The following is a 72,089-nucleotide window of genomic DNA, read 5'->3' as shown; positions in this document are numbered from 1 at the left end:
TTCTGGAGTGCCTTCAAATAAAATCCTTAAAAAAATGTTATCGACTCAAAGTTACAAAATGCAGATATGCTATTAACAGGAAACTTCAAAGAAAATTATTTGTATAGACTTTCATGATTTAATGACCTATACTCTCTTGAACAATGTGGGAGAATATGCATGTTTGTTGAATGTTCATGAAACCATGGTAAAGTGCATTGTTACTTCCAAGATTGATCTTACATTTGTCATGACTCAATGTAAAGCAGAGTTTCTTTATTTTTTTTAATCCAGCATTTACTTATTTGAGGAGGGGAAATGGAAACATACTGCATATAGCATTTTATAAAATACGTGATCTTTCCATTGAACAAGCAGGACTCTCAATATACCGTCATGACAGTGATACAACTTTCCTTTTATTATCTTTTCCTGCTCTCCTAAGAAAATAGTGGAAAACCCATGACTTTTCTGGACTTTTTTAGACAGTAGAAACCCTAGGTTCATTTTAAGTCACAAACAGGAATGTTCTAAAGTTTGAATGTCTAACTTCTGACAAAACTCAAAATTCAAATGATAAATGTCATGTAGGGCTTTCTAGAGTGAAAAAACAAAAACAAAAAACACATTGTACTTCTCTGCTTATTGCCCTCTCTCTACCTGCTAACTGTAGACGAAGGTGATATTCAAGGCTGCTTCTTAGTTGAACTATCTAGGCCTATGAAATACTAAAAATACATGTTATATAAACACATATCAATATGTGTTACCTAGACATAGAAAATATATCAGATAAAAATCAAACATAAAATCCTTAAATATATTGAAAATTTTTAAGATGATTCTTTCTCTTCTGCATGGTGTCATAGATGTAGCAGAGACTCCTTTGCAGGGCTTCCAGCTACAGACCCAGACCCCAGTTGGATCTCTTCATTGCCTGGTCTCCTCACATCAGCCACCATTTTCCATGCTTTATTAAATGCAGGTCCCGGCTGCAAAGTCTCCTTGTACCTTTCATGATGTCTCATGGTCAGGACTTTAAAAGCTTTGAGTTTGAATTTCTTTCTTATAGAGCTCACACTTGTGCCATCCCCTTTTCATACTCTAGACCTGTGATTCTCAACCATGAGATGGCATTTGGGTTGTGTGCCACTGGTCACCCCCTCAGCATTACAACTGTGGTATGAATCAACACCATTTATATTACTGAAAGCTTATGAGAAATAAACTCAGATCTCACGTGAAATTCATTGACTCAGATTCTTCAGTTAACAAGGTCCTCAAGTAGTATATATGCCTGTTACAATTTGAGAGGTATGCTGTTTTTAGACTAGTAGTTCTCAAACTTTAGTGGACATCATAGTCATCAGGAGAGCTTGTTAAGACAAGAAATGTTAGGCCCCACCTCCAAAGTTTGCAATTAAACAGATCTGAAATGAGACTTGAGAATTTTCACTTCCATCCAGATGATGCTGCCTCTGCTAGTCAAGGAATCATATCTTGAGAACTACTGTGTTTAGACACTACATTATCCAAAGCTGCTGTCACTAGTCACGTGTTGTTGTTAAGCATTTCAGTTGTGCTCTGCATTAAGTATAAAATACCATATTTCACAAGCATTATCAAAATAAGAAAGTAAAATATCTCAACTATAATTTGTATATTGATTATATATTGAAAGACTAATACTGAACCATATTGAGTTAAATTATATATAAAATTAAATTTTCACCTTTTTATTTTCATTATTTCTAATATGAATTTTAAAAAAATTTAAATTGCACATATGGTTCACATTATATTCCTGTTGTTCATCTTATTCTCTGTTTGGCTCAGAGGTCCCTGAATAGGTTGTTGAAACTGATTCTTGGATATTTACCTTGACAGTCTATTATTTGCTCTTGCATCTTACTTTGGTATGCCATATATAACCAATTTTTGTACCTCAGTGAAAACTGCAACTTTAATATTCTGACTTATATGTACCACAGTTTGTTTTATCTTCATAAAAGTCCTGTGAGGAAAATGTCATCTGCATTTTCCAAATGAGAAAATTAAATGGAAGTAACTTACTGAAGTTCCTCTCACAAGTGAGATGCGCATAGATTTTGTCTGACTTTGAAGCCATGCATTTCCACTTTATCATGCAGCCTCCCTTGCATGAGATATGTAGAGATATGTGGACCTTTGTTCATAGGAGTTACTTGAAAACTAACCACTCAGATGTGTATAAGTTTAACTATGCAGAAAGTTGGTAGGAGTTTCATATTAAAGTAAATATATGTAGTAGCAGCTTAGTTTTTTAAAAATTTTATTTGGGTTCTTAGGATTGAACTCAGCAGTACTCTACCACTGAGCCACATCCCCAGCCCTATTTTATATTTTATTTAGAGACAGGGTCTCACTGAGTGTAGCAGCTTATTTTTGAACAAAGCAATTGTTTCTTCTTAGTGAAGGAGTCCAACTTTATATTGTAAATGTTACTACTTTTGAAGTGTAAATTTATGATTCTTTTAGTTGTTGATATGCCATTTCAATGTATTCTTAGACCTGGGGGCAGCACTCTGTGTTGTATCATTATTATTTTTGTATTTATTTAAGAGAAGCATATTCATTCTGTGTAACTGGACTTTAACTGTTTTATCTTTGCGTTAGATATATAGCAGACTTTGGAGTAGCCCTTTTTCTCTGATTTTTATGAGGGGTCCAGACATAAATAATGGGGCAAAGCAATAGACAGGGTCAATGCAAAATTCTTTACTACTCTCTTCCTCAAACCAAATGTGCTTCCTCTGTGTTGCTTTCATAATAAGTAGGCAGTATCTTCCTTTCCTAAGTTTCTAGGTTTTGTTTAATACTTCTAATTATAATACTTAAAAACTATAATTGTCCATTGCATGTTCAGTTTCTTGATTAGAAGATAATTTTGAGAAACTACGTGTATTCTAAGATCACTTAGGTATGCATTAGTCAACTTTTCATTGCCATGGCCAAAATGCTTGACAATAACAACCTAGAGGAGAAAAAGGTTATTTTGGCTCACAGTTTCTGATATTCAGTCCATGGTCAGCCTACTCCATTGATCTGGGCCCTAGTTGGGGTGACACACCATGGCAGAAGAATGTAGCAGAGAAAAGTTACTCAGCTTTTGGTGGCTTAGAAGTGGAGATAGAGTGCAAGGATCCGGGGATAAAATATGAACCCCAAAGGAAATCCCACCTGCCTACAGTTACCACCCAGTTGGTTCATTTAAATTTTTAAAGCTCCAAATGGATTAATCCACTAATTAGGGTATAGCTCCCATGATCTATTCTTCTCACTCCCCTGCCTCAACACCGGAGCTTTTGGGGACACCTTATATCCAAACCAAAACAGCATGCAATATACAGTCTGCATTGAATTTAACCTGATGTGGACATGATCATAAATCAACCAAAGAAACCCTTTAACTTCATTCACAGTGTTTGTTTGATAAATTGAGATCAGTATCAAGTATTAAGAAAAAAAAATATTGGAAATTGGATTTTTAAGTTGCTCTGCAAGATTAGTAATCATGTGTATGTATATAACAAAAATGTAATTTATCTGTCATTTGTGAAGAAGGGCATTTTATACAGTATTTTTTAAAGGATATAATCTGAGACTAACACTCAAATTTTGAAAATATAAATTCATTTTTATTTAAAACCTCAAGACACTGTCCTAATCACACTCATTTTCTCATGGACTCTACTTTTCAGTAGTCTGTGGACTTGGTGGAGGGAGCACCATGTTCAAGATACAAGTAGAATAAACGTATGAAGAGTAGCAAGGAGAGTCTCACACTTTATTTACCCTTGCTTATAGGTTCTATTCACAACATATAGCAAAAGCTCTTTCATGGTCAGCTTATGTATATAAGTTAGGTACCCTTACATCTCTGGTTTAGTAAGACTTATAAAGGAAGAAGACATAAAACTTAAAATTCTATATACATGAGCCCCTCCTAAAATGGAAAGATGTGGGTCCACATGCCTTACACATTGGATAAGGACCAGAGATACTAGAAAATTTTAACAGGTGCACGGAACCTTGACCCTTTGGAAGGAAGAAAATTTTCAATGTCCACTGATGGTGATCTATCAATCCTTTCTCATTTAATAAACTTGTTGCATATTTGCCAAGATTAATGGAAGGGAAGCAGAGTAATTTGAACATAGACAATATCATTACAAGAGGATATACTTTCCTCTAATAGGAGTCAGTATATCTAAGTATTCCTTCAAATGATGTATCCTGTGCTTCAAATATGTCCATATAACTGGAAATATAATTTCCAATAATGTATTTCTCTAGATATATACTCCACTTATAAAATGCTCTCAGGGAATATGTAAGTTCTGGCAAACATAAAGGTTTTGATGATTATAAAATCCATTAATATGATATTCAGAGCAACATAGCCAAGACAGGCTAATTGTCTAAATTCCTTCTGCTTTTCTCCGGTTCTTTTCCAATAATAATTATTTTCCAACTAGCTTATTTCTTTTCATATTTTCAACCTCTTCAGAACAAGATGGAGCTAGTGACTGTTGATGACTTGTGACTCACCTTATTTTTAGTCATTGTGGAATTTACTTCCTCCCCCACAGCACAAAATATGCTGGTTTATTTTCTTGCTTTTGCAAGAAAATATGTTTAATTTTTTATCTAGAGAAGTAAATGTTCATTTTTTTATCTAGAGAAGTAAAACTGAATATTCTCCCAAAGTGCTTCATGCTTGCTGTCAATACAAATGTTGAGCATTTCACTATACCTAATGCACATATGAGCCATGCATTCAGTAGAAGCAAGCTGCAGTAGAAGATCCCAGCATACTGAAAATTTCCAGCGCTTCTTTCCCTGGCCGTCCCCTGCAAAAGGCTTTCTTCTTTATTGATGTCATCATGTGATGTGTTGCTATCTTTATTCTTATACCTAGTTTCCCTTTAACTTGATGAATTTTCTGTCATTCATTCATCTTTGACTCACTTGAGATGGATATCTGCCTTTTCCCTCACCACAGTGTATTTCTAGGTCTTTGAATATCTGTTATCTCTTAAATACCCAAACTGAGCCTTGCACCTTGGCACTCTCAGGCTTCTTTCTTTTTACAAAAGAAAAATGGCCCCCAAATTGAAAAGTTGAACAAAGGTGAATTACTTACCAAATAGTTAAAGGTTTTCTTATTTTAGCTTATTTTCAACTAGATGAAATTTTTGAAATAATGATGGTAATTTCTTAACTTGAAGCAACTTGAGTTATTCCTTCACTTGGAATCTAATATTCAAAATCCTCTTTCAAATAGCTCAGGTAATATGGTTCTTTTGTCATGATCTTCCATAAGGCTGGTTACAGATTTGTCCATGGCTGTATGACATTTTCTTCTTCATCTAGCTCCTTTCATCAAATCATCAAGCATACCCTGACCACAATGGCTGCATGACGTCACCTACTTCAGAGTACACATGTGAAAGCTTGATTTATATTATTACATTATTTTTATTATTATATTATTCTGAATCTAAGATTCACCTACTGAACTGAATTCCAAGCACTAGAAAGAAATCAGCTGTGTCCATTTGTCTTTGTGTGGCTTAAAAACCTAACACACTTTTTATCACCCTTGATGGCAAGGTAGCAAATGTTGACAGAGTGGCTTTGTGAAGAATCATTACTCTCCTTTTTCATACTTAAATTTTATTATTAGAGCACATTTCTTATTAGTGTATCAAACAGAATTTGTGTGTAGCCTGAAGAGCAAGAACATAAAAAAATCTTGCTACCAATAAAAATGGAAAAGAAAAAGAGCTCTCTATATCATGAGAGCATGGATTCAAACATAAACAAATGAAGTGTCAAGTGAAAATAATATATCACTAGGGATAGATCAAAGTTTCTTTTGAAAATAAAGAATATTGGTTGTTTAGAGTTATCATTTGAGTTATTTGTCAACCAGAGAGTGATTTGCTGCTCTCATTTGCACGTAGTGACACTTGACATGGGAACATGTAGTTTATACACTATTATGAAATAGGCAAAGAGCATCATATATTCACTGATGTGCATACAGCATCAAAAATTATAACAGTATTTATAGCAAAGTTTCATAGGATAACAAAAGGCACACAAATCAGACGAAAAGAGCAGACAGGCCACAGATAATTTTTCAAGAGAAATTATGTCTATCACAAGAAATCATTTAATTATGACTTTCAAGTATTCTTGAAAAATAAAAACAAAACAATGTGGAAATGTAGAGATCACTTGCTCACTTACTTGATTAAATATCCTTAGAAATGTGATTTTCAAATCTGTGGAAAATGGAAATGCCATAAAATAAAGAAGTTTATAAGAAGAAGGAAATTTGATTTAAGAATAAGCCTAAGGAAAACTTGGGGAAGAGAGAGAAGAAATCAGCATATGTCAGAAGGATTTATATTGTTTGCTATATATACATACACAACTGGATCTCCCATTAAATCAGTGGTTTCCAGGCTTAAATGTAACTTCAAATATTCTGGGGATCTTTTTCAAGATGCTGATGTTGGAATGCTACCTCCAGATACTCTAATTCAATTAAAAAACTTCTGTACTTTTATATGTCTCCAGGATTGGCAATCACTGTAATACTAATTTCAAAGGAAACTACTTTGTTCATATCAAGAGTGAATAAATCTCAGTTTTAATTCCCATGAGTAACACATTTAAGCAGTGGCCCATCTTGACCTCTTTGCACTACAGTGCACCTCCATTAGAGCATAGATGAACTAAATTTCTCCTCAAAATACACTTCCATTTCTCTCAAGGTATAGTCAGAGTTGCACCCAAAACTATGGACTAGCCATGCAAGAAAGGTGATAGACCAAATGAAGTTCTATTCCCCTGTGGTTGTAGAACATGACCAAAGCCACAATGGGATGGTGCCAGTGGCCAGTTTTCTAGTGATGCCTAGTGAAATCTATACAGAAACCTGCAAGTTTGCTTTTTTTGTGTGTGAGAGGACTACTTTTAACATGAACCATTGGAAAAATACACTGATTAATGACTTGGAATTTCAATATTTTTAGACTGAAGTGTAATTGAAGTAATCACTAGAAAACCTAAAATTGACCTTCTTTCATTCTTGCTCATTCTTTTCTTTCCCTTAATCTTCTCTCTGAGAGAGGATAGTACAAAGAATTTTGGCTTGCTTCATTTTATCTTTTTATTATCTGTCTTTACTATCAATAATTTTAAGTTATAAAGATAAATTCATAAGAGCAAATTTGGAAAACTCATAAAATCAAAAAGCATATAAATCAGTGATAATGGATCTAGCTAGTGACAATCAATATTATTTAATTATCCATCTTTCTAATATTTAAAATATCAATATCTATAATATACATAATTTTGGACTCTATTCTAATGAATGAATGATGAATATTTTTTTCATGTAAAAAATTCTTGATAACATACCAATATCTCTCATAAATATATGATCTTCTATCCTTTGAGCATATTATGGGAAACCTAAGGTTTAATTAAATTATTATCATTAATTATTTTAGATCTCTTGGTGTTTATATAAAAGAAGTGGGTGTATCATTTTTCAAATTTAGTTTTAAACATGTGGAAAAAATTGAGACCAGTTACATTTCACAAAGTTTACTTGAGCAAGGAAAGGTTCTAGAACTGGGCACCATTCCAGATCAAAAATGATTCAGAATACTCTACCCCATCTCATGTGCAAATTATATTTATAGTTAGAGAAAAAGCAATAGCATACAAAAACAACCTGACTAGCTGCAGCCAGAATTTGTCTTATGATGGGCATGGTATTTATTATAAGGCATTGACTCTCTATGAACAAGATTGACCAGCCGGCAGAAATTTGACTACTATGGTTGACGGAAAAGCAGTTGCTTGATTATCTGGGAATATTTTTAGGTCAAGTTATAATTTGTTTACACCTTAAGACAGAGGAAAATTTACCATGCACAGAGACAGCTTTGGGCCAAACTTTAACACCATGTAGGGAGACAGTTTTAGGTGAAAGTTATTTCAGATATTCATTCATTCTCTCTCTCTCTCTCTCTCTCTCTCTCTCTCTCTCTCTCTCTCACACACACACACACACACACACACACACACAGAGAGAGAGAGAGAGAGAGAGAGAGAGAGAGAGAGAGAGAAGGAGGGATGATGGGAGGGGAGAATTATATCCATCTTCCCTTACTTTTAGTTTTTATCACTACATCTATCTTCCTTTACTTTTCATTTTTATCACCACTACAATAGCATTTCTATATATAATGAATCTGCTTTGGATCATCTTGTACTTGAGATACCTGAGGAACAAACAGGAACTTATATGTCTAGGATATGGAAAATATTTTGAATCCTTGTGGCAAACTTAGAAGAGAAAGAACCTGGTCTAGAAGCCAGAAAACTGTGTGTAGTGTGAGATTATGTATCTATCTCTATCTATATATCTTTATCTATCTCTATGAATCCCCATTACTATTTTAAATTCTTTACCCTAATTATCTAGTTCTCACAAAAATAGTGTTATTATTTTACTAGAAGGAGAAAATAATTGAGGATCAAATTAATTGAATTTCTTAAGATCTGTTTCCTTTAATTGCAAATCCATAATACTTCCTCTAGCATACCACCTTGCCTATCAGGTATTCATATTAACACCATGTGATTTTGGTTTTTCTAACAATTTTGTATGAACAGAGAGTAAATTTGAAGAATTTTCCAATGAGTACCCCTATACTAATCATCTAAATTCTAACATTTACATTTTAATTCGTATCTCTTGTTTTTTTTTTCATCTTGAAATCCATCTATTTCTCCACCATATTGTAGATGCATAGCTGTTCTTAATTTTTGAGCCCTATTATACCACTGCACAAATTAACCCGTGGCTATAATTGGTATATTTTTGAAAGTTATTTTGAATTATTATCACTTGTCAATGACTTTCTAGGATTATAAAAATAAATAAATACTAGACTAGGTGATGCCAGTATCTGTACTATGATTCGAATTTGTGTCCCCCAAGCCCCCATGTGTTAAAGGCTTGGTATGAAGCCCTTTGGCACTAATAGGAGGTGGTGGAAATTTTAAGAGATGGGACCAACTCGGAAGCCTTCCAGTGCCGCAGTCTGGCTGGGCACAAATGCCGCAGTCTGGCTGGGCACACAATCACGAGCCACCACACAGCTTGTAGATTCAAACAGCAACTCTTTATTCCCGAACTCACACCAGCCGTCTACAATCACGTTCTGGGGAAATCCACGTTCTCTGCCCAAATCCACCTCCACTGGGCTTCTATCTCCCAAAAAATACTGTCTGAATCCCGTGAGAACTCAAGGGGAACTCAGGCAGCAGGATACGCCCTATTCCCAGGAGGAATAATCTTAAACCTGGAACGCCCTAAACTGGAATGCCCTAAACCCAAGTATCCTAAACCAGGAACACCCTAATCCGCCCTGGTCCTTGAGCAAGGTCACCTACATTCAGTGTCACTGCAACATGGGGTACCCTGGCAAGGAAATTGTCATACCTACTTGGCTAATGGCTCCCAGCATTCCAGTCCATAGGAGAGAGTTTTCTTGAAGAGAACATTGAGACTGTGGGCCCCGTCTCTCTCTTCGTCTTCTGGTTCATGGACACCAAGAGGTTAGATGCTTTCTGTGCCATGTGGATCCACCATGATGCACTGCCTACTCACAGGCCCCAAAGCAGTGAGCAACAAGCCATGGACTGAAACCTCTAGAGCTGTGAGCCAAGAGAAGAGTTTCTTCTTCCTGAGTTGATTGTCTCAGCTATTCTTAATGCAACAGAAAACTAACTCGATCTGCTTAAAAGCATTAGAGTTGAAACTGTATTCATTTTTTAACTTTGAAGTGTAAAAGAAATGGAAATTTGAAAACCATTTATTTAACACTGATTTGTTTTCTCTTAAAATTTTAGTCACAGCTGAGAAGCCATAAAGACCGCTGCTGGCCCTTATGATGCCTTTGTGTGTATTTTAAAAACTATTCCTTTACTAACATCTTGATTTCTATCTATCATAATATTGTTCTAATAAAGGTATAGATCTGCAATGTGAATGGTGCTTCCCTCTATGTTGTCCCTTGTGTAGTATGCCACCCTCACACTGACTTAGAGGTCCTCTGGGAGATTCTTCCTGGTAACTAAGTTCATTATGTAGATACCACCATTAGCCTGACTCTCTTTATAGTGATCTCTAAAAGTCCTAATCTTCTCTTGTCAACTCCTCCTACCTTATTTCCTCTTGAACCATGGACTAAGTAAGGAGAGAGTCATGCACTTACTTGGGTTCTATGCAGACTTTAAAAAATCTACACATCTGTATTACTTTCCTATGATTGCTCAACAAATAGCTCATGTTTAGCGGTTTAAAATAACACCCAACTATTATCTCAGTTCTGTAGATCAGAAATCTGGGTGAGCTCAACTAATTTCTCTGCTTAGAGTCTTACAAGGCTGGTCTCTTTTGTAGAAACTCTGGAGAAGGATTTCTAAGTTCATTGGGGGAGAAAACTGTTTTTAAAATTGATTCTGTGATTATATTAGTCACACCTGGATAATATCCTTTTTCATTAAGTCAAAGTCAATTGATAAGTAACCCTGATTATATATGTATTATCCATTTTACCAATAAGGTAGCAAAAAATCAATGTGTTACTCATCTTCCTGCCATTAGGAGCAAATACCTGAGATAATCAACTTATTTTAGCTGATGGTTTTCATGGTTTAAACCCATGGTTGGTTAGATCCATTGCGTTGGGCTTGTGGCCTTGTATAATGGTGGCAGCAATACCATTCAAGACATGGCCTGGACATGAAAAAAATAAAAGAGAAGATCTGTCCTCTTCAAGGGCACTCCTCCCACACACATTACCTTAACACCTCCCAATAGGCCTTACCTCTTAAATGTTTCAATATCTCCCAATAATGCCAACTGGGAACAAGCCTTTACCATGCAGACATTCTAGATCCAAACTGAAGCAATCAAGGTGCCTTATCTAATCATATTTGAAGACCTAGGGATTAAGACACAGAATCTTGGTAGGGTACTTTTAGAATTCTGCCTAAAACAATTTCTTTTAAAATTAGGAACCTAAACCTTGGGGCTTATATAACTCCTTCATTCATAATAACCATAATCATGTTTTTCTGAGTTCACAGAAAACTTTTAAGGCAATTATTTCAGTGACAAAATAATCTTTATACTTAAAAAAATCTTTTATTATGAAAACAAATATAATTTTTGTTGTATTGAATTGAAAGTGCTATTATAAACCCACATCTTTTATTAAAGAAGACAGCACAATATCAGAAAATACCTAAACTACTTATAAAATACTAGCTTAAAATCTTTAGTCATTTTGGAATTCTTTACATATGTAATTTTTCCATTATGAAGTGTGGCATTTGATTCCTATACTTTCAAAATACAAGAAACAAATTGCTTTTATTTTTTTCTAAGTATTTTTGTAATCATTAGAAAGAAAATATGAAAAAAGTAACGTATTGTCTCTGTATAAATTTGTTAACTTGTTATTCTAAAGATCTTTGAATCATCCTCTAATAATGTTGAAGGTGAAAAATTTTCAGCCAAGTTATATTTATGCCTTATAAAATTATTAAGGATCAGATTACCATTTTAAAAGTGAAAATTAGACCAGGTAGATATTTGGTAAAAACAAAAATGTTCTGGAAAAAAAAGACTAAATTCAGTGAAATTAAAAATCTTATTTATTAGGTACTTGGCCTTCATAATTTAATGAACAAAGAAAAAGTTCAGTGATCCAAAAATAGTTGTTCCTATTTGTACTAAAATATGGCAGAATTACTATCCTCTCTCAATTATTCCTACAACGCTTTCCATATAATTCCCCCCAAAAGGGACTAACTAACAAAACAACCAAAAGTAAGCATTTGCTTATTTCATACATAAGAAAATTCATATCCATTCCAAAACATTTATGTAATACATTAACCTAAATACAGGGTTTCAGTAGATGGTTTTGAAAAAACTAATGACATTAATGGAAGAAGACTTTACTTTTTTCATACTAAAAACATTTTTCTGCTTTTATTCACATTGTAAAACTCATTAGTGTTTATTCAGAGCAAAAGAGAAAAAGTAGAAAATTTGAAAGGATACAAGATCATATAAGCTCTCTACCAAAAGCATCTACTATCTGTATAATATTTATGCATTTATATTAGACTTATTTTCTAAAGCAGATTTTTCATAGTTTTTATCATATAATATATATATATATGTATTTACATATAGACTGATTTATTCACTTAAGATTACAACAAGTATTTTCCTATGCTATTATAATCTCTCCACAAAATCAGTTTTACCTCATTGAATCTTCATTTTACATGAATTTTATCATAAATAATATTATCTCACACTTAATTTTCTCTGTGCTTGAGTTAATGTCTTCATGTTTGAGTGATTCACTTCTTTCATCATCTGTTAATGCTTCCCCATTTTTTTTTTTTTTTATTCAGCTGCCTCCTGTCTCATGCACTCAGTTCTAGAGATATTTTAAATAGATGGCACAGTGAATGTATGTAAAGTTTAGTGCCAGGGTTATAATAAAGTTTCTCCCCACTTATATAGAAGCTATTTAACAGTCTGTGTAAAGGTGATTGGAGGTTGTTTACTATACCTTTAACAAATTAAAACACACAGGTGAAATTAAATTATTTCATGATATTTGCAATGAATTTGATTCCAAATACCTAATTCCCCAAATTGAGCAATTTTTAGAGAAAATTTAGGTTAGTAATTTACTAAAGTTCTCAAAGAAAAGAAAATTAAAATAGGCCTAAAACTCATAGACTTTCTGTTTTACCATCAAAAGATTCTGTTCCTAAATATTTTTGTTGTTGTTGTTGATGTTACAACAACATAATTCTATTTTGAAATAGAATTTCAATGTAAATTGATCGTGGGCAACATGAGCAAAAAGTAGTCATCTGCAAGGGGCTCCTCTCCAAAGATAATAGGCCAATAGGAATTTTTAAATCTTTAGCAAACCATTTTACCAGACTCTTAGAGAGCCAGGAAAAGGGTACTCCACCACACTGTGCACAACCATACTGTTTTAGTCAGACCTGACAAGAACAATTTTAAGGAGGAAAAGTTTTTTGGGGTTTCATGGTTTCAGAAGTCTTAATCCATAGATACCTCATTCCGTTCCATGGGGCCTGAGATGAGACAGAACATCCTGGCTGAAGAATGTGGTGGAGGAAAGTGGTTCAGGACATGGCTACCAGGAAGCAGAGAGAAAACTCAGCTGGCCAAGAACAAAATATATATATATATATCCCAAAGCCATGCCCCAATGACCCACCTCCAGCCACACCCTATCTGCCTATAAACACCACCCAGTTAATCCCTATCAGTGAATTAATGGACTGATTAGGTTAAAAACTCTCATAACCTCTCATGACCCAGTCATTTCACCTCACCTTGCATTGTCTCATACGTGAGCTTTTGGAGGACACCTAATATCTAAACCACAACATCCACTTTTCAAAAATTCCTCCAGTTTTGTCCTGAATTTTCCTTTATGTATGTGAATTTCCACAGCACACTCTCTCTGAACATGTCTCTAGCTTCTCTAGACTTTGTGATTTATTTTCAGTGTCTAGGAGTATCATCATGTCCCTGATGATACACGGGGTAGAGATTTTCTTCTTGTATACAATAAATTTATCGCATCTGACCTTAGGCTTAGTAGTGAAGTGAAGTCTTATCATATTTTGTCTCCTCTTCTACACACACACACACACACACCCTTAAACTCTAAGCAACAATTAGGAAATTTAGACAGAATATTCCCTTTTTCTGGCACATGAACAGACGTGTCTAATTTGTTAATGGACAAGGCTACAGAAAGTAGAACAAAGTTTCAAATTTATCTTGTGTCTGTGCGCAGTAGAAAGGACACTAAGTCTATTCCAAACAGTCTTGTCAGAGTAAATTGGACAAACCTTTACTAGGCCCCCAAAATGCTACATGAGTCTAAAACTGTACCTGCCCTGAGCAATGAGAAAATAAATAGGTTTTATATTTTCCTTGCTTCTATTTGGTATTTTAGGGGTTGCCTTTTAGCTCAGTAAATATCAAAGCATCAGCATATGAAGGGAACTTAAATTAACTCCAGTTCAGTGAAATAAGAATTTATTCATTTATTAAACAAATATTTATTGAGCTCCTATTATTTTTTAAGTACCCTCTTAAATGATGGAGTTACCACAATAAACAACACAGGTGAAACTCCCTACTCTTAAGAAACATACTTCATAGTCTGGAGAGAAAAACAATAAATAAATAGCATCATGCCAGATAGAATAATCTAGCATATACTCATGAAGAAAGTCTAAAAAGCTAGCTCAAATTTTTTCACTAGACCCAAGGTTTACCATAAAATTAATAAAAATATCTATCAATGGTGCCATAGAAAGATACTGCTACAAATATTTTGTATATATAAGCTCATTCAACCCACATGGTACACTAAATAAAATACACAAATATTACCCATATTTATAGGTAGGACAACTGAAGTACTGAGAGATCAATTAATTTGCACAGAATTAACTCTGGTATTAATTGCAGTGTTAGGGCTTAAGTCTGGAAAGTCTGTTTCCAGAAGACATTCCTGAAATCTTCTCCATGTTAAAAGGCAGCATAATCTGAATATCTGATCTATACTTTGGGGACATAATCATAATAGCACATTAGTGGACAGAGGGGAGCACTGTGTGCTTTTCCTTTTCCTAAAGCTATGGTTTCTAAAGGTTGCCCACATACCTGTGCTAGTTCATGAAAAATTTTTCATGGCAAAATGAGCAAATTTAGGACAATGTGGAAATATTTCATAAAGCTAATTTAGATCATAAAAAATCTCATAAGATGAAGAATCCTTTGGGAATTATATATAAAATAAACTTTTAAAAAACCTGCTCTTGAACATATGGAACTTGTGCATCTTTACATTTTGATTTTGTTTTTTAACCATGGAAATATTTCTTTATCCAAATCTTAAACAGAGTCTCTCTGTGTAAAATCAAAGGCAACATGAAAACATGCGTTGGTGAAGTATGAGAGACACATTGTTGATCTCAGCCTCCACAATGCCCCTTTGTTTTTGTTTTTGACAACCTCTGAGGGGTCTCCATATATATCTTCATATATCACAATTTTTCAGCAAAGCATTACTATTTTTAAAAATAGGCAACATTTTGCATCCCATTTAAGTTCATTGGTCTAACATAAGCCTCAACAGATAAATGTGAGTAATTTTTAACCCAGAAAGATGGACCCCAAGTAGCTTTGAGCACTAGGAATATCTGACTGCCTTAGTCCCTACTGACCTAGCCTCAGGCAATAGTCACTGTCTCCAGTTGGGTAATTTCTAAGTTTTGTAAATCTTTCTTTTTTCCCCTATACTTTTCTCTGCATTTAGTGTATTTTTTTCATATACTTGGTACAGTTTCCCTACAAAATAAAGAGTATCCTGTGCATTAAGTCATTTATATATAAAATCATTTCCCAAATACCTGAATTTTACTCCTTCAAGACAAAAAGTAAAATCTTAATTTGGTGTTCAAGTGGTGTTCAGGATCTTGCACAATTCATCCCTCCCCCCCAAATTAAACATTTTTATGTGTTTTAATGATTTTCATTCTTACTCTCTGCCACTATATCTCATTCATATCTAGGAATGGGGTTTACTAATTTTCTCATGATTTCTACTCAAACAAATTCTTAGGCCTCCAAATCATCACTCATGTTCTCAATTATAGGTAGGACCCCTGCTTATCTTTATATCTCTGAAAACTCCTATTTATCCTTCAAGAATTATATTAAAGACAATTCTAATTTTCCAGGAACAGTGAGGTAGGGTATGTGTTCACAAAATTTCCCTAACACTAGACATTGAAGCACGTTGTATTGTACTCTGTGTTCACATTTGTCTCTTCCATTAGGTTGTTCACTTGTTTTATTATCTTGAGAATATCTCAGTTCTTATAGCAGATTAGGAACTCATTAAATTTGAATAAGTTAAGGAATCAATGCCTTTTTCATCATCTTTTTTGTTCGCTGTATCTAAATGACCTCAAAAGCATCTGTATAAATATGTTTGACTTTAAAAGCTGAAAATATTAATTGAACTAGAAGGTCCAAAATGATGAACTCAATGTTGAGTTTTTCACTTGGATATTTTTGAAATCATGTAACCTTTGCCTACTTGAGTCAATTTTCATTAATTAAAATCTTCAATTCAGATGACGCTCTTATATTTGTTCAGATTTTTTCTTACTCAAATCTACACTTCTGGTACCTTTCCTATAAGCTTTACTGTCTTTAACACCATCCTTTAGTAATAGTGATACTATTTGAAGGTCTTCCCTACTTTATTGGTTCATTACATATTTGATGCTACAATTTCTTAAAAATAGATATTAAGTGTCTTTTTTCCTTTGTTTTAAATATACATTTTAAAATATATTCATTACTTTCTTTATCAGGTCACATTTGAGAATCTTATAAAAACAACTTATTCATAAATTTCCTGTGGATCCATTTTGCATACAGAAGAAACCAAGCATAAAAATTAATTCCAAGCTATATGCCAACTTCCAGGATTGGAATACATTAACACACATGAAGAAACATTCATTGGTCTGGGCTAGATTGTTTTATTTTGTTACTGATAATGTCATTGGATTTGTTTTGTTTCCTGGAAGGAAAATGAATACTAAGTGATAACTGTAGTTCAAGATGTTCCAGTATACTGCCTGCACATCTATTGCCGTTGTCTGTTCTTCCTATACACACTGGTGTGGTAAACAGGAGAATGCATGAAAAAGGGAGGACAGAGATATCATGGAAGACAGGCTCTTTGATTTGCAAGTGGGAAAATAGATGGGACAGGATGAAAAAGTAATTTGTTAGAACTGAACTTATGAAAAAAGAAAATTATAAATAATCATGAAGTATAAATCACACATAAATCATACAGTCATACAGCATTTAATAGATGCACCAACTAACTAGCAGGGCTGTAACTTTATCAAACTACACCCCAAGGGTATCTCTAGGAAACACTTGTGAATTGAAATCCTAAATAAAATGAATTATTTTGTTTTTCCACTATCATAAAAACGTGCCCCATGGAGATTGGTCTCCACAAATAAATAACGCCTCACACATTTTTTCCCCTAGGCCATTATCTCCCCAAACCCCAAGCATACCCAATTCCAGCTGGACTGAGGATGTCAATTCCTGGCTGGAATCTAGTTTTGTGACTCTTTGGGTCTTTGTCCCACATCCTTTATTCCCTCTTAGGGACATCCAGTACATTTTTCATTTTCTCTCATTTGGCATTTCTCATAGCTATGAAAGTACGTCTTTGATAATCTTTTCCTATAAATACATGTGAGCTCTCTGAAATAGCTCTATCTTTCCAACTTCTGCCAGGTATCTTAGCAAATCACTTCTGCTATCAACTAGTGTAAAAATTTCTTAATTGCAACTGAAAGATAAGACTGTTTCAGATAGAAATCAAGTTATCAAAATAATTACTACCTTTTCTCAAAACAACTCTTACTACCATATTCTCTTTTTTGACTTATGACACCAATAAATGCTCATTTAACCTCAATGTCCCTCACACCACTAACAGAAAAAATCATAGAAATTAATCCCTCCCTCACCCATGTAACAGAGCTAGTTGCTGAGAGGAAAAAAGTGTCTTTCTTTAACATTTTCCATCTCTGACCTTTCTTATACTTTTTTCAAGACAATTGGTCGATTGACTTAAAGTTTTTATTTTTATTTTTCACTATTTCAGTATTTTCCTGATTGTTCCTGCCTTCATTCTCCTCAATTTCCTATCCATCATCTAAACTATCATCAGAGTAACCTTTTTAAAGCACAAGTCAGATGAAGCTATGCCATTGCATACAGTTCCTCAATAGCTTCCCATTCCCCTAAACTTAACGTCAATCATCTTAGCATAGCATATGAAGCCCATCACAATGAACTTCACCTTTCCTGTCAAGATTCATTAAAATCTACCCTCCATTATATGATGGTGGTTCTGGCAATGTCAGAAGGAACTGGTTCAGCCTTTCACAGACCTTTCCTCTGCATTCTGCAGATTTCTTACTGTCAACCCTTCCATGTTTGCCTAAGCATCTACACATAAGATTAACAAAACACTATTTCTTATGTGTTTTAATGTTTCCCTTTCGTTTTCTAATATTACTTTCTATTATTTTTATTGCAAATAAACACCATTACAACAAAATCTGGGTTAAATAGGTTTGTGGGCAAACCTGGCCAACCTGATCACTATTTATAAAGTTACTTCAATTAAAACAAAAGTCATAAGTTTCAAATGACTGAGAAGCAAACATTTGGAATATACTTACTTTGAAATTACCTACTGGTTATATAACTATACCTACCGGTTGTATAACTAAATAATAAAAACAGACCTCAAAGCAAGACTAGCTTGGTTTATAAGACATGCGTTTCTGGTTAAAAGGATATGAAAAAATTAAGATATATCTATTTAAGTCCTTTGGGTATAGACCAAGGAGAGGGATAGCTGGGTCAAATGGTGGTTCCATTCCCAATTTTCCAAGAAATCTCCATAATACTTTCCATATTGGCTGCACCAATTTGCAGTCCCATCAGCAGTGTATGAGTGTGCCTTTTTCCCCACATCCTTGCCAACACTTATTGTTGTTTGTCATCATAATAGCTGCCATTCTGACTGGAGTGAGATGAAATCTTAGAGTGGTTTTGGTTTGCATTTCTTTAATTGCTAGTGATAATGAACATATTTTCATATATTGTTGATTGATTGTATATCATCTTCTGAGAAGTGTCTGTTCAGGTCTTGGCCCATTTATTGATTAGGTAATTTGGTTTTTTGGTGCTTAGCTTTTTGAGTTCTTTATATACCCTAGTGATTAGTGCTCTATCTGATGTGTGAGGGGTAAAGATCTGCTCCTAAGATGTAGGCTCTCTATTTATCTCACAGATTGTTTGTTTTGCACAGCCACATCAATATTTATAGCAGAACAATTCATAATATCTAAATTGTGGAACCAACCTAGATGCCCTTAAATAGATGAATGGATAAAAATAATGTGGCATATATACACAATGGAATATTACTCAGCAATAAAATAAAATTATGGCATTTTCAAGTAAATGGATGGATTTAGAGAAGATAATTCTAAGTGAAATTAACCAATCCCAGAAAACAAAATACTAAATGTTTTCTTTGATATAAGGAAGCTGATTCATATTTGGGATAGGGAGCAGGAGCATGGGAGGAATAGACAAACTCTAGATAGGGCAGAGGGGTTGGAGGGGATTGGAGGGGGCATGGGTTAATAAATAATGGTGAAATGTGATGATCATTATTATCCAAAGTACATGTATAAAGACACAAATTGGTGTGAATATACTTATATACAACCAGAGATATGAAAAATTGTGCTCTATATGTGTAATAAGAATTGTAATGCATTCCACTGTCATATATAAATAAAAAAGATATATCTATTTAATTTTTAAGTGCTGGGTTACCTGCTATTTATGCATGACAAAAAATCCAAAAATAACAAGATTTTGCTTTAAATTTCTAAAAGTAAATCGGTAGGAATTTGAAGAATTATTGGGTGGCAAAATTGAGGAAAGCAGGATTCTTACTGTTGGAATGGGAGATGATAGATATGCAATACATGTTCATTTTAACACAAATACAGATTGATACATATAAAAATATTTATAGACACACATACACACACAGAGAGAGATATATACACATATATTTTTGCTTTGTCAGCAGAGATACCCTAGGAAAAATGACATCCCCCAGTTGCAATGCTCACACTTAGGTTCCATTTCCTGGTTTATAATGCCCCTTTCCAGTAAAAGAACTATCTGATTCTGGGGCTAGGGTAGGAAGTACACAAGATAACCTGGGACATATTTATTGTGCCAGAAAGCAAAGAAGTGCTAAAAAAATACCACAATGTTGAAATTTTGTCCAAGAGACCACGGAATGAACCAAAATACCTCCTTAATGGCCAAAGATGTAATATAAATCTCATGTATAGTAGAATCTCAAAAAAAAAAATGTAGCTATTCAGCCCTCAAGATAGGGGAGCATAATTCCTAATTCTTCAAGTGTGAGCTGTATTTAGTGCTTTCCTTCCAAAGAATATAGTGCAAAAACAGGAGAAAAGGAGTAATTTACAGTGGAGAAACCTGGCAAACATCACCCCACCTAGGTGAGACAGTTTAATTCATAAACATTGTTTATGAATTTTCCTAGGGTCTCTCTGCTGACAAAGTTTAACAAGAATAAATCGTATTGGTCAGATTTTCCTTTGTTGTGATACAGTGAGAATAGCACTTTATTTCTGGTGTCTTCTTTACCAAACTCCATACACCCAAGCCTAATTGTGAAAAAAAATTCTGTATTGAGAGACATTCTGCAAAATATATGACCAGTACTCAAAACCATCAAGTTCATCAAAAACAAGAAGAGTTTGAGAAATTGTCACAACTTAGAGTACCTAAGGAGCCATGACAACTTAATGTAGTATGGTATCCTCCTTGGGATCCCAGAACTAACACTGACATGAAGTGATACTTAAGGAAATCTTCAGTATAAAGTATGAACTTCCATAGATAATATGTACATCAATATTAGTTTATTAATTGTTTATGAATAAGCCATACTAGTATGGTATTAATAGTAAGTAAATAGGGAAAGTCTAATTGAAAATTGTATATATTAAAAAGTGTCTTGTAGCATCTTTTTTATTTTCTGCATAAAAATAATGACCTTACATTGTATGTTTCTGTGTAAAGAAATTATACCATATAAAGTTTAACATTTTATTCTTGGAGAAGAATGTTGCATTAATTTCTACTAGACCTCTCCACTGTACTTCTCATATGTTGTTCTTATTTAATGGCTTTCAATCACAATTTTTCCTCATTTGATATGGTTGGAGTATCCCTCTGATACATTTTAGTGAACAAATTTGCAGTTGTCTATCATCCTCAACTATATTTTTTTAAAATAAGTTATTAACTTTTATTTTGCCATGCTTACCTGAATAATCATGTTGTGCTTTTATTATTAAGTAAACAAAACACATATAAAGTGGGATAACAAACAATGAATCAAGAATAGCCTGTTAAGTTTCAAAAATATGTTAATAGGCTTAATAATTTTTAAAAATCTTGTGATATATAAAACACAAAGGATTGTGATTGAGCTAGGACTGAAGTCCTAACTGTCACAACATGTAGGTTGGAAGAGGTCCATATCTGGAATTTCATTCCATCTGACTCAACAGATGGGCATGGTCAAAGGTGTGCACCTGAGGGGAGGGGTGTAAACTGGCATGCTGTAGCATACGAAATGGAAATTTTTTTCAGAAATGTTCTGGACAGTGTTCTAAAGATATTTGTTTTACTGATACACATTTGGAAAGCCCAAAGTGTCAATTGGCGCCGACTTTCCTAAACTATTAACAAAATTGTTGTTTCACACAGCACTGGATTCATATTTTGAAAGTCCCTTAAGGATCACCAAAGGGAATCAAGTATCAATACTTTTTAAAAAATAGTTCTATCCCAAGTAATTTATTTAAAGTGGTCACCTTATTTTGTGGTTATCCCTATATCCAGTTAATAAGAGATGAAGTTGAATTTCAAAACTACTCTTGTTTCACAAGTCTTATTCTCTTAACTCTGCCTCGTTTAGGACTTCAAAACTTCAAAATGTAATTATAACTTTTTTTTTTTTTGGTACCAGGGATTGAATCCAAAGGCACTTAACCACTGAGCCACATCCCTAGCACTTTTTATTTTTAATTTTTAAACAGGGCCTCACTAAGTTGCTGAGGGCCTCACTAAGTTGCTGAGGGTGGCTTTGACCTTCTGATGCTCTTACCTCAGTCTTCTGAGCTGCTGAAGTTATAGGTGTGCACCATTACACCTGGATAAATTATAACATGTTTAAAGAAGGTGTGGAGTATTATTTCAACTACTAGCTTTCTTTTTTCCACCTGCCCTTACTTTTTATGGAAGAATGACAGAATACTTGTTTAAAGGTTGTTGAATATTGTTTTTTTAGATATTTATTGACATTCTCTTTCTAATCATAATGATACTTCCAAATGCTTACAAGTGGCATATGCACAGATTCTTTGAATAAAACATTTGTTTGACATGGAAACCTGTACTGCATTTAGGAGAGTCATTCTATAAGCAGGAGGAGTCACCTAGAAACCTGAAAGAATCATTTATCCCGAAAAAACAAAAACAGGCTGTATCTGTCTGATTAAACTTTGCTCTGTTTCATTTGTTCACAGATTGGTTTATTCAGCCATTGGTTAATTACTTTTCTCTGACAAGACATATTGCTGTCCCAACCCACCTTTCAAAATTTGACCCATCTTTCAGAACTCAGTTAAAATGGCATTAGACCGTTAAGTTGATTCTAATGCTCTCAAATACTGGTGGTCTCTTTTCAGAACTCTGCGACTGTTTTCACTTTTTGAGATTGTCTTATACTCTGCCTTGAATGCCAGTTGTTGTTGGACATACCCTAGTACTCTTTTCAGCCTATTACTGCTCTTAATCATCTTTAGCTTCAGCTGGCCCAGGGCATCATGTGCTGCACGTAAGGTTACCAGCCACCACCTAGGTGCTTCTACCTGCTTTGTTCTGTCCCATCTTTCTTTAGAGCCACCTTCTTCCCTAGTTTTTCTGCTCTGAACACCTATTATTTTAAGAATTCACCCCACCTACAAAGCACTGTTTAATCCTCTACTCATTTCCTGTTCACAAATCCCATTACTTTGGGGGAAGATACCTTGAGCCTAGAGAATTCGTAATAAAATGGGGAAAGAGATTTGGCCAGTTCTGAATGTGCTTAAATGGGGAGGAAATTCTTAGATGGAAATGAATGAAAGAATATTCCATGGATTGGGAACACAGTGAAATGAGAAATCATCCTCAAGAGACAAGAAGAGCAGAGGTGTTTGATGTTACTTCCAAGTTTACTGATCTCTTAAGATGGTTTACAGATTAAATGTTTTGCTTTTATAATGTAGATTTCTGTGATCTACCCTAAATCTAATAAATTATATCCATGGAGGAAGGGGTTGGGAATCTTTTTGTAAGAAGCTTCCCAATGATCCTCATGATGTTCATTTTGAGAAACACTAAATAAATTAATGATAATTTCACAGAGATAAAAAATGTCAAGGGAGCTTAGGGTGGGGAGTAAATGGGGGCAGGACAATGTCTTTCCTCATCCTACAACATGAGATAATTGGACTAAAAGCAGGGGCGCAGAGCATAGTCCTAATGGCCACAGTGCTTTGGCCTCTATAATGAGCCTGCATTAACTCTGCCAGCTGAAAATATTTCTCGGTAAAATAGAGCAAAAAGGCTTTCATGCTAAGATTACCAAGATTTTGCTAAATATATTTGACCATTAAGTGAAAAATGTAGGAAACTTGTGAGTTATATTTTACTTCTGAAACAATCATTTCCTATTAGTATGTAGCCATAAACTAATGTTATTAGCTCTTTTGTTCTTAGTTTATTTAACCTGATACACAGGATTTGAAAACATTATTGCAATAACATGATATGGAGAAATCTGAGATATCATTCAATTTTTCAACAAAACTAAAAAATTATGCTTTAGAGACTGCCAGATTATTTTTATAGAATCATACTAGATTGCTCCTTGCAGAAAAAATTTAAATGCAGTATAATTTAGCTAAAAGTTCTTATTAAAAATATACTTCATAATCTTAGTAAAAAATATTCTTTTTCAGTGGTATATAAAATTGCATCATTTTAATCTAAAATGCCATAGATTGAGGATGTTAAAATTGAGGAAAATAACATAAATAATATAACTTAATTTTATATATAACATAAATTTATCTATAACATAAACAACCTCACAATTTCATAATTTTTTAAAATTAATTCTTTCCATTGGATTGATAAACTACTTTTGAAAGTATATGAACAAAAGAAAATTTGCATATAAAGAGAAGTTTCCATAAATGTTTTGTAGTTTGTACTGCCTTATTATTTCCTCCAGTGAGGAATTCTTCCATTCAGCGCACACAAAAATGAAATGCAATGAACATTTTTGTTGCCATATGCCTCATATAGTTGTCTATTTTTTCTTAAATATAAAATAAATAGCTATTCAAAATTAAAAATAGCATTTTATGGAGAACAGGGGATGAATGAATGAGCATAGCAAGATATTTTTCCTTTTCATAAAAAGCTTATTTAATTTTTAACATTCAATCCAACAAAATTAAAAAGGGATAAACAGAAGGCAAATTTGGTTGTGCATATTCAGACAAGTCACTTATGAAATAAAACATTTATTTCCAGATTTTTAAGGCACATATTAATATTCTACAAAGCCTCATCTTTTCAAATTTGCTAACCAGATTCTTTGTTTCATATCCCAGTGTATAGCAGTAAAATATCTTTTTTATTCAATGCATAAATGAGAAATCCCCTGTTTGTTCAATATTCTCCTCATTTCCTTGAGCAAGAATAAGACATATATTATTTACTAAAAAGAAAAAAAGTTCTAGAAGACTTTTTACATGATTTTGGCTATTTACTACACTCAAGTAGCTGTCAGCTGAAGAGACCAAAAGGACACAAGGTTTGTGGCAATGGTTACTAAGTATCCCTTCCCTGTTTCTGCTTTAATTCAAGATATTTTTAGATATGCATGAAGCAAACAAAATATATACATTTTCTGGGTAGTGGTTAAAGTTATTTGAACTCAAAATACTCTTTACTTGTCTTCAGAAATAGAGTTTTATATACTACAATATATGCATGTGCTTGACTTGAAGGAAAATGTATTGTTAACATTTATTTTACCATTAAGCAAGATAAACATTTGTAATTATGGGTAATTTTTGTTTCATCTTCAACTATAGTACATTATTAAGCAAATGGTTGTAGAAGGTAATAATACAAAAGTAAGTTGGTTATTTTAATATTCAGGCTTATCAGTTTTTCAACTTTATATAGATATAATTAACAAATAAAATGTATAATCTTAAGGTGTATAACATGATGATTTCACATACAGATAATTTGTGGAATGATTGCCACAGTCAAGTTCACATGTCACCTCATGCTGGTGAAGTCTCCTGAACTAATTCATCATAAAGCTGAAAGTTAGTATACTCTGACCAATATATCCCTCTTTCCACCATTCCTCTGTCACTGATAACCTCCATTTTACTCTGACTGTATGAGTTCAACTTTTTATATTGCGTACCTAAGTGACATCATGCATTATTCCTCTGTCAGATTTACATACTTAGCTTAAGGATCTCAAGGTTCATCCATGTAGTGGCAAATGGCAGAATTTCCTGCTTTTATGGCAGAATAATATTCCTTTGTATATAAACATATATAGATCCCAAGAATAGGTTCCATTTTTCCTGATGAAATTAAAAATGAACCTTTACATTCTGAGGGGAGGGGGGCATATAAAAAACAACATTAAAAGGAATCCACTCAAACTTACTGGTCTTCCCTTCCTCTGTGAACATCCAGGTTGCAAAATACAAAACAAACAAACAAATAAACAAACAAAAAACTCGTACTGGGTTTCTTGCATACTCAATTTCCATTCACAGTTCAGTCCACTACTCTATTGAATCAGGTCTTAGCAACAAAATTCCACTTCTGATTTGTGAAGTCCAGTGTGTCCTTTGTGGTCTCATCTGCCGTGTCCTCTTCAGCATGAGCACTATTGAGCCAAGCTTCTTACTGAGATATTCTCTTCCTTTGTGTGCACAATTTATGATTTCCCTTGGCCCTGTTTTTGTCTGCTCAGAACCACCCTGGCTTCTAGTCTAAGTTATCCTCTCTCCTCATTTTATAATTTTCTTCTCGTATAGTATAATGACGTATGGTCACAGTCTATGCCACAGACTCCTAAAACTAGGCTCAAAAAAATCTGTTCCCACATTCCAGGCATATCATTTCCATTCAGTTCCTGAATGTTCCTCAAGTATCTCAAGTATAAAGTGATCTAAAACAAATACATTGTATGCAGGCATGCTCATAGGCAAGTCCTTTCTCCTCCTCAATCTTTTACAGCATGACCATCCACCAAGGTACCCAAGAATTCCCATGATGTTCTTTAGTTCCTTAACTAGGAAGATAATTGATTCTTCAAATTCCTTTTGTATCAATTAGGACCACATAAAATTTTGTCAGGTTTAAAATCAGTTACACATTTTTCTACTTTTTGTAACAAAGTAAGTATGGTATTTGGTTTTTTATTAGTCCCACCAAAACAAATAGTAAAGACTTGATAAATAAATAGCAGCAACAAAAAACCCAAACAGCAACAACAAGCTTCAGTTAGAATGTGTTTGTGTCACAGGAAGAGGAGCTTCTGTTTCTAAAGCCTGCAGTGCAAAAGCATTTTCTCATTCATTCAACAAATATTTACTAAGGTTCTGGAATAGCTACAGTATGGTTAATATAAATTGAAGATGGAAACTCAATCATATATTTTGTTAAAGACCTAAGTTTGAGGTACAGGTTGAATTCTCCTGTTAACTAAGTAACTGGCAAGTGAGTGGAAAATGAGACTCTATATTTATTTGTCCCTGGAACACTCTAAGTGACCCTCAGATCAGTTTTGTTCTTTGGGTACTCTGAAGATTCTCTCTGTGAACTATTCCCTTTAATCTTACTCTGAATTACTTCTTGTAAGGAAGAAGAAAAAGGAGAGAAGCACCCCTGAAACAGAACCTCACATATCCTAGAGACACCGCCAAAGTAGGAAAGAAAGGAGACAATTACTTCCTCCATTCCACTTAGTTCATACTTAGAAGAGCACACAATTATCAATTCACATTCAGCAAGGGTAAAGCATTTTCCACTTTCATCTCTATATGTGAAGGAAACAGCAAGAGATGGAGGTTATGAGGGTGGCTAGTCAGGAACCCAGATGGTCTGAATTCTACTACAGCTCACTGTAGCCTTGAGCAATTACTTCTCTGAGATTCTGCAGGTTCTCACATAGAATGTACAGTGCAATTGGTGTCCCCAGAAAGCACATCACTACTCTTATGAGTTATTTTTTTAGCTATTTCCAAGAAAGATGGAATTAGTGGTATGGGGAATTATCAGAAAATAATTTCTATATTGACGCAAAGAACCAGCAGTTTGTAAATAAGCTATTGCTTTTGCAGACAAATGAAATATGAAAGTTTTTTTTTTATTCAAAGATACCATACAAACTGGGATTCTATGGATAAGGAGGTTGTTGTGACACCAGGCACAGTAGCTGACTTTTTTGATCCTAAGCTAGGATTTTAAAGTGTACATATGTAATTCTCTGTATATGACCCCAAAAGCACTTATAACAATTGAAAATTTGAGTAACAGGATTACATGAAAGTAGTAAGAACTTCTGTATATCAAAGGCAATAACCAACAGAGTGATGAAACAATCTACAGAATAGAAGAACATATTTTCAAAATATACATCTATTAAAGATTAATATCCAAAATATATAAGTAACTAAAACCCTAAATACTAAGAAAATAATTAGCCCAATTTAAATTTTATGCAACTAATACATGAAATATTTTTAGTGTAATTTATAGACAAGGCCATAATGTTAGTGATTGATTAAACTAGAATAAACATGGTTTATTGACATTAATTCTGAACAATTGTTTTCAAATTTTAGAAATTTATATTCAGAATCTAACATTCTATAACTCATGATTTTTCCCACAATAATGTTTTGCATTTCTCTTGGTTTCCTTATTATTGAGCACTTAGAATATCTGGGTCCTATTTCAAGCATTTCACATGCATTGTACATTATCTTATTTATTTATAACATAAATCAATTGAGTAGAGACACTTTAATGTAAATACTTTGTAAATGACAGACATGATGGTACAAAAGATGGCATCCCTTGTTATAACCACCATGGTTTTTACCTCCAAGCACCATGTTCTTAACCTCTAATTGACACTCTCTTTTGTAGACTTAAAAGCTTTAGTATGGTATTCAGGACCCAAATCCACTGTAGTCTTTTAATTTCATGTTAGTGGATACCTTCAAGCTGGCTCTATGAACAATAACCGATTCAACTAGAAAAAAAAAAATGAGAGTGAGCCAAATACGTTATTGGGTACAATATGATAAAAAGGGTAGAGGCAAATGAATTCAATAACTATTAAAAACCGACTGTGCAAATTGCCTTAGATATAAGCACAGCTTGAATCTGCACTGATTCAGAAGTCAACTCAATTCTCCAATGAATTTGGTATAATTCTGAAGCAGACTGTAATGATGAGTTGAGGCACAGTTATTACACAAAGTTACTAATCACATTTGTTTTCACACTGCTTTTTTTTTTTTTACCAAAATTCTTACCAATCCACAGAGGCAAGGATTATGGTAAGCTGATGTGCTACAAGATGTTTCCATTACATTTTCATGGTAATAGTAGCAATTTTCTATCTTCGAAAGTTTTCTGAGACTGTAATAGCACATGTGTGTTTTGTGTGATTTATTCAGAGGTTCATCAGTTTTCTTCAGATGTGAAATGTAGTCACGTGGTGCTTCAAAGAAGAAAGAGCCATAATGGAATATGGGAATAAGGTTCTGCAAATTTAACACAGATTTGACTGTGGAAAGCTGAAAAAAACATGGTTTGTTTGGCTATTGTGAATTGTGTTGCTATAAACATTGATGTAGCTTCATCAGTATCATATGCAATTTTAAATCCCTTGCATATATACTGAGGAGTGGGATAGCTGGGTAATATGGTGTATTTTCCTAGTTTTTCAAAGAATCTCCATAATGCTTTCTGGAGTAGTTGCACAAATTTGTAGTACCATCAATAATGTATGAGTGTACCTTTTTCCCCACATCCTCAACAAGATTTATTGTTATTTGTATTCTTGATGATTGCCATTCTGACCATAGTGAAATGAAATCTCAATATAGCTTTATTTCTCATTTTCTTAATTGCTAGAGATGTCAAACAGGAGACTATCATGCTAAATGAAATAAGCCAGTCCCTAAAAGTCAAAGGTTGAATGTTTCTGCTGATATGCAAAAGCTAATCCAAAATAAGGGGATGGAGGATAAAAAAAAATAGAAGAAAGATCAGTGGATTAGATGAAGGGCACTAAAGAGGAAGGAGAAGGGAAGGGATAAGGAAAGAAGAGTGGAATGAATCAGACCTTATTTTCTTATGTACATGTATGAATATAGCACCGTGAATCTCATCATCATGTATATCCACAAGCCACTAATTAAAAAAAAAAAACTATAAGTAAATACTAAATATCAAAAATATCAGTAGAGTATAGAGAAGGGAAGGGGGAGGGATAAGAAGAGGCGAGGGAAATGAGAATACTGGGAACTGTATTAGAACAAATTATATTCCATGCTTTTATAATTTTGTCAAAATGAATCCTAAAGTTATGTATAACTTAAAAAAACTAGAATGGAAAATGGAAATAACACCTTTACTTGTTTTGTTTGCCATTGTGTAGATATTTCAGAAGAATATGCTTTATTCTGATAGGTTCAAAATACCCAGTGGGATAATTTGTGATCTGGAGCTTGTCCACTATACCTAAGAACTGAGATAAATTGGCAGAGAGGAGATATTGGCAAACCTTATATATGCAATTCCTAGAAATCTAAGAGCTATGTAGCCAGTATATGGAATTACTTTAAATCATAAGAATTTTAGTTACCAGAATTAGTATCAAGTCTTATAATTTATTGATGAAGAAACTGAGGCTCAAAGAAGTTAAGTGACTTCCTGGAAATAAAATGGATGCCGGAATCAAAATGGTATTTAAATGTTCAGAATGAAAGCCAAGTGCTCTTTTGAGTGCCTCCTGCTGCCTCTTACATTAGACTGCCTCTGACCGATAGGTTGAATTCAGATGTTTAACTTACAAATAGTGTCCTCTTTCTGTAGTTATGAGTCATGTGGGTGAAACTCATCCCTTTGTGGTGCTAATTCGTCATGTCAATTATGTTTAAACATCGGGTAGACTGTACCTTGACTATCTTTGAGTGCCAGACTCAGAAAGAACAATTTTGTGTGGTTATTTTTAAAAGAGAGTTTCACGCATAATTTTTTATGTTTTATTTAACAAGCAACTAAAAAGATGAGAGGAGTCTTGCAGTCTAATATGAAAACATAATAAACTGAATAACCCCAAAATATTGGATTAGAAATTTTAAAACGTACTGCATTAGGAAAAGTAAATCAATGAAGTTAAATGATGTATAGTTAACACTCATCTCATAATTCAAAGAGTCTATACAGTATCTAACTCAGACAAATGAAATATGAAAGTTTTTTTTATTCAAAGATACCATACCATACCATGCTTAGGAAAGCATGAATTTCTTTTCCTTTCTTTTTGAATTTGCCTATGTATTTTCAGAAGAATATAAACTTTGGCATTCTATGAATAATTTAGTTATTATTTATGTGGATTGTGATCATAAAAATTAAGAAGATACATAAGAACAGATGAATTATTCACATACAGAATAAGAGTTTATATTATGAAGCTGTGGGTCTTGTTGATTTAAATAGTTTGTGAATTTTTGTATCTTAGTTGCAAGACTATATTGTGTTATGTTAGGCTATAATTGTGTTATTCATAGGAATGAATTATATAATCATAGCATGATGATGGCATGCAGGTAACCATGACTACCACTATTGTTCCTTCAATTTTTTTTCTTTATGCAATAGTGAATATTTTTAGTGGTTCTGTTATTTGCTCTTTTAAAACTTGGAACCTAAATTATAAGTCATTTCTATTTAGACAAAGTCTTGCATAATTTTATAGGATTTCCTCCTTTTAGATACTTACATATAAAACAACAAAAAGGAAGTGTGTGGTATGAGTCTTCTAATTTAAAAAAAAGTAACTGTGGGTGGGGCCACCATTTTCATTTCCCAGAATATAAAATTTGCATTTCTTAAATTTTTTTCTAAGCTCTCTCTTTGTAATCATTAGTTCCTTTATATTCTTTATGTACCAGATTTCTGCGAGCTTCCCTGTCTAGTCTATTCTATTCATCCAAACTCCATTATTGTTCCATCTTTTCCCCATGCTACCTGAATTACTAAAATACCCTTCCGACTGCCCTTGGGGCCATTCTTGACATTATCCTTGGTGTCACCTCTGTTTTCCTAACTTTTTGGCTTGCCTGCACTCTGAGGTAGTATTCTTTCCATCACAAAAAACTGTTCTAAAAGTAAGCATTTCTCCTATCAGAGACTGCAAAGCTCAAAGTGAATATCCAGCTGTTTATTTGTTAAGCAGGCAGCATTACTTGCTCTACAGGGACTCCCACTGGTTGGGTACAAAGCACTGAGTGGCAGGGTGCTGGGAGGCTTTGCAGTGCACATCCCAGTGTGTCACAGTGAACAGTAAAGACTTTTTCCTTTTATAGTTATAAAGTCTGATGTAAGCAAAATTACAGAGTCAAGGTCAGGTTGAAGGTGATAGATATCTTAAATACTCATGACAATGTATAGTGAAGTACAAATAATTTATTTCTTTTAACTTTGATGAGCCAATTTATTATTCTCAGGTAACATTAATAAAATACACAATGTAAGAAAACTTTTCATTATTGAGATCTTATAATCAGATAAAATTACTTAGTTATAGAAGATGTAAAATGCTCTACTCCATATGTAAAAATTACTCTTATAAATCTTAGGTCCACTGGTTCAATCTGAAAGCAGTGTTACTGAGTCCCAAAATCAAAAGTTACTTCAAAGGAATGAAGTCCAAGAACCAAGAAGTATGTCAGATGGCCCAAAGTCTTTCCTTGTTTGTCTTATGTGAACTGTTTCCAAACACTAATAAATTCCCTTCTTCTACCTGCATTAGAGACCAGACCTCCTCAGAAAACGTATTCTTCTGCCAGCTCTGAGTAGTTTCTTTCCATTTTCTGACCCAGATTTTTAAATTATGTAACTACCAGTTCTCCACAAGGCATAATTTTTTATCCTTTAATTTAGGGAAGGAAGGAAAAATGGCTAAAGATTCTTTTTGGAAGGGAGGGGAAGGAGAACAACTAGGAATAATCTCTAGTTAACTATTTTCAATCCAAAAAGTAATCATGATTGTAACTAAATTCTTGAAAAATGTCATTTTCTATATATATATATATATATATATATATATATATATATATATATAAACAATAAACTTTGCTGGAATTCTGTAATAAATTCTCTGAATTTAAAGGGACCTTATATTAGGTACATTTTGTTCTAGATAAAATAACAACTTTTTTTTTACTACATAGTCTTTTCCTGATCTCTCAGATTATAGTCAAAGATGTCTTACTTTTTCTTTTCTCCTTCTTCTTTTTAATTCATTAGACCAATATTTATGCTCTGCTTAGTGTTCTGTATCTCAGTTGCACTGGCAAGGTTCTGCCTTTTATTATGGCTGGGAGAATCTTTTGGTCTGCTTTCTAAAGCACCTCATATTTTCTCTATTCCCATGCAACTGTGGGGAAGAGGAATAACTTGATACAAATGAGGTTTGAAATGTCACTTATGTCCTGCATTGTACAGGATGGCTTTTTGATTTCTAGTCCTGTCTAGTCTAATACTTTGAAAAAATAGTAAAAATTAATACAAATAATAGTTCTTATTATTGTATTATTATTAAGTAATAATTAAAAATATAATGAAGAGTGAGAGTAAAGGTACCCAGCAGTTGTGAGGAACAGCTCTGTGACCAGCAAGCACTGCTCACAGAGACTCCACAAGGAGGCACTATTTCCCCAGAGCCTTCTCAAATTCACCTCTCTGGGGCTTCTCCCCAAATGTAGGCTTTTTAACTTCTTTTATGGACTGACCACATGTATTATTTTCTTGGGGTTCTGACAATGCCACAGGTCATTGAGCACTATATGCTGGCTGGCACAAGGTACCCTTCTTCATGTCAGGGTCAGCCCTGCATGGGGGCAGTGGCTTGGCCAGCAGAGGAAGTGGAGTCATCATCTTTTGGCTGACTGCTTCTGGGCTGGGCACATCCCTCAACACTACTGTCATCTGTCCATCTTTCTGACTTTATTCTAACTTCTAAGCTTCTGACAATTCATTCTTAACCTCCACTGGAGGGAGATGGAAGCTTGCTAGTCTTGAGAAGAAGTCACTTGCGGAGGATCGAGAATGAGTTTTTCAAAATAAGATTTATACGTGGTCTAGAGGAAGCACCGCTGAATCTACTATCTTTGTCAAATGAGTTTCCATCTCTTACAGTTTACAAAATACAAAACCTTTTCCCAAAATATCTCTTGTTATTAACGTATATTGTGTCTATATTTACTTAAAAGTTGGGTTTTCCAGGTACAGGAAACACTTAAGAGGAAGTTAGCCTTTGAACATGTCACAGAGAGCTATCCATGATATCCCCTTGACCCCTCTCACCCCACCACCCACCACACAGCTGCTTTTAATAAGTATTTTAAAAATAAAGTATTTTGAAATACTATAAAAAGCAGCTGTATAGTAAGTATACAGTAAGTATAGTAAATATATTTATAAGTTTGGTATGTATATAGTAAGTATATTTATAAGTATTTTAAAAATACTTTATTTTTATTTATTTTTAAAATAAATAAAAAGCAGCTGTATAGAAAAAAATGTTACTCACTGTCCCATGTTGAAAGGTTGACAGAGGAGATTAAAAAGCAAAATCATGAGAAGCATGGAACCATAGTTCCAATGAATATCCAACTCCTCCCAATTCATATGATAAAATCCTGCCTCCCAGAGGTGATGTTATTAAGAGTTGGCGTTATGTGGAGATGATTCTGTCTTGAGGCTGGAGGCTTCCTGAGTGGGTCTAGTGTCCTCATGAAAGAGACTTTAGAGACAGGCTCTAAAGTAATCCCAGTGACTTGAGAGACTTAGGCAAGAGAATCAAATATTCAAGGCCAAATTCAGTGACTTAGCAAGACCCTGTCTCAAAATAATAAAAAATAAAAAGAACTGTGGATGTAGCTTACTGGTAAAACATCCCTGTGTTCAATCACCCTTAACATATTAATAAAGACAAGAGTGAAAAAGACTTATAATGATCTCTGACCCCTCTAACACATGAACTAGAAGATGGGTCCTCATGAAACCTCAAGTCTGCTGGCATCTTGCTTGATCTATAAATTCCCAGCCTCCAGAACTGTAAGAAGTAGATATCTGTTATTTATAAACCACAATATTAAAATAACCTATGACATATTATTATGGCAGCCCTGAGGGACAATATTAACATGCTTTCCAAATCTCGTAGGAGAGATTTTTCTTTAATTCCTTATCACAATTGTTACTGTGTCTCATTTACTAATTTTGTTCTCAGCTCCAAAGTCTTTACAAATTCTTAGATTATGATTATATTGATTATTTTTCATTTCTGTTGTGTGTAGCTAATATTTTACTTCCTGCTTAGATTCTAAACTATAAAGGAAAACACTGTGTCTCTCATATTTATTTGGTCTCTGGAGCTACTGATGAATAATAGAAAGTAATAATATGAGTAATAGATTGCAGAGCTTTGCAATTTCAAAGCATGTTAATATTTATTTTCTAATTTAATTTAATTCTATGGTGGAAGCTAAGAGTGGTCAAAGAGCATTATTCTAGGATTCACAGCCTGCTTAAAAGGACAGAGACAGAACTAGAAAGTAGGCTGCCAGACTTTACATTCCAAACTTTACTGAAATGTTGGTCAAGTGATTAGTCATCCAGAATGATGTAAACAACAGGGTAGGGTATAAACTCATATTTACCTGTTAGGCTATACCTGGGAACTATTAATTCTTGGTATGAAGATTCTTCATCTTTCTTTGTCTCTTTTTTATCTTCATTTTCCAATAGCATGAACGATCCTTAAGTGGGGAGAGTTATTAGAGGAAATAAAGTTTTGGAAACTTGAGAAGCTTCTGTGCTAACTGGGCAACAATTGCTCACTGAAAATGCAGTCTCCACAAAAGTATTTAATGTTTTATTTTTTGGTCTGTTTCAGGAAACCAAAATTTTTTGTTTGTGTTATTTGCTTTAATTCCTCCATCTCAAACAGTAAAAGTAATTATCTTTGCTATAAAGGGTTGCATGTTATAAATCTTTGTCTTTTAAGGGCTGCATCCTTAGCCCACCATTAGGGAAAAATTTTTTTATACATTTCCAACCAAAGTCTAAGGCTGTTAAAAGGTCATATAAAATTTACAGGTTTTTAAATCCTCCTTTGGAACATGTCTCTTGTATAAGATGCTAGATTTTGATGGCTATGCTTCTTCCTTAGGAAAAGTCCATAATGTTTGGTTTTTTTTCAGAGATAATTATTATCAGGCAAGGCTTTTTTCAGAGTCAAAATATACTGATTTTAATAATTTGTTCTGAGAGTAATATGATTTTATCACAGAGAAATAATTTTAAATTAGTTATGATCTTATGATCAATTAAGAGAAGAGAAATGTAAGTGTTAAAAAGCTTCAACTCACATAAAAAAATCTAGGTGATGAATAGTTTATTTAAAAATTGAAGCATTGAATCAAGCAGCATGGTCCCTGATGCTTCATGGCTGTGACACCTGGCCTCTAGATGTGATAGAATCCCCATTTAGATTATTAATTGTTGGGTTTTATCTTTGTTTTTATTATTAAGTTTGAATTAAATTACTGTATTTTTTTAAAAAACACTAAGTTGTTTATGAAAATATGATTTAAGTATTTCAGCTTGTTTTCAGTCTGAAGAATTATTGAAAGGTATGTAGGCCTGTTGGACAGTATTTTCTATAACCCCTAAACAGATGAAGTTTGATTTACACTTTGATTTCCAAACCTATAAATACCAAATGTCTGTTATAACAAGGAGGACTGTAGGAATTGGATAGGAATGTTTGGTCCTTTGTTTATTGGCATTCCTCTACCAGTTCTACTATCTGATTTTTAATATTTGGTAGGTGGGAAGCAGGTACCTTAGATGTTTTTACCCACCAAATGCAAACTCCAACAGTGAGCAGGATAATATAAGTAGTTCCCTCAGTAGTTCTCTCTCACTTGTGAACTTGATGGGCTGTTTGTGCACATGGTCCACTGAGGCAAAACTACAAATGTAGTTGAGTTGTTACTGGGAACAGGTGGTAAGTTGACTGATATATTCTCTCACAGAATATGATGATCTGTGTGATGTGATTATCATTCCCCCATTTCTCAGAAAATTACTTCCACTGATGATACTTTCCACTGATAATAAAGAAATAAGATTGCACATGAAGTTCAGATAGGCTAAAGATGGCACTTTGCTCCTTAGGTTGGATAAGCAATCTCTACTAACCATTTCAATGTATTTGAACATTAGAGTTTAGCAATTTCCTACTAGATCTGTAGCCATCTACAAGTCTCAAAGTCTGTATCACTAGATAAAGAAAAATCCATCTGTTTACACCAACCAGCTTCAGCATTCACATAGATTTGCATGTAAATGCAGGAAATCCAAGAAGACACCATGGCTAGAACAATGCTTTTTCATTAAATCTCTTCTCACTGTTCTTTTTTTTTCTTCTTCTTTAATTCTTTATTTTTTTCTTTCTGAACTGTTGTCTCCTTATATTCTCCAAGTGCTGAGGGCAGCCTTGATGTCATGAACTCCTGCCTGAGCCCAGTGAGCTGTTCTTTCCTGTCAGATCTGAGCTCTTGTACCTAGGCCTTTCTTGGCTGTAGCACAACATTACTTTCTTTCCTCATTATTCATGTCATTTTTTTTTTCCGTAGAATAGGAAGTTTTAAACTGATAATAAATTATAATGAAGCCAAGCTGACATAGGATTCCTAACTTTGCCAAATCATGGTCAGTACCCTGCCAAGTGGAAGCTGTCTAGAACTGCACTTTGACCATCACCATATGTTCTCTTACACCCCAGGACTATAGTTTTCAGTGCTTCACATTTTACATTAAAATAGTGAGGACTTCTTTGCCAAACAGCTGTATATTTGCAGAGCTCTCATATCTAATAATATCCCATTGACTAGATGAGATGCAACGTAGACCCCATGACACTAGCCTATGAATAACCAATATGTGTGACTAAAAGAAAGCATGCATGATTTTTCCTACTGATGCTATCCATCCTATAGTTAGTTCCCCTTCACAATATTGGACAGACATTTGTTTTTTAGGTTAGAGAGAAAGTAGGTTTCATTGCCTAGGCTCTTTCCAATTTATTATTATAGAGACTTAGCTTATTCTTATAAAATGAGCAATTTTAGCCCACGAACTGGATGTTTCCCTTTTATATATCATGACACATGCAGATTATATTTGTTTGTCACACTGTAGTAAAAATGTGGCTATTTCTAAGGATCTGTCCACTCCAAGATGTGGACAATCATTATCATGACATACATTTAGCAATTTGTTTATATAACCAGTCACATACTATGAGCTCTGTAACTATTTCTTTTCTTTTTGCATTGCTATAACAAAATGCCTAGGGTTGTATACTTTCTAAAGAGGTTTATTTAGCACATTAGCTGTAGATGCTAGGACCCCATCAATTTGACCTCTGGTAAGGTCTCTCTTTACTTAATCACATCAGTGGATGGCATCAGGGTGAGAGCTCATGGGAAAGAGAGGGAGCACACAAACAAGAAGACAGAGGTATTTAGGGATCAGGCTTACTTTTTTTATAAGAATCTGATTCTGCAGGAACTTATTGGATTCCTGTGAGAACTACATTAATACCTTCTGAGGGCAGCATCACCAATGACCTAATCACCTGCCTTTCAAAGGTTCTACCACCACTTAATACTGTCACATTGGGAACCAGACTTTTAATACATGAACTCTTAGGATACAAACCATAGAAATTGTGTTATTGGAGATTTTCACATGTTAATATTAATGAAAAATAATCTCTGGAATTACTATTTTAATTCAATTATAATTATCCCAGAATAAAGGAAATGAAACAAATAATAACAACAAACAACAGAATGAATAGGAAAATAACTGGCCCTATTCTAAAACTTTACTTCCCCCTTTTTTTTCTTTTCTTTTTTTTTTCAAACCAATCTTTTCTATAATGTTCATATCAGCAATTCAGAGATACTTTTTTTGAGACTGTGAAAATACAATCAAGGAGCATGTTGTTGTCCTTTGGACAATAGCTTGCAAAATAACAACATGGACAACAAAAATCTAATAAAATATAGAACAAGTGTTCCCAGAAAACTTGACTCTTGCTGCTTCAAACTTCTTTCAAGTTTTTTTTTGTTTCACAAATATTAATTTTCATATCTTTCCAAGTCAATTGTTAGCACACATTCCAATTACTATCAACTTTAGGCAAAGAGACAGAAACATACTGTATTAAATCTAAAATTATTACTGATTCTTCTAATGTAAATTAAAAAATAATCCCAAAAGAAGTCTGAGGAAATTGGAACTTCCTGACAGGCAATAGTACCTAAAAACCAGAATTGGATCCCTGAGCAAGAATAATGAAAATACTATCCCTGCTTTTTGGCTTGAATCTCAAAATTTCTACTAATTTCAGTTTATTTGGCCTCTGCACTGTTGGATCCATTTAGAGCTCTTAGAGAAAATTCTTAAGGTTTGGTCACAGGAGGAGTTAGTACAGGTTTCAAGCCCTGGCTTGTCTCGTGGTAGTGGAGAGGGAGAATAAAACCACTTTTTAAAATTTCTGCACCATATCTAGGTGTTTTTATTCAATTCATGAATAATGCTAACATGTCCCAAGTCATATAGTTATGTTAGCTCTAAAAGTTAAGAAGTTCATGATAACATTACAGAGTCCTCATGTCTAGGCAGTAGAGATTGAGGAGAGACAAAAGCTTTCAAGTGACTCATTACAACCATGCCTACCAATGATGGAGTCAAACAGCCCATACAAACAGAATGTGATTTGCCCATTTATGCTACTACTCTTCTGAACCCCTTCCAATGTTCTTCTCAGTGCTTACTGAAAATATCAGTGCTCTAATGATTAGTTTGAAGCATTTTCTTTACCCTCAAGTACTTAGAAATTGAATTTGTATGACTAGAACTCAGATGTTTTACACTTATAGTGTCAACTCAGCCATGGCAATCAAGATAGACCTCCTGCTCTTAAGTAGAATTTAAGTGGGTGAATATCGTACTTGCTAAGTGACACAGGCTTTGTTATTTGCACTTAACTAAAACCCAAATTAAACATGTTACACTTTTAATCTTTTGCTTGCCATTTGCTATGAAACTATTATCTATTTTGCAGTGACAAACTAAAGTAATTATAGCAACTTCTTCATTAATTAAATTGTGCTACCAGTACATGTGCTATTTGAACGTTTAAGTTGACATTTATAGAATACCGTATCAAAAGATAATATAATTTTCTTTAATGCAGTTAAATTTTGTAATTTAATTTATGTATGAAATCAAACTGCACATGGATTGTTCACATGTTTATTAAGACTAATTGTTAAAAAAATACGTATTCTCTCTTTGAGAAATTTTAAGCAACTGTTATAAAGGTGGATGTCATATTGATTATTCTATTTCTTCAGAGTTTATAAAAATCAAACTCGTATGTTTTTATCCTCAAAGGATGTTTGCCCGATGTTATGTTAAATAAATTTCTGTCTGATATTATATATTTACCAGGAAAACTTGTTTTAGAAAAGAAATGTATTATATTTTATCTAACCTTGTCTATCCACCTCTATTCTCACTCTTCACTGTTAGCACATTGTCAATACAGGTTGCTAAAAGTCTGTGAATAATTTCAGACTTTCTTGTCTCCCTTTCTTCAGATTAAAATCATTCTTAAGTTCTGTTGATTCTGTCTTGCTCATTTCATTTTAATCTTTATTATCCAAATTCTTCAGTTTCTACTTTGCTTCAGTACCTTGTGCTCTTGAGACATTGCAATGGTTAACTTGTGTCCAAAATAATTTTTACTTTACTTATGGTCTGATCTTTCCAAAAGGCAAAGCTAATTATGTTAATTCACTAACTTCATGTCTGTCAAATTTTCTATAAGCTACAAAAATGTGTTTAAAAATTCTTAACTTAGTATATAAAGTCATGAATTACCTAGGTCCTTTCTACTCTCTGAACCCCAAGTCACTACTCCCTTCTCCTCATTACATTGCTTACCTTGAGTTACATACACCAGCCATATAGATTATCCATTTAAGCTACCAGTGAACATTAATTCTGCATTATGTGCTAGGTACTGTTTTAAGTAGTGAAAATTTAATTGCAAACAAGTAGAATGCAACATCAGGAAAGTATGAGGTTCTGGGTACGCATATAAGAAATGGACAATGTTAATATACTATTACAAGCAATATGAGATAATGTAAAGCAAGAATAGAAATCAAGGGAGGATATAACATGGTTGTCCACACAGGAGACCACAGCTTACATCTTTGTAATCAGGTTAACATGGGAGGCAGCATGAAATGTTCAAAGAACATAGGTAGTTTGGTTTTTCTGAAACATAGTTAGAGAGGAGGGAACTGAACTGAAGAAGCATAAAAGATTATATTCACATTGTTAAAAGATTTATCTGATTTCCTTGTAATAATACAAGATATGGACAATTATAAAAATGTGGTTGAGAGACTGGTGGCATGACCAAGGAATGCCAACAGGGATGGAGACAAGAGAATAATTTGAGAAACTTCTGAGGCACAAATGATAAAATTTGATGACTAGAATAAGTTTGGGATAAAGGGAAGTGAGAAAGGATATTGCCCCAGTTTGTGGCTTAGCCAGTGGATTGTCTGATGGTGTTTTATATACCAGGAGAACAAACTCAAGAGAAGTGGAAAATTGTGTAGTGAAAGACAAAAACAAAACAAAAGAAAACAAACAACAAAAAAGTACATGTATAAAGACATGAATTGGCGTGAATATACTTTATATACGAAGATATGAAGAATTGTGCTCTGTATGTGTAATAAGAATTGTAACCCATGCTGTTGTCATGTATTGTAAAAAAATAAAATCAATTAAAAAATAAAAATTAAAAAAAGAAGAAAAGAAAACCACATTTTCCCATACTTGATAAAAAGTTGAAAAACCACATGGTTAAGAGGTGATGCAGAATTCCACACATTTGACTTCCCTTTGGCTGTGCTAATGCCCCAGTCCTTATGAGCTGAGTTTTCTGTATCTTGAACACTGATACCTGTCTCCTGGACACTCATTTGTAGATAGTTTTATTTTGTAGATGACATTGTTGGAAAGTTGCTTGAAAAGATTGGAATAAATGAGAAGTTGCTGGACTGAGGTTCAGATAAAGACATGGTGATTTTAAGATTTGATGGGACATCCTAATGGAGCTGCTCATCTGAGGAATGACTATGGGGCCTGGCTTTTAGAGAAGGGATCTGAACTGCTGATTTGTATTCAGGAACCCTTGACATAAATACATCCTGTGAAAGTGAGTAGGATTATCCAAGAAGAAAAGGGGGTCTCAGTATAAAATTGCTAAGGAATGTCAATATTTGGCATAGCACTGAAGAATAGAGAATTTGTATATGTGATAAAGAAAGGGGAGGAAGGAGGTAAGTAATGAGAAGTCAAAAAATGCATTACACAATGGTTTTCAAAGAGTGGTAGGTCAAATAAAGTAATATACTAAATGAACAATGTTTATTGGATTGTGTAAAAAGCCAATCATGATTTGCTTATAAGATAATGCTAGAGTTCAACATTTTAAAATACTGCAGGGAAAGATAAAGAAGAGAGGGAATATTGGAAGGAAAAGGGAAGGGAAGAAGAATCTTTAGAGCCAGCTCTGTGGGGATGTTGGGCCAGAATAAGAGTCTGTACGAAGATAGAGGGATTGACTTTAAAATAGAAGAGGACTTTTTCCCATTTTAATAAAACAAAATATAAACAAAAGCATGATTTAGATTGTACGTTTAGTGACTTTATCAGACAAAAAAAATAATAATAACCTTGATTTCTTAGCACTTCTTTGTGCTCTATATGAGGCTTATTAAATTTTGAATTTTTCATGTCCAATCACTAAAACTTCAGAACCTTTTATAAGGTACTGTGACCAGAACAGGAATAGTACTTGCATTGCTATCTTTTCTGTCTCTCTTCATCTCTCTCTGTCTCTATCTTCCCTTCCCTTTCTCTCTTGTTAGCTACAGGAAGAGGATCTCTCCAAGGTGGGACTGCACAAGATGTCTGTGGGCCTTCAATTTGTAGACAAATAATGTCATAAAAAAAGCTCTTCTCAGAAAATAAGACACTTTTTGTGTGGGAGGACACTAAAATCATTGCTGTAGGTATAAACTCAGAGAAGCTGGAAATTTTGGTTTTATCTCTGAAAGGGTCTCCAGCCTGATGGCCCTTGTGTTATTTGGCACTGCTGATAGTTGGATAGTGGGTAAAATTCAGCAACTGTTTGGCTCCCTGTGTGATTTGTCTGCAGACACAGAAAGCTGAATCACAGTAGTCAGTTTGCGACTGCTTTGACCTTTTACCTATGGAATTTGTTTATTTTTGTTTGTTCAACAAATCTCTTTCTTTACACATTTACTCAACTCATGATTCCTGACCTTATCATGTTTAGCCAGCAAGTGACCTTTGGAACATTTAGGTGGCACATAATTATACAATGGTTTGTTGTGATAGTGATTTACTTTTCAAAACATCAATATATAGCACAAATAAAACTGGTAGAAGGAATGCCATATGTGAATATTTTCAACAACAATCTTAATCCAAATATTGATAAGAATTTGAGGCAGTTATAAACAGTAATTTGATTAGTTCCTATGAAATAGATAGCAAAGTCATGCAAAAAAAGAGCAAAGAAATGGCATATTCAAAGTTTCAGGATGACGGGAAAGCATGAAAATGACCTTAGGGAGTAATCTCTTGAAAGAGACACAGAATTTCTGGGCAGGCTCAAAATCTAGTTGGGACGGGAACCATAATGATATAGTTATCTGATTGTGCAATTGTCGAATGTGCAATGTTTTTGGTGCATTCTATAGCAATCCTTGTGTTTTAAATGTCCTTTTCTATTTTATCTACTCATTAAGAGAAATTTAAACCCTTAAGAATAAGATCATGTACCTTGCTCTTTATGAGGTCTTCCCTAATTATCAAGCAGGACATGCCACAGGTATTGGCTGAAAAGATTAAAATCATGCTTCCTTTGTGCTGACTCTCACAGTGATTTGGTCCTTTTCTTTATACTCTTTGTGCTCCAATTTCATTATATGTCAAACATGCATAATAGCAATACCGATTTGATAGGATTGTTTTGTGAACTGAGTAAGGTTGTACATAAACTTGAACCTAAGCAGTATCTGGCAAAATTTAAATTAGTAAAAGAGAAAAAATATTTTCTGTTTTGCTCTCATTTGTCTTCTGCTTCTCCCTCCCACATCAGTCTTAGATTCTGTGATTCTCACCTGCTAAATAGCTTAACCCATTTGGTGCAGCCTTACAATGATGATCAATTTTACTACTAGTTTTATCAATAATATAAATAATTATATGTCCATCATTTATTTTTAGGAATTGATTTCCTCCTAGCCTGCATATTACTTATGAAAATTGTCTTTCTGCTTTAAATGCTTAGAATGGGCTTGGCACAGAACCAGCACAGGTAAGTGCTTATTGAATAAATGAAGGGATAGATGAACATAGTTTTGGGAACAGCTAATATTAGTAGAGTAAGGATGTCCTGACATGCAATATGGGATTAAAGTAAAACACACACAGGCTTTGAATCAACTGCTTATCTAGCTGGGTAATCTTGGGAAATCTATTTAATTTCCCTGAATTTGTTCATCTGCATGTTGTTCATCTGCATGATTATACAGTGGTACCTGACTCATGGAGCTATGATCACTGCATATATTTTGCTCTGAAGAGGTAGGTGTTTAGTTATCTTACTCTTACCATCACCACTAGGGTCATTATATTCACTCTCATGATTACCTTTTGATTACTACATTTAAAATAACAAGAAAAAGCACATCAGTAATTGTCAACATTCTGCTTCTAGAATATAATGTCCATTTTAATTAAATTCTCCATTCAACAGTTATAATTATTTTGACAGTTAGAAGCTGGAATGGTATTATGTTCATAATATTCTGATTTTTTTTGCCTATGTAACAGGAGCAGCAATTCTGTACAAAAAGACTACACTTTGGGATGTAAAACTCTGATATTATAAAGATTTATTTTAGGAGCAAAAAAACCTAAAAATATCAAAGTTGTGCTTAAGTTAACAGCTGCAAGTATTAGTCATGACAGTGCTATGAAAGAGTTCATGAAGTTCATTGGGTGAAGGAGGTGCAGCAGTCAAACACAGCTTTCTGATGAGATGAGTCACTGTGATCATGCTGGGAAAAAGCCGAGATACCAGGGATGAAAGAAAGTTTTGGTTACTAGATTGATACATGTAAGATTGGCTTCTCCAAAAAGCCTCTGACTGTTATGAAGTTCAGTATCATCTGCAGCGTCATTAATATATAAAGAGTTTGACTTTTCCTGTCTAATTTTTTGATATTTTCAAGGACCTGAGGAGAATGAACTCTTGGATGGTGGGTGATAGGGATTGGAGGTTGGGTATAGTGAATAATTTTCTCCATCCTGAATCAGTATGTTAAATCAGAGAGTATATTCGTTTACTAATTATGTAGCTTGTATGGTTTATTATGACAAAGAAAAAAAAGATGAAAAATAAGCCCCATTGATATCTTGTTAGCCTCATGATTCTGCTTTGCTCTAATTTGTTTCCTTTTTCTTATATCAGTCATATATTCTATGTTACTAATGTTAAATGTCTTACCACATTGGGTCCAGCCTCATATTTTAAGTAAATTTGAGAGGGAATAAAAGGTGTTTTTTATTTCTCTTGTTTCTTGGGTTTTTTTTTTTTTTTTTGCAGTTATTTCCCAAAATCTATGAGAAGTATCATTCTGAAATCCCAACATATATGCTAAGTGAACCTGTTGCCTCCCAAGTTTATTCAGCCTATAACAAAAGTCCATATGTCATCTGACTGTGACACCTTCTCCTGTCTTGTTGAAGTGTGGTTTCTCCTCTGATATTAAGTTGCAGCTATAGTGTAGCTGCTAAACATATCATTCGGCTTCTTACTGATGTCCCTTTCTATATACTGTGGGCTTTCCTCAGAACGTGCTTCCTTTGATCTTTGTTGCTTGTCAAATGCTGCTTTTCTTTCAAACCCCTCTTCAGGTATTTCCTCTACTGTAAACTTTTCCTGTGCCTCACTGAGACCCTTTCCTTACACCTGAATCCACCAGATACAATATTGTGTTAGGCAGCCTTCATACTCACATATGATCATATGTTTGTATAACTGCTTTCACCAGTAGAAACTGAGACGATTAAAGCAATGCACATTTACTTTGTTCTTAAACTCTAAAATACTTTATCAAAGTGTAGAAGACACGTTAAATTTTGTTGAACTTATTTTATAAATTATATAATATGGACAATGAAAAATATTTCCAACATAGGAAGTAAAACAAAAACATATATTTCTTGTCCTTTGCTCTGACATTAAAATTTATGACATGTGAAAAAGGCAAAATATTTCCTATGGGCATCTGTTTTCCCCAAATATATAATGAAAGAGTCAAAGAGTTAAAAATCTCTTCACCAAAAATACATGGTTTTAGGCCTATATTTAGAGACCACTGGAATGAATTGAATTACCTCCATGTCTCTTAAAATAGTACCATGGTCTTATCTTTTTAGTTAATTAAATCATGTCATACAAACTTCAGATTCCAGGGACTAGTTAGTTAGACTCTAAGAAGGAGTGTTAAAAGTGAATTTGTATGTATGTATATAAAATTGATAACAGGCAAATTTCAAAAATCAATGTTGCAAGACTGAGGTACATAAAGAGAATGGGATTATCTGACATAGCAAGATATTATTTTGTATTGGCAAATTCTTATAATCTTTCTGCATTTGTTTGTTTTTTTCCCTGATACAATTTTTCAGAGGCTTAGAGGCACATACTGTGTGGTCTCATTTGAAAGCTTTCCTTTTTTGGAGTATGAATAATGTATTAGCTCAGTATCAGGCCAAAAAGGCACATCCGTGTTATTATAACTTGAAATTAACCCCAAATATGATAGAACTGGGTGAATTTTTACATTTTCATGTTATTTTCCCTCAAGCTTTATGTCATAGGAATATGTGAATTTCAAAGAAGACCCACAATGATTTTAAATGTTTGAGGCTTCAGGCATGGGAGATGTATGACCTGATCAGTCTTTATAATGTACTTCAGGGCCCTGAAGTAGTGTCTATGTATTTGTGTGTGTATGTGTATGTGTGTGTGTGTTTGTGCAAGTTCATGCATGCACACACGTGCATAAAAGAGAGAGAGGATAATAGAACAGAAAATATAGAAATGAGTTAAGTGGGAAAAACACAAACTCAAAAAATAATTAAATATTTCTTGGAAAAATGTGACCAGATTATTTTTTCTTCCCTTTTTGAAAAAAAATATTGTTTATAATTTTACATAACAGGGGAATTCATCGTATCATTTCTACATACACACATAAAATAATTTGGTCAATTCTCATTCCCCATTGACCAGATTTTAAAAAAATAATGAGTTGTTCATTTCCATAAGATGGACAATAAAGTTTTATTTGCTCTCCTTTTGCTAACTCGAGAATATTTTCAAAATTTTGAAATCAACTATACTTTAGTAAAACTGTTTAAATTTAAAAGGTCGTCATAGGTAGAAGTATGGTAATGTATATGAAGCTGAATGTTGAAAGCAATTCAAATACATTCATGGTCTGAAAGAAAGCTTGGGGACTTCACCCAATAGGCAGTCTTGAGGGTAAGTGTCAATATGAAAACAAGAGGGACATTAGTGCATAGAATGCATTTGCAAAGTTCTTGGAATTTCCAAACATGACCTACTTAGGATTGCAGAATCTTTTGTTTTAATTTTTATTTTTAGGTGTAGATTAATAGTAATATACATTTATGGAGTATAAACTAATGTTAAGATTTATTATATAATGTAGAATAATTAAACTAACATTGCCATCACCATTTCTCATGGTGAGACCATATGAAATGTTTTCTCTTATCAATTTTGAAATATACAATAAATATGTACTGTGTTCATCATCTGTGCAATATATCTCAAAGAAGAAAAAACATCCTTCTTGTTTTTTTTTTATTTCTGTAGCTTTATTGAAGAAAAATCAAAGTACAATAAAAAATTTCTTCTTGTCTAATGAGACTTTGTGCCCATCACCCTATTTGCCTCACCCAACCCAACCTCTAGTGACCACCTTTCTATTCTGTTTCCTTGAGTTGGATTGTTTTGGCTTCCTCATGTAAGTGAAAATAAGTGATATTTGCTTTCTGTGTTCACCAGTTCCATTCATGTCATCACGAATGGCAAAGTTTCTTTCTTTTTAAAGTCTGAATAGTAATGAATTGCACATATTATATCACATATTTTTTTATCTGATCATCTGTTGATGAGTTCTTAGGTTGATTCCATAGCTGGCCTACTGAGATTAGTGCTTCAATAAATATGGGAGCGCATACATGTTTTTAATACACTATTAGAAAACTTTAATACAAATGACCAGAAATAGGATTTATGGATCATATGGTAATCTGTTTTTAGGTTTTTTTTCTTTTGTTTCTGCAGATCAGACCCAAGACCTTGCATATAACAGGCAAGCACTATACCACTGAACTATATCCCTGGATGCTATTTTTATTTTTTTTGAGGAATCTTCATATTCTTTTGCATAATGTTTGTATTAATTTACATTTCTGCCAAAGTATACAAAAATACCCATCATTGTACTAGAAGATCAATATGTATTCTTTCCAGTTAATGTGAATTTCAAACTATAGATTTATGAAAAATGTATTTGAGTATATTTCCAGTGGAGAAAAAAATGTCTTCCTAGATAAATGACATAATTAAAGAGATATGGGAAGGAAATGTGTTCTCAAAATTCTTTGGGATTAAGTTTAAGTATCTAAAGAAGGAAATGAGAAATTCATAGGTGAGAGGTCCTTTGGTCTTGAATCTTCAACATTTCACTCATATCATTTATGAGATTCATTATTAGATGATTAAGCAATTATGACACTGTCTATATCATTTTCATTATTATTCATTAGTGGAGCATCATCTTTTATATGCATGTGTTTCATTAGTCTTTTTAAAATACATATGAAGCATGAAAATATTTTAAAATAAATATTTTGAGATATAAATGATCTCTTACTACATATTTACTTATTTCACTTGCATCTATTGTGTTTATGTGTTATTCAATTCCAACCAAATAAATTTAATAGTGTTTTATCTTTAATGTATTTAATAAGCATTTATTGAGTACTGCATATATTAGATTTTGTGTTAAAAACTGGAAACAACAAATTAATAACAGAGTCTGTACTGTATAAAAAGAGAAATTTTTAAAAATTAACTATATCAAGTCAAATCCTCCACACCTAATATAACATCCTTAAATATATATATTTTTTTCATTTTATGTAATTTATTAGAAAAATGAAATTTAAAAAATCCTGCTTAACTGATTATTACCTGCTCTCATCATATGCAAAACTCTGAAGTAATAGTTTATCACTCTCTATACTTCTGAGACTGAATTTCTGCAATTATCCATTGTACATTCATGTATCTTCAGAGAGAACTTCATTTTGGGGGATAAAATTATATGTACATGAACATTTTAAAGAAATATGGTGAGAGCTGTATTTTGAATGACAAGCTCTTATCCAAATTTTCAATAAATGTTCTAAAATAGATATCACTTATTTTTTATAATACAGTCTATTTGGAGAAGACCCACCTGTTCACAAAGAAAGAACAAACAAACAAGATTACTGTTGTAATTATCCATTCACAAGGGTTGTTATGTGCGCAGGAATATAACAGGCAATTCAATTAAAAAAAAAAAAAAAAAAAACTCTTTTGGTAGGTTCTGTCACCAGCAATAAAAAGAGTTTAATTTCGTTTCATTATAGTTCAAAAGTCTCCCCAGGGTGTAATTCTGATTACTTGTCAGGGGAGCCAGTAGTATTGTATGAATAACAAAATGCTGTATTTTTTTAAACACACTATTATTCTTATGATAGTGGAGAAGTTGTATGTGTCACTCATCATGGAAAAGATGAGTTGAGTGATACATAAATCTTCAGAATTAAAGCCTGGGAGCAAAGTGTATGTTCTGGACAAGATGTTAACTGATATGCTTTTGATTAGTGTTTCTTCTATTGGAGAATTTGTTGATGAAATCGCTATGAATTAGACTTCCAGACATTGCCTAGGTGGCATAGTGCTTTAAAAGTGTATTGAACTTAAAAGAAGGCTTGGCACATATCAAGATCTATGAATATACCAACTCAAGGATACTACAATAGTAATGTGCTGGATTTTTTTTTTCAGCATTGACCTCCAGCATGTAGCAAAAAACAATACATTGGGATTTTTTTTAGTCATTGCAAATATATGTGTCTCATTTGTTATTTATGATTTGAAACTCCCCTTTATATTTGTTCAATTATAAAAAACCAGACACAAAAATCAACTTAAAAGTAATAGAACAGAACCCAGTTTGGAATACTTATTATGTTTACTGCACTTGAACCGTCTATATTAACTCGTAATGTCTTAAAAATCAAAGCAAAATGAAACATGTATTGAAACATATATAGTTCTTAGACAGGACTGATTTTTTTTTTCTACCAGGATTGAACTTAGGGCACTCAACCACTGAGCCATATCCCCAGCCCTATTTTGTATTTGATTTAGAGACAAGGTCTCACTGAGTTGCTTAGTGCCTCACTGTTGCTGAGGCTGGCTTTAAACTCACAGTCCTCCTGTCTTAGCCTCCCCAGCCGCTGGAATTATAAGCATGCATCACTGTGCCCAGATGGACTGAAATTCTGATTCATTCATTTAACAGATGTGGGCAAATTATTTACTTTTCCTAACCATTTCTAAACCTTATCCATTAGAAAGGGAAAATAGTAGTAGATACTTCATGGGGCTATTGTGAGAATTGCATAAGAAGGCTACATAAAAAGATACTGAAAATTGCTATGCACATACCAGATGCTCTATATAAGTTTAATAATTATTAACAATGAATAACACCAATATTAATATTATGTTGAATTAAAGTAGAGTAATGTATATAGGAATATTTCTTCTGCCTACCCATTCTGCCCCAGCAACAAAATTTTTTTATTAGTTACACATGACAGTACAATGATCTTGACAATTCATATATTTGAATCAAATGTGGTGTAATTTCTCATTTTTCTGATTGTACAGGTTGCAGAATCACATTGGTCATACAGTCACCTATATACATACAGCAATAATAATGTCTATTTTATTCTGCTGCCCTCTTATACCTCCTTCCCCTCCCCTCCCCTCCCATCACATCTCTCTACCCAATCTAATGTGACACATTTCTTCTTTTTTTTTCTCCTCACAACATCCTACATGTATTCTGTATAATGATGAGGGTCTCCTTCCATCTTCTGCGCAAATCCCTTTTACCCCCCTTTTCCCTCCAACCTCTCTTCCCTATTTAGTGTTAATCTTCTTCTCATGCTCTTCCTCCCTATCCCATTTTGAGTCACCCCCCCCCCTTATGTCAGAGAAGACATTCAGCATTTGTTTTTTAGGAATTGGCTAACTTCACTTAGCATAATCTGCTCTAATGCCATCCATTTCCCTGCAAATGCCATGATATTGTTATTTTTTAGTGCTGAGTAATATTCCATTGTGTATAAACCAAGAATCAACAAATGGGACAAATTCAAACTGAAAAGTTTTTTTCTCAGCAAGAGAAATAATATGTGAGATGAGTAGGGAGCCTACATCCTGGGAACAAATTTTTACCCCTCATACATCAGATAGAGCTCTAATCTATAGAGTATACAAAGAACTCAAAAAGTTAAACAACAAAAAAATAAATAACCCAATCAACAAATGGGCCAAGGACCTGAACAGACACTTCTCAGAAGAGGATATACAATCAATCAACAAATACATGAAAAAATGCTCACCATCTCTAGTAATCAGAGAAATGCAAATTAAAACTACTCTAAGATACCATCTCACTCCAATAAGAATGGCAGCCATTATGAAGTCAAATAACAATAAGTGCTGGCTAGGATGCAGGGTAAAAGGTTCACTCATACATTGCTGGTGGGACTGCAAATTGGTGCAGCCAATTTGGAAAGCAGTATGGAGATTCCTTGGAAAGCTAGGAATGGAACCACCATTTGACCCAGCTATTCCCCTTCTAGGACTATACCCAAAAGACCAAAAAAGAGTATACTACAGGGACACAGCCACATCAATGTTCATAGCAGCACAATTCACAATAGCTAGACTGTGGAACCAACTTGGATGCCCTTCAATAGATGAATGGATAAAAAAAAAATGTGGCATTTATACACAATGGAGTATTACTCAGCAACAAAATTTTGTAAATCATTTATGGTAGGGTAAAACTGAAGGGAAACTGGTTAATATAATCTGAGCTTTATCATGTCAAAAAAACACATGAATATATTTTACAAAAGTGTGTTTCTTTTATCAGTTCTCCACAGAAGTTGGTATTTTAGTCAGCTTTTGTGCTGTTGTGACTAAAGGACCTGACCAAAACAATTGTAGAGGAGGAAGAGTTTATTTGATGGCTCACAGTTTTGTTACCGCTGTTGACCGGTGATGAGTCCTTGCTTCCCCAATGTTGAAGAATAACACCAAAGAAGCACGCTGAGGCAAGGTCAGAGTAGAAATTAGAAGTTTATTAAAGGACAGCAGAAAAGACTTCTCCCGGAGGAAGAAGGGGACCCAAGAGATGGAATCCGTGGAAGTGCGGTTGTTTCCCCTTTTTATAGTTTTGGTGATGGAATATAGGTTGGAAGGCCCGAGGGGTGGGACACAGGTGGGCCAAAGAATTAATCTGGTCAGGAAGGACTTCTGAGTCAGCACCTTTTTGCTGGGGGCTGTTCATTAACATTTCTTTGAGGTGGACTTTGGCCTAGGGCCTTTTCGGGACTTCATTAACATTCCATGAGTTGTCCTGCATTTCCCGGAATCATTGCCAGCATGGCCTCTATTTTAGATTTCACTCGGCATTAGACCCGATTTATCTAACTACACTGACTACCTAACTTTAAATCTGGCTTCAGTTTCAGAGGTCATAGTCTATAGAAGGCCTGTTCTGTTCCTCAGGGCTAGAGGTAAGGCATGGTGAAAGAGTGTGACAGAGGAAAGCAGCTCATATGGTGATAAGGAACACAGAGAGAGGTCTCCACTTGCCAGATACAAATGTATATCCCAAAGCCATGCTCCCAATCACCACTTCTTCCAGCCACACCCTACCACTTCAATTACCACTCAGCTAATCACTATCAGTGGGTTAATTTACTGATTGGATTAAGACTTTCACAACCCAATCTTCTCCTCTGACCCTTCTTGCATTGTCTCACATGTGAGCTTTTGGGAGGCATCTCACATCCAAACCGTAACAATGGGGCCTTACCATTAGTATATAATTCAGTAAATGCTTTTCTATGGCAAAGTGTGGACATTTGATTTCTTGATAACATAGTTTAATATAGAACTAAAGCTTAGAGAACTTGGGTTCTGAACCCCTGCTGCCCTTCCAATCACTAGAACCTTAAATAGACAATATGTGGTTGAAGTCGCTTCCAATCTGAATTCTCTGTAGAGCCTGATGTTAAAGCCCATATGAGAAAGCCTGATACCTGGATCAGCAGTAGGTCTGGTTTCTGTATCTGTGGGGGCAGATGTGATACCTGGTGTTTTGGGGGCCAGCTTGGTGCTGGATAAGGCTTTGGCCAGGATGATGTGTCTGTGGGTACTAGCCTAGATCCTGGGGCAATCGCTATCGGCCTAAAATGAGTTCAAAGGGAGAGGAGTTTTAGGCTAAAGACTCTTGCAATATCAGTTTATTTTCCTGAATGTCTCTTTCCCAAGTGGATAGTATCTCTATCCATACTTTGCTTCCAGGTCTGGGTTGAACTGTGTCAGAGATAATATGTGTTGTCTTCCTACCCTCTTTAATGCTGATTTCTTATTTCTGTGCTCCGCCAGGTGCTATAATTTTCCACCTGGTGTTATGGTTTGGATATATGATATCCCCCAAAAGCTTATGTGTGAGACAATGTAAGAATCTTCAGGGGTGAACTGATTAGATTATGAGATGTGTAGCCTAATCAGTGAATTAATCTACTGATATGGATTAATTGGGTGGTAACTGTAGGCAGGTCAGGTGTGGATGGAGGAGGTAGGTCATCTGTGGAATTTTTAGGTTGTCCCTGGTGAGCAGAGCTCTCTGCTTCCTTATTGCTATGTCCTGAGCTGCATTGCTTCTCCACAACCTTCTGTCATGATGTTCTGCTTCACCTCCACCCCAGGGCAATGGAGTCAGCCATCTGTGGACTGAGGTCTCTGAAACTGTGAGACCCACATAAAACATTTTCTTCTCTAAAATTGTTCTTGTCAGGTCTCTTGGTCATAGTGATACAAAGTTGATTAAAACACCTGGATACCTTAGCTCTTGTGAAATTATTTGTGTGTGGGGGGTGGGGGTGGGGGTGGATAGTTATTCATATTGATGTTTCTTTGAAAAAATTGTTGTTCAAAAGTCTTATTGTGCCTTGTCTTGCTGATGTAACCACTATGATCACTTTGAATGTAGGCATTCAAAGTTATTTTTTAAATAACCCATTCCAGCCAGCAAGTCAAAATGTTGTTTAAAAAAATCAAGGAAAGCTATGAAGTATGTAAGCCTTTTTTAGTTTAGCACAAGTATAAATAGTAGCAAGTATTGGTAAAGAACACAGATTTCGGGCTCTGGGACCACACAGAGAAGGAGTTAAACTTTAGTTTCAGCTTTAACATTTATCTGGTATGTACTTTGAACAAGTTTTGTAATCTCTGTAAACTTCAATTTTATGTAATAATAAAATGGGGGATAATAACATAGCAATGTTTCAGATAATCACGTGATGATGTTTAAAACAATACCATTTATGTTTCTAGATGATATCAAGGCTCATTTCTTATCTTTCCCAAAAGAAATATTCCATCAAGAGACTTAGAAAAGTACAAAAGGTTTATTTAATGAAATGGAAGTATGCTCCAAGTTGTGCAGAGCAGGCACCTCCAAGAGAGGAAATGGTGGGATTTTCTGTGTGGCAGATTTTATAATTGGTCTGGAAAACTTGCTCCTCCTGCAGTGTGTATTGGGGTCAGTTACCATGGATTCTCAACATGGCTTAGTGCCTCAGTGCTTTGTGCATGCTCTGAAGTTGGAAAGTCCTTTGGGCTGGCTACATCTGTTTCCTTTTAGTTTTAAGAAGGTAGTAACTGGCCTTGGTGGAGGTTAGTTTACAGGCAGGGTTCTGCACCTGAGGTGGAGTGATCTCTTGTTACCCAAGGTGGAGTGAGCCCTGTTTTCCTTCCCAACCCACTGCTCATGTCTACTTACTTACCTATCCTAAAATTTAAAGTCTAACTTTGGGTGGTGAAAGAAACTTTTTTTGAGGATTTTCAGGAGGATTTTTGTAAAAATATTGTTAAATTTGTCTCATATTGGATTAGATATAAAACATGCCTATTTAGTATTGGTTCAGGTAGAATGGCTTGACTTAAAATGACTTCAATTGACTTAAAAATGTTTACAAATCTGAGATATTTTAAAAGTCTGAAATTCTAATGATTTCTAAAGTTTGTTTTCCTACATAATTAAATTATAACTTATATGAATATGGAAGTGGGGAGAAAGATGGAGGTGGCGTGGGGGGAGGATCTTACTTTGTGGAATAAGCTGTAATTTCAGTTATATTAAAATGGGACCAGTACAGAACTGGCTCTGCTGTGAAGGAAAGAAATGTACCCTCTTCATTGAGTTCTTTATCTTCTCTGTAATTCCTGTAGTGAATCTATAGTGTCTAAATGAGTTCTGTCTTCTCCAGTTTCCTAGGCAAACATACTTGAAAACATTTTTATTCCTAGATCAGAATATAGTATATTTATATTGTAGATATGAGATGGGAGAAGATTTTTAAAATCCAGCCTAAAGATAACAAAATAATGCGTATATTATATGCAGGAGTCAAATTTAATAAGCAATTCCATTTTTTTAAAAAAGATTGCAGCATATTTATTTCTATTCCCCATTTTACAAAATTTGACCTTTTTATTGACTTCCTTTGCATAGGAATTGTATGTTTAGAACTAATATGGAAATCAAGGACAGCTATAAAATAAATCAAACTTAGAATGCTGAAAGAAGAAACTTGAGATGCTCCTTTAAAATAGTAAAATGACTTTTAAATAAACTCATGGTTGTCTGACATTTCTACTGATTAATGCCAGGGTTCTCTGAGGCATGCTAATAGGATAAACATGGACAAATTGAATTTCTTGACAAAAGATGAGGGTCAGTTTAACAATATGCATGCTCCAGCTCTATCACTTAATCACAAATGTTTGCAGCCTGAAGCAGAAATCACTTTAATGTGAATTTTATACAGTTAAACACAATAGCCTTATTTATATCACTGCACATCATAGATCTTCATTGCATCAAACATTGGAAAATAAAACCAATTCCTAGTTTTAATTACAAACATCCAATTATTGTTAGTTTTAATTAAATGGAATATTTTCTGAGTGGGTTATAGAGTACATTTAGTTATGAAAGTGCCTGGAATGAGGCCATAGAGAAGCATAATATGGCATCAGCTATAAAGTGTCATGGTTGATAAGAAACTCACTGAAAGCCATTCAAAGCACTTCAATATTAACTTCTGCAAATGCAGACTTTGAATGCATAACTCTTTATGGGAACACATTTTAACAAATGTACTGTGGTTTATATTTAAAAAGCACTGTGTCATTTATAGTTAAAAGCAATTATGATTCACTCTATCTGCTATACTAGCTTAGGGGAAGGTGTTCACTGAACACAAAAACTAAAGCATTTAGAAATAGTATTTTTGTTTGAATTCAGAGCATCAGTCACCTATCATATTGGGTCAGGAACTTTCTTGTGATAAGACTAGCTTCATTCAATAGGTATTAAGGTGTATCAGGAGCTAATATAAATCAATAAAAAATATCAAAAGAAATATTCATCAGGGAGATCCAACATGGCGGCGGGCGCAGAGAGATCAAGTCTCTGACCTCTTCAGCTGTGCGGGCATAGGGAGTCATAAACCGTCTAAATGCTGTTTGCTCAGGATCACTAGGCAATGCTGAGCTGACGTGGATCTGGGGTGAACAGTCTGGGCCTCTCAGAACACACACCAAGCCTGGATCGGCTGAATTCAAGCTCCCGTTGGCCTGCTTCTCGCATACAAACTGCTGTGACTCAGCACTAAATGATCCCGCTGAAACAACTGGTCGGCCCTTCTGAACCTACAGAGGTGAATGCCAACCGAGACTTCATAGGCAGTGGCCACAGGATTGAAATGGGGCTTGGGAGAGCCAGTCAGGACCCACCCGTTGCATTGGTCACCCGGCAAAGAGAACGAACTGTCGACATTTGCATGGGATAACACCATGGCAGAGAACTGACATCACCAGAATGCGGCGGAGGAGATAACTCCATTGAAACTGGTGGCGACAGGTGTGTAACCCCCTAGCCTTCCCCCTCCACACAGCAGGGAAACCTTAAGGGCCCCTCCCAGCTCTCCCATGAGCGCGATAGCCAGACTGAGGGAATCAGGAGTGGTGCGGGACCCGCGGCCTGGAACTCCCGGCTACCGCTCCCACCAGTGCTGATAACTGAGGTCTCTTGCACCAGCTACCAGGGGCGTGGCTACCGGAGGGCAAGCAAAATTCACTGAGGGTTCTCAGCCCCAAGCTATACAAACTTAGGGTCTGAGGGAATGGCAAACAGGAAAAGTGTGCCCAGTCGTTCATGAAAACAGGGCTCCCGAGAGCAGCAGACCTGGCGTGTAGCCAGTATTGTGGTGAGCATCACTGGTGAGCGGGGCCTGGCTTGAGGAAAGTGGGGAAGTGACTAGACACAAGAGAAGGCCCTAGGCACTCAGGATTGGAGACCCGCCCAGTCTGGGAGGAGGAACTGCTGCACAGTGATTGGTTCCTGCGTATTGAGAGGAGAAGCTTGGCCCTGTGGGCACAGCTCCACCTACTGGAAGAGAAGTTAATCAAACTCTAAGACTGCATTTATTAATTTTTCTTAGCTTGGTTTTTTTTTTTTCATTTTCATTTTTTGTTTTTTAATTTTTTAAAATTTTTTTTTAATTTTAATTTTTTAATTTTTATTTTTAAAATTTTTTTCTTTTTTTATTTTCTATTTTTTTCTTTTGTCTTTTCATTTCTTTTCAATTTCCTTATTCCCCCTTCCTTGAATTCGACCTGCTTACTCTCATTCTCTTTAGTGACTTCTTCACTTCCCTTCTAATACCTTTCCTCCCAAGCATCAAATAAATTTATAGGAGTAAACAGTAACTCAGAAGTCAAACAGAACAAGAAGTAACATGAGCAGCATGAAAAAGCAAGGAAGAAAAGGAGTACAAACAATGCAGGACAGCCTAAATATTCAGGAGGACCTAGAGGCATCAGAAAAATGGTCAAATAAAGAACTCAAGGATTACCTTAGACAGATGGAATGGAATCTTAGAGGATATGAGACAGCAAATTCAAACAGTGAAAGAACACATTAAAAATGAATTAAATAAACAGATAAAATAAGAAATTAAGCATCTTTATCAGGAGATAGAGATTATAAAAAAATCAAACAATAATTCTAGAAATGAAGGAAACTATAAACCAAATTAAAAACTCAAATGAGAGTATCACTAACAGATTGAAGCAAGTAGAAGCCAGAACGTCAGATAATGAAGACAAAATATATCACCTTGAAAGGAGTCTAGCCAACTCAGAAAGGCTGGTTAAAAACCACGAGAAAAACATCCAAGAGATATGGGATAACATAAAGAAACCAAACCTACGAGTCATCGGGATAGAAGAAGGTACAGAGATTCAAACCAAGGGAATGAGTAACCTGCTGAAAGAAATAATTACAGAAAACTTTCCAGAAATAAAAAAGGAAACGGATATACAAATTGTAGATGCATACAGGACACCGAGCACACAAAATCACAGTAGACCAACGCCAAGACACATTGTTATGAAGATATCCAATATACAGAACAAAGAGAAAATATTAAAAGCTACAAGAGAAAGGAGGCAGATTACATTCAGGGGTAAACCAATAAGGTTAACAACGGATTTTTCATCACAGACACTGAAAGCGAGAAGATCCTGGAACAACGTATTTCAAACACTGAAAGACAATGGATGCCAACCAAGAATTTTGTATCCAGCAAAATTAAGCTTCAGGTATGACAACAAAATAAAAATCTTTCATGATAAAGAAAAGTTAAAAGAATTTATAGCCAGAAAACCAGCATTGCAAAGCATCTTGAGCAAAACACTACATGAGGAAGAAATGAAAAACAATAACCAAAACCATCAGTGGGAAGTGCCTCNNNAGGGAGGAAGAGCAGGAGGAAAAGATTAACATTAAACAGAGACATGAGGTGGGAGGGAAAGGTAGAGAAAAGGGAAATTGCATGGAAATGGAAGGAGATCCTCATTGTTATACAAAATTACATATAAGAGGTTATGAGGGGAATGGGGGAAAAAAACAAGGAGAGAAATGAATTACAGTAGATGGGGTAGAGAGAGAAGATGGGAGGGGAGGGGAGGGGGGATAGTAGAGGATAGGAAAGGCAGCAGAATACAACAGTTACTAATAGGGCATTATGTAAAAATGTTGATGTGTAACCGATGTGATTCTGCAATCTGTATTTGGGGTAAAAATGGGAGTTCATAACCCACTTGAATCTAATGTATGAAATATGATATGTCAAGAGTCTTGTAATCTTTTGAACAACCAATTAAAAAAAAGAGATATTCATCAGGATATTCTCACAGTTTCCTAAGACTTAGAAAATATGTGTTTTCTTCCCCTCCTCCCAATCTTCCACATAATGTTTCACATTTTTCCTGTTTTATGTCAATTTCTGGTATCATCCTATAATTAGATGATCAGCTACCAACCTCAGAGTCACCTAAAGTCCTTCTCCTTGCCCTTTCCCCATCCAGCCCAATACCTATCTTGAATTTGTCTTGTCCTTCTTACTTTCATTATCTCTGTTCTTCTCTTCTGGTTTTCCTGTTCTTCCCTCTGACTCACTTCAGTCTAATTTTCTTGGAAGTGGCCAGAATAAACTTTAGAAACACAAACACCAAGAAGTCTCTTTAAACATTTGATTATTTTGTCACTTCACAGAATTACGACCAAGTTCCCCAGCATGGTATCTCTTTGCTTCCAGATCTTTCACATCTGACCTCTCCTCTTTTGATGCCTCATGAAATATTCATTATTTAAATTACCCCATACTGTTCTTCTCATATTCAGTTCATTAAAAGTTCTCTTCTTTGTGTATTTTGTAGTTTCTTTTACATGTCAGCTTTGTATCAATTACCCCAGTATTATCACTTATTGGTTTGACTTCTGACCTTTCCTGTACTCAGACAAAATAAGTATTTACTCAATTTTTACTCAGAAGCTAGCTCAGATTTTTTTTCTGATTTAACACATAAAATTATTGAGTAAGAAACTAGCAGTTATGAAGCCTGGGTTATAATTCTGAGTTCATGCTGACTCACTATTGGAATCTGAACAGGGTACTAAATATTGCTGAGTATCGATACAATGAATGGTGAACAAGACTTGTGACTCTCAAGCTTAACTAATTCTTTAGTATCTTCTCAAATCTGTGAAAAGAGAATGTGGGAAACATTCATGGGTAATGTCAAATGCAGAATTCTCAAGTTTGTTGTGGGCTCCAGAATCTATTTTGAAGACTTCCTGGTGATTTTGATTCAGGTCATATAAAGAAAACTATTATAAACCTTGAGTTATGCCATTTTTAGGGAAACTTTGGAATTAATATTTCATTAAACAACCATGAGAGAAAATTATACCTTAAAAGAAAAAATTATGAATATTGGAAATGTGGTATATCCACTAGCCATGAAAAGATAATATCAGTAAAAATTCAAGCTAGAAAAAGAAAGGCCTATGGACCTGTTAAATGTTTATTAAATTTAATGGTGTCCAGGTAAATATGTAATGAAACATGAATCCCTCTGCCTGAAAAGATTGTCAAAGTCTGAGATTGAATATGAAATTGGATTGAGGAAAAAGGGTAGAGGGAGGAACTCTGTAAACAAAGCCTTTGTGATATCTAACAAAGAATATCCAATCAGAAATAGGATGTATAGGCCATAAGTAAAGAGGTTTATAAAAATGTTTCCCACTTAATTTGGGACATCTTCAAGTGTCACTCTATAGAATACTTTGTAAGCATTCCTAATAGATAATAGCATTATTATATTTTATATAAATAATTCAGACTAAGAATCAGCATAAATTGATCCAAAATTCTGAACAAACTTAAAACAAACAAAAACAATTTATTGAATAATAACTCTTTCCAAAGTATTATGCTACATTTGCCTACATATAAATATAGCCAAAATAATAGTTTTCATAAAAACCTGTTAAGCCCCATCAAACCAGATGTGGGGTACCTATAAAAACAATTGGAAGGGCTAGTGATATACTCCAGTGTTAGAGAACTTGCATAGGATGCCTGAGGCCCTGGGTTTGATCCCTAGCACTGCCAAATAATTAAAATATGAAAACTTAAATTCAGCAATAAATATACCACTTATGGCATCTTTGAAATAAATACTATGCTTTTACAGTTCTAATCTTCTGAGAAATGTAAATACATGAATTATCAGAGCATTTGAAAATATATATGTAGAAATATATGGAAATATATACAAAGTGGATATATTTAATATATAACAACATATAAAGGATATATAAGTTCTAGGTTATGATTTTAAACTTATTTTAATGCATCTGTGTCAATTTCATTGAAATAATTGGAAAATTGAAAACTTGGGACTTAGTGGGTTAATACTGTTTTAATAGCACTTTCAACTAGAAAATCATATTTTCTCTGGCTATGAAATGGAAATAGCCATTTTTACAGAAAATATACTAAATAAATCTTTAACATTAATTTTATATGAATTCATCACTACTAATAAATATCACCATTATTGAACATCAGATTAAAGATGCATCAGTTAGTGATGCCATTTGGATACCAAGACTATCTCTTACAGCTGGGATGGATGACACACCCTCTGGAGGCCATCCTTTACCTTCAGGCATGAAGTAAATAGATTCTCTCAGTCACATTCTAAGTGGAGACATCAATTCATACTTACAATCCTAAAATAAAACAAAACAAAACTATACCAAAAAGAATAAAAGGAATGCTGCTATCTTTACAGTTCAAGTTGAAGAGTCAAAGACATGGGAACACTTTTGTCTGCTGATAAATTCATTCTTTCTGTATTTCAAAATGTCAGAAGTAAAATAAATTATAACCAGAAACAGTTTTTGAGCTAAATTTTAAACAGTAGAGATTTTATGGACTGAATTAAGTCTATCTCTTTTTGTTTATTTCTTTTATTTATTCATATAGTTCTCTTGTAACTGTTAGAAACATTAGATAGACGGATTTTAGTATGAATAGTTGTCTAATTAAATGTAATTTCCTAAAGTATTCACTTTTTAGAATTATAAAGTTAATGTTATTACAAATAACTTAGAGGGTATGCTTACAAATCTTAAACATTTTAATTTGGATTTTCTCATTCAATCAGTTCCAGAAGAGAAACTGGAAAGTTTTAAATATTTGTCTGTCTAGTTCCACGTATCCCCAAATGTTATTTGTGATAGCATGCTACTTCTTTTTATGCTCATGAAACATAATTAATTTGATCTCTGCTCGTCATCTGGTAATTATAACCAATTGTAATCCATTTCTTAACAACCATTATTTCTCACTTATTTTAGTAGCTTAGTATTTGGGAGAATAGTCATATTTTTGAGATTACACCCTGAATAACTTAATGAACTTAAATTTTTACACTTGCTAGAAATAATCTATTTTGTAGCTATCCTTTATGGCAGGTAATTTTTATAGATAGCTGAATCTATCCTTTGTTTTGAGTTTTAAAATTATGTTACATTTTTGTGTTTAACTCCAAGTTTTGGATTCTCTTTCACACATACCTTGTTCCTGTGAGCAGACATTTATATCCACCAGTAACAACAGTGAACTTCATTGTTGTATGATCTCATGCCTGAGATACTACAATACAAAGGAAGTCCTATGGACTATGTTGGGAAGAGTGGTTAGATCATCACATGTCATTAGGCAAATGTAGAAAATAAGTTCCCTTCTTAAAATAACATAGGTCCTCAAAAGAGATAGACCATGAATTCACATCCTGTCCTTGATATTACTAGTTGTATAACTTTGAATGTTACCTAGTTTCTCAAAACTCAAACTTCTTTCAATGGATCATAGGAAAATTTATAATTGCCTGTCTGGTGCATCATGCATATTAAAGTATATTAATGAAACAAGCATGATGATTGATGGTTGCTACATAGTATTATGATTTCTATAATGAATAATATATTATAATTAAAAATAGCAAAAATGAGTCATTAATTTGATTACTTTGGGAAGATAATTTAATTAGAATATACCTATTACTAGACTGAAAGATGATCTTAAAATAAGAAAAAAAAAACTAAGAATGAGAGACTGTTAACATGCTTTAGTGAAAATATCTTTAATGGTTATCATACTTATCTCACCATTCCTTAAGTACTGCCCTTAATTATTTCCTTTCTTTGATTTAGCTAATGGTTTCAGTCTTTTTATGTAGTTGGTGAAAGAAATTATGGCCAACTTTAAGACAGAATAAAAATGCATTATAAGGAAGGAATAATAGGATCTAATATAAGAAATTTGTATGACAAATTATCTTTTTGCTTCATTTAGAGTTGTGCTTCTGTATAAGATACTTGCTAAGAAAATAGAGATATATTTTGAATTGATCAGTAAACATTCAAATGTATTTATAGTTAGAAATCCCAAGTGCCTTCTCTTCAAATTGTACAAGCTAGTCTATCATTAACCTATCATTAATAATCTTGTTTTGAGCACTAAATGATTATCTAGTTACATGCTAAGGTTCTTTAAGGTACTACATATACAAAAAGAATGTGGAATTATCTTTGCTATTGCAATGTCATTGAAAGGCCATATGGGCAGTCATTGATGAGAACCAAATTTTCTCAACCACCCCAGTGCTCCACCAAATGGAGATTGCAGTTTTGTTTCTTATTCCCAGCATTCACACTTGGAAAGTGGGGATGATTTTTATGGTTCACTTCAGTGATGGGTTAGAGCTGGTTCGTATAGGTTTTCTTTGAAACACTTGTTTTAAATTATTATGTTAAAATACCATATTTTTTAAAAAAATATTTGGTAGCTTGGAACTGGCTATAGTGTGAGTACTTATATCATACCAATGGAAAGATTCTTCTGTTTCCTCTAACCTGCCAAAATCCTGTTGTTAAACACTGATTAGAAAACCAGACACATATCACAACTTTAATTCACAGCAAAGGTGAATATTGCCTAATCTAATTTTTTTTTTTTTTTTGGTTTGTTTGTCTTTAAGATATACACGACAGTCTACTGTATTTTGACATACATACACAGAAAGTTATGTCCGATTCATGGTACTGTCTTTCCTATTCCCATCCTCTCTTCCTTCTCTTCATTCCCCTTTGTCTAACCTAATGAATTTCTATTCTTCCCTCCCACTGTGCATATATGTGTTAGCATCTGTATATCAGAGAGAATATTTAATCTTTGGTATTTCAGGACTGGTTTATTTTACTTAGCAAATAGTCTCCAGATCCATCCATTTACCAGAAACTGTCTTAAACTCATTCTTTTTTATGGCTGGGTAATAAAAACATTTTGTATATAGATCACATTTTCTTTATCCATTCATCTGTTGAAAGGCACCTTGGTTGATCCCATAGCTTAGCTATTCTAAATTGAACTTCTATAAACATTGATGTGGCTGCATCATTCTTACACTGATTTTAAGTCCTTTGGGTATACATGGAGAAGTGGGATAACTGAGTCAAATGGAGGCTACATTCCAAGATTTCCGAGGAATCTCCATACTGCTTTCCAGTGTGGTTGCACAAATTTGCAGACCCCCCAGCAAATTATGAATGTACATTTCCTCCCACATCCTCACCAACATTTGTTGTTATTGTATTCTTGATAATTGCCATTTTGACTAGAATGAGATGAAATCTCAATGTAGTTTTAATTTGCATTTCTCTAATTGCTAAAGATGTTGAACATTTTTTCATGTATTTTTTTGGCCATTCATATTTCTTATTCTGTGAAGCATTTGTTGAGTTCCATTGCCCATTTATTGATTGAGTTGTTTGTTTTTATGGTGTTTTTGAGTTTCTTTATATATCCTGAAGATTAATGCTCTATCTATTGTGCAGATGTCAAAGATTTTCTCCCATTCTGTAGGCTCTTTCTTCATGTTCTTGATTGTTTCCTTTCCTGTGAAGAAGCTTTGTAGTCTGATACCATCCTACTTATTAATTCTTTATTTTATTTCTTGTGATTTTGGAGTCTTTTTGAGGAATTTGGTTCCTAAACCGACGTGTTGGAGATTTGGACCTACTTTTACTTATAGCAGGTGCAGAGTCTCTGGACTAATGCCTAGGTTCTTGATCCACTTAGAGTTGAATTTTGTGCAGGGTGAGAAATAGGAGTATGATTTCATTTTATTACATATGGATTTCCAGTTTTTCCAGCACCATTTGTTGAAGAGGCTATCTTTTCTTTAATGTATGTTTGTGGCACCATTGTCTAGTATGAGATAACTGTATTTATGTATCTCCGTGTCTTCTATTTTGTTCCATTGGTCTTCAAGTCTGTGTTGATACCAGAACAAAACTGTTCTTATTACTATAGCCCTGTAGTATAATTAAAGATCTGGTATTGGGGTGACTCCTGCTTCACATTTCTTGCTAAGGATTGCTTTGGATATTATGGGCCTCTTATTTTTCCAAGTGAATATCATGATTGCTTTTTCTTTTTTCATGAAAAATGTCATTGGGATTTTACTCAGGTAGCTTTGTATTCCATTTCACACATACATATTTCAAAAACAGTGAATCTGAATGTAATTTACATGCATTTACTCTTGGGGATTGAACTCAGGGGCACTCAACCACTAAGTCATATCCCTAGTCCTATTTTATATTTTATTTAGAGACAGGGTTTCATTGAGTTGCTTAGTGCCTTGCCATTGCTGAGGCTGGCTTTGAACTCACAATCCTCCTGTCTCAGCTCCTGAGCCACTGGGTTTACAGGCTTGTGCCACGGTGCACAGTGCATTTACTCTTTAAATATATTACTTGAGTGTAGTATATTGCTGTGTAGTCTCTCGAAAACAAATGTAAGGGGAAAAAATCCATAGGTGACTTACAGCACTTGTGCTATATATTTTGGAAAACTTTTCTGCATAGATTCTTTAAAAAAAGAAAAGTTTACAAGATAATTTACAAATATTTTGTTCTTTGCATTTTCTTCTTGAGGATTTATGATGAGCTATGCTTTCATTAAGATGTCTCTGAGAATGTGCTAGCCTTTTATGTAACCATAAATTTGGATAATTCATCCATAAATAGTAGAACTTATTTACAAGATCCATGGTATGTTTTTTCCCATCTTTTTACCTTCATTATGTGGATCTTCTGGTCTATGGTTTTTGATTGAATTTAGGAGATTTACATTAAATGTTATTATTAAGAAATGATTTTATTCCCTCTCATTTTGATATATTTCTGGTTTTTAATTTGACTTCTTTGTTTGACTGTTATTCTGGTGTAGTTCCTCCCTTTGTTGGTTTTCAATTTTATTATTTATTTTTCATGAAATATTTTATTGAGTGTGTATTGTACTACAGGCTTTCTAGTTGTGAATTCTTTTAATTTTTGTTTTTCATGGAAGATTTTTATTTCCTTATCAATTTTAAAGCTAATTTTTCTAAATATACTATTCTTAGCTGGTATCCATTTTCTTTCAGAGCTTAATATATATTTTTCCAAGACCTCTTAGCTTTTAGGTTGTTAGTTGTGCAATTAGCTGAGATCCAGATTTGTTTCCCTCTAAATGTAACCTGTTAGTTTTCTTCTGGGAGCCTTTAAAGTTCTATCCTTATTTTGTAAATTAGGCATTTTCAAAATAATGTGCTTTGGTGTGGGTCCATTGTAATTTTGTATATTTGGGTTCCTGTAAGCCTCCTGCATTTTATTTTACACTTTATTCTTAAGATTTGGGGCATTTTCTGATATTATTTCATTGATAATATTGTACATTCCTTTGGTTTATATCTTCAAGCCTTCATCTATCCTTATAGAACCGTATATTTGATCTTTTCAGGTTATCCCATTTTTTCTTGGAAATTCATGATCTCTTAACATCTTGTCTCCATGGTCAACTTTATTTTCATGAGTCTAGTCTGCTGGTGATGCTATCCATTGAATTTTTACTTGGTTTAGTGATTTTAATTTTGAAGACTTTCTCTGTAATTTTTTTTTCAGAATCTCTGCCTCTTTACTGAAGCAATCTTTTACTTCCTGTACATTCTCTCTCATTTCACTTGCCCCTCGGTCATCCATGGACCCCATGTTTCTCCAGTTTTTCAGATTAACTATCCACATTCAACCACTGCTGTCCTTGCCTTTCTGAATTCTGTGCTGGCATGTCTCTCCCAGCTGGTCCTGTGAGCTACTGTACTCAAGGGGGAGCTGGGTAGGTTTCCATGACTTGTATTCCCCTGTGTAAACCTCTCTCCATGTTTAATTTTCTCATGGTCACTTAGGCACTCTCTATGTCATGTGGTGTGGGTTTGCCTGGCCTACATTTGGGGTCCAGCTTGGGTTTGCCAGGAATTGGCTCCCTTACCTGTTGGCCCCCATGACACAGCTGCAAAATGGTTCCTTCCTCTGTCCTCAATGGGCAGGCAGGAGAGATGTGGCTTCTTTCCTGCACTAGGATATTTTGCAGCATACCTTTTTGGTAACTTCAGCAGTGTCTTTGATCTCTGAACCCTGTATCCATACACATCATAGCCACCTAAAAATGTGACTTCCTTTAATTTCTTTATCCCTCCATTTTACTTATAGAGGAACCACTCCAGCTGGCGCCGGTGGTGATGGCAGTGGCAAAGGGGATTTCTTCATTATTTCATTATATTCAGCATCCTGAGCCTCCAATCTGCTTTGAATGTCCAGCATTAATTCCCATGAAAATCCCCCTTTTTCCCCACCCACGTTTCTGAGAACCTGCCTGTCTGTTTTCTTGGTTTCATGCCATGAAGCAGTCAGGAAAGCACCTCCTATATTCTGTCATCGTCAGTCTCTTTTCCATCTAACCTGAATTTAATCATTATAGGGGAGGGATGAAGGCATCAGGAACTGATTAAGAAAATTTAGCTTCTGCTATTACCCAAAGCAATTGGGATCCTGATGAATATACAGATGACCCTTGAACATCATATATTTAAACTTTGTGGATCCACTTACATGTTGTTTGTTTGTTTTTAGGTATACAGAATTTTTTTAAAAATTCAGATCATATTTCTCTATTAATAAATATATATATATAACTATATAGAATTTTATCTATTAATACATATATTCAGATAATATATAATATAAATAGTCTAGAAATATTCAAAATGTTAAAAGACACTCCACAAATGTACGTAATATATGTAGACAATGGTTCTATCATCCAATACCATAAATTATGCACAAATCTATTATAAAAAGTTAAAATTTCTCAAAACTTACACAGCGTATACATGGTGCCAATAGAGAGAACGTAAACAAATATAAATATGAAGTGTTCAATCATAACTGCATGAAATTTGCTATAGTACATACTTTCCTATTGTAGTAAATTCATACCTACTTCCTGTTGCTATTGTGGTGAGTGTAAGGGTTGAATGACTACAACACACTATGAAACTGATCAGCTTTGCATGAACAGCTCTTATCTCCAGTAATTGCCTATCCCAGTAAAAGGTGATCTCTTACAATTTTCACTTTTTTAATCATTATATATATATATATATATATATATATATATATATAATCATACACATATATTAATGGATTATCTATGTTATTGATAAAACTTCCATCAAAAGCTGGTTATTAGTGGATTAATTCTTGGGAGAGTCCAAAGTTATATTCAGGCTTTTGAGTTGGTCATGTCATTACTCCTAACCCTCACACGTTAACTTAATTTCTTTATTTTCAAATCTCAAGTGATAGAAAATTTGAAAAACTACTGTAGAACTATGCTGCACTGCACATAACACATTTTGAATGGTTAAAAATTCCCCCACTAATTCCAAAATAAGCAGATAAAGAAACAAATAGTGTTTTCTGACAAGATCAGGTTACCAAAACTTGTCTATCCTGGGATAAAGGGCTGATGCTTTCTATATAAAAACATATTTTAGAAGATAAAGATCTAGAAACAGAGCAATGGAAAAAAGAAAAAATAATCTCTTTATTAATACCAACTGATTTATTTATAGAATTTTATCTATTAATACAGCATGAACTTTCTATAAACCCTTTCCAGGTAAAAAGGAATTATGGTTTATTACTACATAAGAAAGTATGGAATCAGTCTTAAAATAAATCAGTATTCATGTGATCTAAATTACTCCTATAAAATAAAGTCACACAATTTTCAATGTACAATAAAATTCAAATGGAAAATTGGCAAAATTCCAACACTTGTTCTATAGTTAGTAGTTTTACAACTAATTCATTGTATCATAACTACATATTCTTGGATTCATGTTTCTGAGAATAAGGGTTATTTTATTACTTCACATGTTCATCTGGACTCATTTGTGATACTCTATTCTTCAAGATGTTTTAAAGTTTATAAGCCATACAATGCTCATTTTGTAAAAAGTGTATTAAGTGTCTTCATCTACTAGAGTATTACTTATTAAAAGATTTTGCAATAAAATACAATCTTTTTATAAAATACATTTTTAGTTACAGATGGAAACAATACCTTTATTTTATTTATTTATTTTTATGTGGTGCTGAGGATCGAACCCAGTGTCTCACGTGTGCTAGATGAGCATTCTACCACTGAGTCACAAGCACAGCCCCAATAAAATAAATCTTTTCTTCCTCTTTCTACTTTTTCAGAACTATTCATTTTTTATATAACAAAACGAGCTCATTATAAGAAATGAGTGAAATGAAAGAGATGAACACTGAATAGCCAATAATTCCCTCATTTCCTTTTAATTATTACTTCCCTATGGTAATGACTTTTGACATGTCTTTTATTTTATATCATTCAACAAATTCATAAATGTATATACAAATTCATATATTTATTATTTTGTTTGAAGTTTTACTCACATGGAAGTACAACATAAAGATTTTTTTTTCCTTTTGCAAATTTAGTGCTTTTTTTAAATTTCATACATGACAATAGTGGAATGCATTACATTAACAATTATAAAGACAGCACAATTTTTCATAACTCTGTATATAAACTATGTTCACAGCAAATTATGCCATTATACATGAGCTCTCTTGTTGATTTTTTTTGCATTACAATTCTTAATATACCTTTATACCACAATTTATCATATCTCTGTTTGCATATAAGGTATGTTGACACCAAATTCACATATTATGTGGTGGGCATGGTGGTGCATGCCTGTAATCCCAGCAACTCTGGAGGCTGAGGCAGGAATATTACAAGTTCAAAGCCAGCCTCAGTAATGGCAAGGCACTAAGGAACTCACTAAGACCCAATTTCAAAATACAGTTGGGGAGGTGGCTCAGTGGTAGAGTGCCCCTGAATTTGGTCCCCGGTACCAAAAAATAACCCCAAAATACTAAAAAACATATTATGGAAATCACTCCTGGTCAGTAGGAATAGATCCTAGTCATTCTTCTTAATGAAGATGTGTATGTATATATACACACATATATATACACACGTGTGTGTGTGTGTGTGTGTGTGTGTGTATATATATATATATATATATTATAATAGTTATTATACCTTCTTTACTATAGTTGTATCAATTTTTTCAACTATTCATATATTCATAGGCCTTCAGGTGGTTTTTAACTTTTTTCTCATCTATGAGCTATGCTGAATTAAAGCCTTTGTGTATGTATGTTTCTATTCTAGGAAAAAATCAGTTCCCAGAAGACTTAATGTCATGAATTTTATTTTTATTTTTTATTTATTTTAATTTATTTTTTATGTTTTTATTGGTTGTTCAAAACATTACAAGACTCTTGACATATCATATTTCATACATTAGATTCAAGTGGGTTATGAACTCCCATTTTTACCCCAAATACAGATTGCAGAATCACATCGGTTACACATCCACATTTTTACATAATGCCATATTAGTAACTGTTGTATTCTACTACCTTTCCTATCTTCTACTATCCCCCCTCCCCTCCCCTCCAATCTTCTCTCTCTACCCCATCTACTGTAATTCATTTCTCTCCTTGTTTTTTTTTCCCATTCCCCTCATAACCTCTTATATGTAATTTTGTATAACAATGAGGGTCTCCTTCCATTTCCATGCAATTTCCCTTTTCTCTACCTTTCCCTCCCACCTCATGTCTCTGTTTAATGTTAATCTTTTCCTCCTGCTCTTCCTCCCTACTCTGTTCTTAGTTGCTCTCATTATATCAAAGAAGACATTTGGCATTTGTTTTTTAGGGATTGGCTAGCTTCACTTAGCATAATCTGCTCTAATGCCATCCATTTCCCTGCAAATTCCATGATTTTGTCATTTTTTTAGTGCTGCGTAATACTCCATTGTGTATAAATGCCACATTTCTTTTTTATCCATTCATCTATTGAAGGGCATCTGGGTTGGATCCACAGTCTAGCTATTGTGAATTGTGCTGCTATGAACATCGATGTGGCAGTATCCCTGTAGTATGCTCTTTTAAGGTCTTCAGGGAATAATCCAAGAAGGGCAATAGCTGGGTCAAATGGTGGTTACATTCCCAGCTTTCCCAGGAATCTCCATACTGCTTTCCAAATTGGCCGCACCAATTTGCAGTCCCACCAACAATGTATAAGAGTACCCTTTCCCCCACATCCTCGCCAGCACTTGTTGTTGTTTGACTCCATAATGGCTGCCAATCTTACTGGAGTGAGATGGTATCTTAGGGTGGTTTTGATTTGCATTTCTCTGACTGCTAGAGATGGTGAGCATTTGTTGTTGATTAATTGTATGTCCTCCTCTGAGAAGTGTCTGTTCAGGTCCTTGGCCCATTTGTTGATTGGGTTGTTTGTTCTCTTATTGTTTAATTTTTTGAGTTCTTTGTATACTCTGGATATTAGGGCTCTATCTGAAGTGTGAGGAGTAAAAATTTGTTCCCATGATGTAGGCTCCCTATTTACCTCTTTTATTGTTTCTCTTGCTGAGAGAAAACTTTTCAGTTTAAGTAAGTCCCATTTGTTGATTTTTGTTATCAACTTTTGTGCTATGGGTGTCCTATTAAGGAATTTGGAGCCCGACCCTACAATATGTAGATCGGAGCCAACTTTTTCTTCTATCAGACGCAGAGTCTCTGATTTGATATCTAGCTCCTTGATCCACTTTGAGTTAACTTTTGTGCATGGCGAGAGGAGGGGATTC

This window comes from Marmota marmota, unplaced genomic scaffold (assembly GCF_001458135.2).
Source record: "Marmota marmota marmota unplaced genomic scaffold, marMar, whole genome shotgun sequence".
In the NCBI taxonomy this organism is placed as follows: domain Eukaryota; kingdom Metazoa; phylum Chordata; class Mammalia; order Rodentia; family Sciuridae; genus Marmota; species Marmota marmota.
Note: the sequence above shows the minus strand (reverse complement) of the source record.